We start from the raw sequence: 72,089 nt of genomic DNA, 5'->3' as shown, positions 1-72,089 counted from the left end.
CACTGATTGTCTTTTCGGCGTATTAGTTTGAGGACAGGCATGACACGTCGTGCAGGGGTACGCAACGGACTAAATCGAGCCAGTTCTTGCTTGGACAAATCCAGTAAACTTTGTAACATACCCGATCTTTCTTGGACTTTGATTTTGGGAGAAGGTACTTTGTGAGCAGCAGCCACTGCCGCTAAATTGGAAGGTCCTGCCACTGGGGAAGTTCTTTTGGGGGTCATCAACGGAGAAGTTCTTGGTGTAATCAACGTCTCCAAGTACTCTTCAGTTCCTGGTGACATCAACGGAGAAGTGGACAAACGTGAGGCTGCCGGAGACGTTGTGGCAGGTCGTGGCTTGCGAGTGTAAGGTTGCGTCCTGGCCGAAGTGCCTCTCTTGCGAATAGTTTTCTTCTGTGGACTTTTCTTTTTTTGAGGACTTTTTCTCTGTTTCTTTTTCTGGGGGCTTCTTTTCTTTTTCCGGGGTGATGGTGGTGGTGTCTGGTAAGAGGAGGGTCCCGCCACTGGAGAAGTTCTTCTTGGGGACTTGGTCTTTTTCTTTTTCTTCTTGGGGCTTCGTTGGACTTTTGTCTTGGGGATAACTTTGGGGGCATTAGGATCCCATCTTAAGAGTGAGCGAATGATGACCCCTCCTAGAGTACCGCTCCCTCCAGGTTTCAAAATGATTTGTTTTTTGGTTTGAGTGTCGATGCGGGGATCGGCCAGTTGGACCAAAGCGACTTTGTTTCGATCGAAAAAGCGTTGGGTTTGATGAGGAATCTGAATGATTCCTTGGAGTAATTGACGTGCCGTCACCGTGAACCATCGTAAGACTTCTTTGAGACTAGCTTCTAAGACACGAGCTCGTGTTTGTGGATCTTTTTCTCGACTGATGCCATACAAGGCACGAATCAATTTGACGGGAAGATGTGACTGAAGGGACGTCATGTTCACACTGTGTGAGACAGACGAAAAAGGGTCTGAGGTTTTTATAGATTTTTTTCATGGGGAGTGAAATGAAGTCGAGGACGGAGACGTGTACAGGACAGGCCCTCCGTCTTGGCACCAGTGGTGAAACAAGTGGGTACGAAATCGCAAATCCTCGGGAGTCGTAGGTTTCAAATCGACGAGTAAATAGGCGTGTGGCGTTTGAGTGGCATCGTCGTACGCCTGAGTCAGCCAAGGCGTTCCTAACTGTTTGGCTAAGACTTGTACTTGCGATTTATCTCGAGGGCTTTTAAACAAGACCACGTAATGCGCATTGAGACTGATGGTGCGATGGGCTTTACTTTGTTGAAACAAATTTTGGGTGATGTAAATGACACTGGCATTACGGTGATGCCCTTTGCGCGTAAACCACAATTTAATTTCTTCTTCGTCTTCTCCTAACATGTCGTCGAAAATGACCAAATGGGTTAGACGGGAGTCAGAGACGATGCCATCGTCTTCTTTAGGAATGCCTTCCACAAACACGATGGAATCGCCTTGACTTTCTCGCAAAAAGCTGTACGCCGATTGCCACTCTTTGTAACACCACACGATCCGTTGAGGGGGCCGATCGATCAAATGATGTTTATGCTCGATCAAACGTTTGACGAATTCGGTTTTGCCTGAACCGCTAGGTCCAGCAATGAGCATGTTAAAGGGATGGCGAAGATACAAAGCCTCCCAACTGGCACGATCTAAGTGTTCGTCGATGACTTTGACAGTAGAGGAAGAGGGAGCAGAGACAGCAGAGGTAGCCATGGTATGAGAAATGTCACTTGTGACACGAAAAAACAAACAAGACAAGAGTTTATATACTTTTTCAGAACACGTTTATTGAATGTTTCAAATATGAACACGAAAGACAAAAATACATACAACCCAAATAGTGATGTACAGGAATATAAAACACAGCAAAGCGATCAAAGTGGAATATAAACAAGTGTCTGTACAACATGTTTTGGTTAACCAAGATGTCCTAGGGACAGTGTGTAATGTTCTTACAGTCTCTACATGAGGTATTGTCACACAAGTGTCCTCCCGGAATGACCTTTCAGGCATGTCCATGACAGTCCTGTCCTGAAGCGAGTGGTTGTTCTCGGTGACGGGTTCTTCTGGCACCGTCACTAACACGGGTTGAAAAGTAACTTTTTTCCTTGAACAACTCTTGTGCATACTGGGCCACTTCTTGGGTCCAAGCCTCAAAACCCCCCTTTTTCCAATCACGAACATCTGTCCAATGAGGGTGTAAGTCACAAGCTACACACACATCGTCATACACGTCTTGGGTAGCTAAAAGTTGACGAATCTTTTTTTCCTGTTGAGGTCGAGAAGTATCCAGATGAAACCGCAAGGCTTTGAGCAAAAGGAGTTTTTCGTGACCATTTAAGGCCATGGAGGTGGTAAGTACTGATCGTAAAGAGTCCACAAAGAATCGGCTGGTAAACGAAATCCCAGAAAACAAGTCACTAAGACACACACCACTTGTCGTCCCAAATTGAATGGATACAATTCTTGTAATAATTGATGGTAATGATCCACGGTTTGAATATGGTCATTGAGTTCCTTCCACGGAATCTGTTGAATGACATGTGACATAAGTCGTGGCATGGCAGCCTGTTTTTATAGTCTCTTTGTTTCGGAAACAATACACGTACTTTCTAGCCAGAGATCTTCGTTCTCCAGTAGGGAATCTAAATCTTGCATACTGTAACCGAAACTTCAGAGTTCGTTTAGAAGTTTCCTCTTCCTCTAAGTAGATTCCACGTAAAATATGTTGATAATCCTTTAACTTGTCTTCCTCAATGTATTGCTGTAGGTGAATCTCGAAGTAACCAAAATAATGAACATTTCGATCATTCACTAACTCAAAGTGTTGAACAAGGTCTGACCACTGAAACAATTTCTGACGAATCAGTTCTCTTATACCCTTCAGGTACCAGTGGTTAAAGATCTGGTGACGTAACGGATGCAATTGTTCTTTACGTTTGACTTGTATTTTCACCAGCTCTCGGTAAATGCGTTCTCTCAACTCCACAGGCAAAGCACGAATGTTCTCTTGTAAAGTATCCATGAATAGGTCATTGAGTTCCTTCCACGGAATCTGCTGGATGACATGTGACATAAACCGTGGCATGGCAGCCTCTTTTTATATTCTCTTTTTTTCGGATGCAATAGACGTACTTTCTAGCCAGAGATCTTCGTTCTCCAGTAGGGAATCTAAATCTTGCATACTGTAACCGAAACGTCAGAGTTCGTTTAGGTGTTTCATCTTCCTCTAAGTAGATTCCACGTAAAATATGTTGGTAATCCTTTAACTTGTCTTCCTCAATGCATTGCACTAGGTGAATCTCGAAGTAACCATAATCATGAACATGTCGATCATTAGCGACCTCAAAGTTTTGAACAATGTCTGACCATTGAAAGAATTTCTGACGAATCAGTTCTCTTATACCATTCAAGTACCAGTGGTTAAAGATCTGGTGACGTATCGGATGCAATTGTTCTTTACGTTTCACTTGTATTTTGACCAGCTCTCGGTAAATCCTTTCTCTCAACTCCACAGGCAAAGCACGAATGTTCTCTTGTAAAGTATCCATGAATAGGTCATACTAAATCCTCTTTGGTCTGACACAAGAAATGTACTCTTTGCACAAACATGGTTTCACTTCAGTGTCGAATTTAAATCGTTGAGTCACTAATCTACACATTACAATTCGTTCAGAAGTTTCCTCTTTCACCAAGTTGACATTGTGTTCAAGATGTTGGTAATTCGTTAACTCTTCCTCTGGAATTCGATGCAGTACGTTTACAATGTAGTAGATAGAATCGTCAATACCAAACCATTCCTTTTTATAACCAGGAGGTCGTTGATCAATGTCTGTCCAATGGAACACTTTCAACTCAATCAGTCCTTGTATAGCCTTCAGGTACCAGTGGTTCAAACACCGGTGACGTAACGGATGCAATTGTTCTTTACGTTTCACTTGTATTTTGACCAGCTCTCGGTAAATGCGTTCTCTCAACTCCACAGGCAAAGCACGAATGTTCTCTTGTAAAGTATCCATGAACAGATTATTATGGTAAGAAGTTACTTCAATGTCTCGGTCCCACTAAGGGTAAGTAATGACAATTCGGTGACCATCGAGCATGTTCTACGTAGGCCGAATCTTGCGGTTCCCAGTGGTGAAGTGTCACATCGCAACTGAAGCACCTGACTTTATCTCCTTCGCCCAAGTAGAAAAATCCGGCTCTGGCTAATTCTTCGGGGGTCGGTCCTCCCAGATACTTTGGCCATTTTCCTTTGAACGATTGAAGACGATTTTCAAAGTCGCAGTATTCCGACAAACGCACAGGAAACGAATATTCGTCTTTCACAGGTTCGTTTCGATGAGGGTTGGGTGACAGGAACAGGAGTTTGCTCAGGGCTGGATGACATCCGTAGGGAGGTAAACGTGAAGGTCGACATTCCCCTTTAAACCCGGTAAAATGTCTAAGAGGACGAGCGGCATCGCTTTCGCATCCCTCAGGTTTGACACGCACAGCATCACTTTCCATGACAGGGGCAGTGAGAACAAAGTTCCCATGATGCTTTACGGCATCGCTCAGGTCACAACGTACAGCATCGGTCCCATCGCAAGGTTCACAATCGCACTCGTCTGCAAACTCCGTTACGCAATTACAATGGTAACCACATGGACAATCGCAGTTTCCTTCCGGACATTTTCCGTCGCAATGCCTGGGTCTTATCCATCCAATATTAGTCACACTAGAGGAAGATACAACTTTTTTACAATCCCCAAACTGAAACGATGTCTTTTTCAAAGTATTCATCTTGTTCGCTCGGTCTTGGTAGTCCCAATGAACTATCGATCTTGCCTAGGGTTCCTTTTTATATACAGACCAATACCAACGTGACCGTACGGTAAGGTGAAATGATTGGGAAGTCGCACTCGCTTCTGGTACACGATTTGATAGACTTTTTCCAAGGGTCGACTGACGATGTGGTGAGTGGGTAAACGTACAATTTTGTTCGGTTGGTAGGTGGTCACTTTAAAGTTTCCATCCTCTCCCGATTGCAAGGCTTCTTTCAATACCCCAAAGTTGACCACTCGACTGGTACGATAATTCAGAGTCAGTCCTTTCACTTTGCACGTCGTGTGCACTTCTCCTTGTTTGTCACGGTATTCGTAGCCGTAATTTTTGGGACCGCCACTGACGAAACTTAGAATCTTGTCGTCGGGATGTTCGTCTGTCCAGGCTCCTAAACGGTCTCCTTCGATGTTAGGGTGATGTTGAATCGGGTGATGGATGTAAATGCAACTGTCCGTGTCAAAGTACAGGACGCGTTCCCCTAACAGTTCTAAAGCTTCGTACAATTTTAAGCGAGCATGGGCTGTCACGTAAGCCGCAATGATGACATTTCCAAAAGGGTCGTCTTGTACAAAGTCCAGATCTTCTTCGTAATTGACCAAGATTAAATTCTCTCGAACGACGTCCACGTGTTTCATGTATTTGGTTTTGTCGTGAATCATCTGGAAGTAGCGGGAAGGTTCTGTCAAATATTCCGTCTTGGGTAAACACGGTCGTTGTGCCATTTTACCCCACAAGCAATTTAACATCACTTTGGCAAACGATCGCCTGCCTTCGTTTTTCTCGATGTGGTCTAAAGTGATGCCTTCTTGTTCGTAGTATTTCTCTTTGAATTGTATTTGGTCTTGGGGAGTGTGACACCAGGAAGGATAGCCGCTGGCTTCTTGCTTCAGTTTCAAAAAGGCATCCACGTAGTCTGCGAAAATGCCTTTCTGCGTGGGGTCACCCTTGCGGTACTGTTGTGTCTTGGGAAAGTGGCAAATTTCGTACACTTCTAACAGTTGGTATCCCATGTCCAGAGCTTTGAACAATTCCACGCTGACCCAGGTTCCCGTCAAGGCCCGTTCTTCCTGGCTGTGCTGACAAGGCTGGTCTTGGTTGCACGTTTCGGCACAAGTACGGCACAAGGGAAACATCAGTTTGCCTTGACAATGGTGAGGTAAGACGGGATGGTATAGGTTCGTGGGAGGCAAAACTTTGCACTTGATCAAGCCTTCGTATTGTCGAATGTTTTTCAGGTCGATGTGTTCCGTCAGCAATTGCGGGTGCCCTACGGGAAAGCGACAATATTTGCACACGTAGGGATACAGCGAACACACGTCCAAGTATTTGATTTCTTCTCCTTTCTCTTCGTCGGCTTGGTACAGCAAACAGGTGGCATTGGTCCTTCCTCCGTACAAACTATCCCTCGGGTTCAGCGGGTCCATGAACTGGTAACTTTCCACGAGACGTTTAAACTCGGGATCGGTTTTCATACGGTGATCGTACTCGTGTTCCCACATTTCCACCACTTGGTATCCTTCCTGTTCTAACTTTAGGCGTCGCTGACAAGTGTCCTGGTACAAGTCTTCCATGGTTCGTTGCAAAAACTGATTTTTAGTACCACGGTCAGGGTAACAGACGGGACATCCGTGAAATAAGCAACCGTTAAACTCGTACACGATCTTGGGGTTTTCTAAGTCCCAGCCATCGACCGAATATGTTCCGATGGTCTTTTCGCCCCCTCCGTTGCGGGCATGCTGAATCCACTTGTCTTCCTTGTCGCACAAGTAATGTAACCAACGTAGGGCTTTGACCGAGTATTGACGTTTGACAAAGTGGGTCGTTTGAGGACTGATGACAGCCACGGTGTTTTCAGGCATGAATCGTTGTCGATACACTAAGGAACACGCTTTGGCAATGGTGCAAGCTTCTTTCAAAGGATCGACCCCTCCGTGTTCCATGAACAGTTCTCGAAATTTTCCACAGCAACGCCGTAAAATGTCCACGTCGGAACGACAATACTTTAGCATTTCTTCCTGAAAGTCGAAAGGGTCCGAAGCGTGAGCCTGGTACCAAGCGTAGAAAGCTTCTCGTTGTTCGGTACGCATGTTGTCGGGGTCGTAATAGTGAGCCTCAGGTAAATGGGGTAGAACGGCGTGTTGATTGGCTTCCGTATTGAAAAAGTGTGGAAAGTACCCTTTAGCCATTTCTGTCATTCCAAACGTTTTAGGCATTCGACTCAAAGGCATGGCCAAATAGCTCATCGAATCTTTAAACTGTACTTGTCCCACTTGCATGAAAATGATTTTGGCTCCGTTCAAAGTCACTTTAGGACGCTCGGTGCCTTGTTCCGTATAGTATCTCAAAAGAAACTGTCCATCGTATCCGGAGAAATTGTGAGCCATCACCGTGGCATGACGATGACAATCTCCGTAACGTTCGATGTCCTCTTGGCTCCACGTCTTGTCGATGGGGTCTAAGACCCATTGTGCAAAATCGGCTAACGTGTTCGGTCCCCGAAAGATTTTTTCACGTCCTCCAGGAATCTTGCTGCAGTGAGGGCAATGACTGAAGATAGGTTCTTGAATGCACTTCTCGCACGCTCGATGAGCCACGCAAAAATTAGGAATGTGAATGCCGGTCTCTTGCATGCATTCGAAATCGAAAAAGATGAAATTGCCTTTCTTCTTCTTCTTGTGACCGTCCTCTTTCTCTGGTGAGGGTTGGTATTTTTGCACGTAGCATTGGTGTTCCAAGTCCACGATGTGGTGACAAATGTGACATTTTTTCTTTCCTCGACATACGTGTGCCTTGGCATTATTGGTAAGTATGCCTTGTTCACACGTAGGGCACAATCTCAGCAGTTGACAAGCGCATTTCTTCTGTGAACCTTGCGTCTTCAAATGTTGTTGGTAACAGGTAGGGCTGACAAACGTGCGCAGACAAGTTGAACAAGGCACTGGTTCTTCGCTCAGACAGGGTGGAGAGGCCAAACATCCTGAGCATTTCCATCCACAATGTTTGTGTTGCTCTCGATTATTATAACCATAGTCACATTTCTCACAATAATAAACATATCGCAGGAATCCAGTGATACTGGTAATGGTATCGAAATGGTCATCGTGATGATAAAGGTGAATGTATTTTCCGTCCTTAAAATGTTGGCCTCGAAACAACAGAGGCCCGCGCACTTCTTGAGGGTGCACTTTCAAGGTGTATCGTGGAGCTAGGGCATCTTGCAATTTTTGCATCTCTGGAATGCCACAGGGTGTGTCTTTGGGCAATCCGGCTTGTTGTAACAGGAGTTCTGCTTCATTTCGTTGTTTGGCTCGGTCGGAACGTTGAATAGTGTCCCAGGTTCTTTTCCATTCTACCGTGTCGTTCTTGTTGGCATAGGTTCGTCCCACCACGATGGCACGGGCTAAACACATCTGGTCATGAGGGTTGTTAATTCGGACGAGACTCGTTTTGGTGTTGCGAAGGTCGTCCACCAATAACATCTTTTTGCGTCCTGTCCCTTGAGGAGGAGAGACGTGGGTCATGTCCAGTGTGGCTTTACCATCGGTGATGTCAAACTGATCATTAGATTGTTGTACGTGTTGAATCTTGTCCATGACTTTGGAAGCAGTCAATTCTGCAGGGGTGCTAAACTCGATCCAAACAGGGGATTTCAAACCGTCGTGTTGTATGGAAAGTCTCAAGCGATCGTCTTCTTTGGGTTGACATTGCTGCTTGAGTGAAGTGAGCAAAGAATCCCACACCTCGGTGATGAACACTTCTGCTTTCTCTAACGGCACTTCAGCCTTGAAATCTTTAAACTTCACCGTGTATTTGTAAGCCGTGGTTCTAAATTTTCTAGAGGAGCGCTTTTCCGTCTCTCGAATGGAATAGTACTTTTCAGGGTTGACAAAGGGTGGTGAACTTGGTTTAGAGGGTTCGGATTCTGGTTCACTCATGTCCTCTTCAAAATCACTGGCATGAATTTGTGCCAAGATTTCAGCCCTAGTACGAGGCGATAGATCACGTTTCTGCCTCTTACTTTCTTCTTTCTTCTCGAATGAATGGGATCGTTTCATCTTGAAAGCAAAAAGTCAAATGACTCAAGTTCAAACACCATAAACTACTTTATAGTCATAGCAGACCAGCGTATATAAAAGGGTGTGTGTCTTGTCCTTTCACTATTCATTTCACTCTCAAGCCGAGCACAACGATGGAAGAGACTGACCAGATGGAACGTTTCGTCAGAGCTTTGCGAGGGGTCATTAGAAAATTCTCTTCAGACCAGCCTACGGACTACTCTCCTTCCTTTAGAGATAAAAGTCAAGATACTTGCTATATCTGTCAGAAGAAAGGGCATTGGTCTTCAGAGTGTCCAGACCGTCAAAAAAGAAAAAAAACAGGGGATAAAAAAGACAAAAGTCAAGATACCTGTTATTATTGTAAAGAAAAAGGACATTGGTCTCCAGATTGCCCAAAAAAGAAACAAGAGGAGTCAGAAGAAAAGAGGAATTCTTCAGAAGAAGAGAGGGATTCTTCAGAGGAAGAAGAGGAAGAAAAAAGACAATTCTATTTAAATGAGGCAAAGAAACACGAGAAGAAAAGAAGAAGGGAAGAAAGCGAGGAGAAAGAAGAAGAGGAAAAGAGTGTGACGGTGAAGAAATTCAAAAAACAGAGAGACTAAACAAGGAGAAAAGAAGAAATCAATGAACTTTTTATTAAAGTGTTGTGTTGTGAATTGTGAATTGGATTGTAAAAAATGGAGAAAAGAATAAATGAATGATATAAGGTAAGAGTCTTTGAGTTTTGATTTTAAAATAAGAAGCTAAACTCACGCACTCATACACAGACACGTACTATAAGGGTAACATGGGTGAGTTTTTTTGAGTTATTGGCAAATTGAAATTGTATTTCTTTTCGAGAAATGTGGGTGGCCCTGAAAAGGGCCTTTTATCTTTATGGTGCAGGGGTGAGTTTAAGCAATCAATTTTAACTGCCTTAAGCCTTTGCCACGGCCAAGGCCTACTTCTGGACTGCGTAATGATGATGATGATGATGATAATGATTGGGTTGAAATGACTAAGGGTGGTACGGTAGGCTTAGTCACAGGGTTGACGTGTTTAGCTCGGGAAGGTCGTATTCTCTTCGGTCGTGATAAAGAAGTCTGATACATTTGTTTCAGACTTCTTAACTCCGCTAAAATGTCCAACAGTACCGTGACCGTTTGATTTTCACCCTCTTGTTTCTTTGCTGCTACTTCTTCTTCTTCTTGCTGTTGTTGCTGTTGTTTTTTTTCTTACCTCTTCTTCTTGTTGCTGTTGCTGTAGGAGAAAAGTCTGTTCCGCTTCCTTTTGTCGTTGTATAAATTTCTCCAATTCTTCTTTCTGTCTCTGTCTAAAATTCTCCACTTGCGGTAATGAAGAAAGTAACGAAGGTTCCGGAACAAATTCTTGCGAGGAGAGAAAATCCACAAAATCCCAATTCACCTCTTCTGAAAGTAAGTCCGGGTTCCCTTGGGCAGTCTCCCCTGCTGGTGCACCCCACTGGATCGTTTTCTGAGTTTCCGTCATGTTGAATCACTGTCGCATAGATTGACTGCACACAAGCGCTAGCGAATCTATATTGACTACGTGACGTCACAGACTGCTCTCTTCGGATTGGATGCGGCTGGCTGAATTTTGTAACGCGTGTTTGGATTGGTGAATGAACTCAATCCGTTTCAATCCTTTCTGTCCCTATAAATAAGCGCCGTTGACTGCATTGATTCACCTGTTCTCGTCGCTTCAAGATGTGGACTACAGTTGAGTCATCCACCCTTGTGTCTTCCATGATGTTTCGGACAGACTTGCTCATGTATGTCCGATCGAAGTGGACCGTTGTCCACAGGACAAACACCAGCCTGTGGATACGTAGGATCTACGTTGAAAGACAAGGATGCCTAAAAAGAGTGCTGATGTACGGACCAACAGTGAGACGTAGCCTAAGAACAAGAAGAAGACCAATGCGGTGCCATTTATGTTAATGAATACATTAACATAAAACCCAAAGGCCCTTTTCAGGGCCAGCCATATTTCTCGAAAAGAGATAGTCTTTGAATTGCCTACCCTTTTTTAAAAAAATTTTTAAAAAAAATCCCATGTTAAATTCCCCTTGTCCGTAGAGTGACCCACGATTTATTGCCATGTTAAATTCCCCTTGTCCGTAGAGTGACCCACGATTTATTCCCATGTTAAATTCCCCTTGTCCGTAGAGTGACCCACGATTTATTGCCATGTTAAATTCCCCTTGTCCGTAGAGTGACCCACGATTTTTCGCCATGTTAAATTTCCATTGTCCGTAGAGTGACCCAGGGGTCCCTGTAATGCTAATTCCCATTGTCCGTAGGGTGCCCCACTTCACTACTAGTATTTTTTCCGTTCAAAAATTTAGTACAATAAACAAGAAACAAAATGCGCGTATGAAAATCGAACCTGACTCTACCGTGTGGCTTCCAGACACTTTACTAACACTGAGGTTCAATGGATATAATGGCTCATACTTCAAACGGCTAATCTTGCTTGGCCAAAAATCCACCTCAACTGAATTTTGGCTAAGTTAAGCGTGACGCATTTGTTGATAGCAGAATGCAAGCTAACTGCTTCAGTATATGCGCATAAATTTATTGTACCAGTCCACCACCCATTGTTCTTCTCCGATTAATGTACTGACAATTTTGAATGATGACTCAAACATACTTGTTTTGTTTATAACTTCTGTAATAACTTTACAGCTAGTGTATTGCATATTGTGAAATCCTGTCTGTTTTAGCATTACGGTATTTTGTCTATTGTGTTTACGTGCCGCCTGTTTGATTTTGTCATCTTTAACTTTTTTGTCTTTCTGTTTTGTTCAATCCCATTTTTGACAAGGCTTGAGAAAAGTTTTCATTAAATTCATATCGTTTATTCAGCCAGCTATATTTTAAGTCATGTTTCATTCCTCGAAGAAAACTTGTAAGTAATGACTGAGTCATGTTACAATTAAACTAGTTCTGATTCAGTTTTGTACTGATTTATTTTACAATATTTCGTCCAACGACTGTAAAGTGAACAAAGCCAAAAACGAAAAGTAAAACAAGATAAATCACATGGTTAGGTAACTTCTCAGCAAAATAAAGATTCCTGTAGTATTAAATTTGGTAGACAACATAGAAAACGTTGAAAAGAATGTAAAAGAGCTAAATCTAAACATTAACAAGATACAGAGTTTTAAACATTACAAGATGAATTAAAGTATACAATTTCACAAAGCTTAAATAAAAAATATTATTTGATAGGCAGTGTGGCTGTTATATGTATCTTGTTTAATTAGTTTATTTACGAGAATTTATAACAATATTTATCTACCATACATTATTAAAACATGATGAAATAATGACTTACACAATTACTAAGCTAACAGTATTAACAACACAATAATTGGAGCGATAATATAATCAGTTAAGAGGATTTCAATGTAATTATCGAGTACAACAGATACAATGAAAATGAAAGTAGAAAGAACGTTAACAGCATGAAGAGACAAGAAATTAAAGAATGTTTTAAAAATCTGTGAGGAAGGAGTTAAAATTCATTTTGAGAAACTTTTGGATAAATCTACAGCAAGCAAGAAATCCGTAACTGTTACATTAATGGAAGTAACATGAGCAGAGAACCTTTGTTTATATTGCTGGCCATGTGTTTTTCTTTCGTATGCTATTTAAGATTTTTGACTTGAGTTTAAATATAAGGCCAGTTCTTTCTCGATCGTAGGGAACTATACCCTTGATAACTTGTTTTTATTGTATGGATTTGTTGTTTATATGAATGTTTCCGTTGGTTCCTTAATCTGTTTGGAGTTTTTAATAAGGCTGTTATACAATGATTTCCATTCTGACTTGTTCTCACACATTTTCTTGGAATACAGAGGTTTTGTTCCCATTGAAAAGTGATCACAATAACTAATTATTGGATTACCTATTTCGAGTGTTTAAATGTAGCTCTGTTGTCACTTTTTGCTGCATCGACGGAGATGACACCAGCCAAAGATGATACATTCACTCCAGTTTTGTCATAAACAGAATGGGACTATTGTCCAGGTATGTGTGTAAGACATTTAAGTACAATTAACCATATCCCACAACCACCATGTAAAGTTTCTGTCTGGGTTTTTCAACGTCTAAAATGGGGAAGTAACTCTGGCATCTAATGATGTTCATGTTCGTTTTAAAAAATTCAGGTTTAGTTAAGTTCAGTTTACTGTTCTTTTTATTTGTATAAAAATAAAGTATTAGTATTGTCTTCCATGATTAAGATATTTACGGCGTTTTTAGTTTAATTGGATTTGTTGAACAGTGTATCTCTACGGGTATAATGTAGAAACGGCAGCAGATCGCTAACCAAACAAAATCTAGTAGTCATATTCACAACACAAAGGATCTTCTGATATCAGACAATCCAGATCATGTCCTTTAGAGAAGGTAGAGGAAGAGGAGGTCGAGGAGGGGGAGGATGATTTCGGGGAGGTGGTCGAGGCGGAGGAAGAGGGGGCGGAGGTGGAGGAGGAAGAAATTATTATCAAGATCAGAGTCCTCCTGAGGAGGTAATAGAACTTGGCACCATGATGCACACCTGTGAAGATGATCTAGTATGCAAGTGTACCAATGGAAAGGTGCCATACTTCAATGCACCAGTCTATCTGGAACATAAGCAACAGATTGGAAAAGTGGATGAGATTTTTGGACCAATCACAGATTTTATGTTTTCTGTTAAACTGTCGGATGACATGAAGGCCAAGTCTTTTACCAAAAACTCAAAAGTTTTATGTTGATCCTGCAAAGTTACTTCCCCTTGCTAGGTTTCTCCCTAGGCCTCCAGGACAAAGAGGAAGAGTAGGGAAGTTTGACAGAGGGGTAGAGGAGGTGGAGTACATGGCGGTATCGAGGGGCAGGTTTCATAGGAGGTGTACGTTTCCGGGGAGGAGGTGGCTTCAGAGGTGGTCGTGGTGGAGGTGTTAGAGGAGGAAGATCAGGCGTTGCTGGAGAAATAATAGAGTTTAAAATTTCCAAGAATAATGGTGCATAAACTTTCATGAAACAAAAGGCAGATTCTTTGGGTCCAGTAAGAGTTCTGAGTGTAAGGATTACACCTACTGGAAGCTATAGCACTGAAGTCTGGATTTTATTGCAGTAGTGTAATGTTCTGTTTGAGACTTATGTGTGTCTGTTCAAAATAAAGATGGAATTTTGAGTTTGTACAGGGATTTGTTAAAGCTGAATACAAGATCTTAGGCTGTCCAGTTCCTTCTGATTTTTCCACATATTTAAGTGTCAGTTATTGACATTATGATCGTTATTATTATATAGTTTAAGAGAAGAATATTATTGCTTATTGATAGTATAGACATTTGGATTGTAAGCATACAAAGTCTTTTTGTTTGAATGCCAATATGTTTATTTTGTCCTAGCCTTTTTATAATCAAACAAAGAAAAAAATTGTGGGCAGTTTTGATGCGTCGCCATTGGAAATTCTATACACTTATCATGACATTTCCTCATTTTAAACGATAACATTTTAGACTATCTTCACTGCTTTTCTTTTTTATACGACCTGTTTAAATGTGAGTCACTTCTGAGTGGCAACAGTGGTTTCATTTTCAGTGTGAGATCTTTAAGTCGAAAATAAAGAATGCATCATTGAATTGATGCATGTGAGACAAAAAAGAAAAAAAAGAAAAAAAAAGGATTTGTTGTTTTCAAAATAACAGAGAAATTTAGAATTTCACATTTGGACATATTCAAGTAGAAGATGTTGCCTGATTTTCAGTATGTTATGGTTTGCTCCATACGGGCAACTATAGTGGATCCAGAAGGTTTCAAGAGTCACATTGCAGTGCCAAGTCTGGAGCCAGCTATTAATATACCACATCCTGCTGCACAGTTTGATCAATTATTATCGTTCATTATCAGTTTTTCATACTACTTTATGTTGATAACTAAACCAATGGAAATGAATGTAGTTGACAAACATACTATAAAACGTATTTCAATGGTCGTTACAAACTTGTTATATTTAAATACATTACATAATATAAAATAGTAGGAATGAAACCATTCATTACTTACCCCATAGCTCAATTTATTTCATTAATAACTAGTAACAAAAAATGGCAAAACGAAAGCAGCAACAGCGGAGTCCTTGTGTCGATATATATTTCATTTTATTTTGTGTTGCACGAGTCTCTTCACTCGGTTGTGTATTCATTAGACTACATACAAATAAATAGGAACATATAAAAGAGAGCTGTATCGGGTGCTTAGGGTTGAAAAGAGAATTCTCCATCTAAGCCTAGGATATTAGTTGCAATAGTTTATATTAGGTAATATATAAAACTAAAAATGTTCCACATGTACACCAATTACACATCTTTGAAATTTTACTGTTCTATTGATTTCATTTTACAAATTTTGGTGTTGTAGTTCTGATGATAACAATCTTGGAATCTTTGTCTGCATTAGTATATAAAAGCGAATTTGTTAGCTTAAGGAGTGAGTGAATGTTGAATTTACATCAATAAATTATCCGGCAAAGCTCCATTCGTAATTTTAATTAAAACTGTTACATAAAAAGTTTCCTATGCGCGTGACAGCGCCCAATATTCACATACTTGTCAGAGTAATTTTTCAACATACCTGTATGATCTTAGTACAGAGTCGCATGCAACGGGAAATAAATAGGAATACGGATTCAATATAACACCTTCTTATAAGGATCAGTATTGTATGTCATTCAATTGTAATCAAGGTATATTGTGTTTATTGTAGACATCTTGAAGTCCTTCTCAGCGCTGGATGTAAACGGAGACGGCAAGATCTCGCGAAGCGAGATTGTGCGCGCTCTGCAGTTACTGGGCGGAAACCCAACACCAGAGGAGGCCGAGGAACTACTACGCAGCCAGGATATAAACAGTAAACTATGCGTGTATTTAAATTATTCTGGACTTACCTTTCTTAGATTTTACAGCGTTTCAATATTTTACAATTTATGCCACCAATTCATTCAAAATTGCAATGATTTTGTGGCGTGCTTTTCAAAGATGCATGAGCATTTTGGTATGACTTCTTTTATTTGCACCCCCACCCCGCCCAAACACCACTCACTGCCAGCTTTTTGTCTTGATATATTGCCTACATCGCACACAAACTAATGAACCTAGAGTTGGACCCTCAAACTAAATGTATTAATTGGTATCGTTACGTCATGTATTATGTCTTCCCATAATCGCAGTATACTGACTGACCGGAGACTTACACTAGAATACGTCAGGCATAGCCGTAAATGTTGAGTATATATTGACTACGCTAGCATTAGGCACAAATTTACGCCCAAAATAGGTACAAAACTAATGCTGGTTAAAGGTAAATTTTGCATATTTTATTCTCATTCAAGATGGATACTTTGTAGAAAACTAGTGAAAGAAAAAACAATCAGATATTAACCAATAACGGCTATTTAGCCACGTTGATTTGAACGCATTGAGCGCAGTCGTAAGGTAGTGAAGATTTGACTGTAACTGTATTAGAATTGCACCTATTTTGGGCGTAAATTTGTGCCTAATCCTAGCGTAGTCAATATATACTCAACATTTACGGCTATACCAATATACCAAGAATACAAATCATATGGGACCGCTCCGGTGGCCTTGTGGTTAGAGCGTCCGCCTCAGATGCGGGAGGTCGTGGGTTCGATCCCCGGCCGAGTCATACTAAAGACATACAAAAAATGCTACTAACAACTGCCTCGCTTAGGGCTCAGCATTAAGAGGTTAGTGTTAGGACTGGTCGGGCTGGTGTCAGGATAACGTGACTGGGTGGGACATCATGCTACATGTCTGCTACATGATGCCCCAGTGCAAAACATCAATATAAATTGTTACACTGCAGACATCGTAGCGATATGACTGAACAACTGTTAAAGCTACGTTAAAAATCCAAATCACACACACACACACACACACACACACACATCATATGGCGAATAACAGTCCTTTCAAGTGCACTGGATCCAGCAGGGATCACGTGTGTCAGGGATTGATTAAGTTAAATGCAATAAACTGACAACGAACACTGCGAAACTAGTATCTAGCTAGCCTTTAAAAAGTCCTTTTCAAAGGCAAAAGAGTTAAAGTTAAAGTTTCGCAAACATAACTGTTTTTCTGTTTTATTTGTTTGTCTTGTCTATGTTTTGTATTTGCCTTTGAAAAAGATTCTTTAAAGGGTCGAAAGCGCTCAGGCTAGCTAGATACTAGTATAGCACTGTTCGTTTTCAGTTTATTGCATATATGTGTGTGTGTGTGTGTGTGTGTGTGTGTGTGTGACACTATATGACACCTAATGAAGCCAAATAAGATGGGAACAGATTCAAAAATATTTCGATCTTTAACATTTGATGGCTTTGAAGCACCTAATTTCAATATTGGACAGAATGTATGATTTCTTCCAAATTTTACAGAAGAGGTTTTTTAGATTTATAAGGTACTATTGTGTATAAATTACAAGATTTTAGTTGTGTCAATTATTGAGCATTTTATGAAGATGGGTTTTCACTTTACACTAAACCAAAGTATATGTTTAGGATTAAAATAAAAAGTTAAAGTATAAAGTTACCAATGGTAGAAAAAAATTTAACATGGAAAACTTAAGTAACAAATTTTCAAGATATTCGTGAGAAGAATAATGCTGGCTAGGATGTGTACATATAAAAGTGTGAAGTTAAGTTTTGATTTAGATAGTCTATGACATTAATAACCGAATGTGTCAAGAACGTATGTCAGGTTTAATCAAACTCAAGCCATGTGGCGATCATGCTGTCGCAACTGCTGTTAGTGTGAGTGACCGTTCGATCACGCACCTGTTAACGCTGGAGAAACAAATAAATGGATCCGATTCATAAAACTGAGATGTTACACTGGTAATCTGATATAATAAGAAGAAAAAATCTTCCAGGATTTTTTAAAATATGAATGAAGCATGCTCTTCTTCCTGACTAGCCATGTTTATCTCATTAAATTATAAAGTAACACCAGTTTCTGAACTACGTTGCAGGTGACGGGTACATATCGTTCGAGGAATTTTTCAACTATTCCCGTACAGCAAATGTAGACATGGAAAAGGAGCGTATGAAGACTGCGTTCCGGACACTGGACAAGGATGGCAATGGCTTCGTAACGTTGTTAGAACTACGCAGTATTCTTCGTGGCGTCATGGACCTGGAAGAGATAGAACAAATTGTGAAAGACGCTGATTCCAACAAAGATGGGAAAATAGACTACAATGGTAAGGCTCGTCTTGGGTATAGGGCAAAATAATACAAGAACCACATTATTGCAGAAAACTACGCCAAATATAAAAGTACTATGAGAAACACCAAAATCAAGAGTCTAGAGAAAGATTTCAATTTCATATGAAAGATCATTTCAGAAAGAAAAAAAGCAAATTAAAAAACCCAAAGAAATCTACTGTTGAACTAGTTCCAACCGATGTGAACAACTGTACTTTTCTTTCAGTTTACCGATCTTAGAACAAGGAATATTTTTTATTAAAAATGAAACATAAGTCTTTTGTTATCTGATGCTTCGATCATGTATATTTTAAGGTCTACTGCATTCATCTCTCAGAACTTAAATACCGATTCTGTTTGGCAAGTCCTTAGTTTTCTTACATTACCTATGTCTTTTCATTAATCCAGCCTTTGTAAATCTCTGTAGATAAGAATCATCATTTGGTTTTAAAAACAATATGTAATAAGACTACATCAGCTATCAAACTGAATGCCTATGAAAAGTAAATTGCCTGCTTCTCGCAACCATTAACGAGAAGTAATCGTGATTTTCCACCAAAAACTCAATCTCATTAGGAATCTTTCGCTGAAAATGAACTTATCATGTTCGTCTGTGCGTGTGTCTGTCTGTGCAGATTTATTTATGAGTCAATCCCTGCAAAGAAACTTTAGTCATCCTTGTTATGTACAAAAATGTGAGCAACGTTTTCTCTAGATTATCCTGTGTTTTTTTCACTGGTATCCTTCAATGGTTAGTTTCAAACAGCGTCATACTAATATTTTTCTATAGCTTCCTTGATTAATTAATTTGAAACATTGGATTGATAAATTGTTCTTCATGAAGTATTGACTATATACCCGTGGTTATACCGCCACACTTTAGAAACAAGCAAAGACAACCTAAACGGGCTTCAAGGTGGTATATGTTGGTTTAACTTAAATTAAACAACGAAGAAAAAAGTTCATTCATTCTATTCATGACAATTGAATACATCGGAGACCTGGGGATGAACATTTATGGAAGCTTTTCTTCAATTTAGTTAAAGCGGTCACCTATAAATTATTTATTAGGTTGCAGCTGAAATTATGTCCGTGATTTCCTAAAGCTGTTTTTTCATACTTCATTAATTAACCTGTTTTGAAAAATACCGGAATGTACAGCATACCAGAACATATATGTTGGCATGTTAAGTTGTGTCTTCTTATAAAGAAATAACCGAGACAGCTCTATTTTATTTCTTTATTCCCATAAAACAATCATATTTTCTCTACAAATGTATTCGAAATGCTTTTGTTATCACCGATGGTGTAAGATTATCATGAAGAAAAAGTTGTTGATGCATGCTTGTTATTTTAGCTATTTTCCCGCACATTTGTCGTGATTCATACATTTAAAATGTTCACTGATTAATTTATATGTAGATCGTTTGTACTTCAATACTGTTTCATATTCATTACAGAATTTGTTGACAAGAAACTGTGTGCGAAGCTGTTCTAAAGAAGAGACAAACATTTACCAGTAGGAAGGATGATTGAAATGTAGGATAATTTCGTGACTTACCTATTTTTGCTACTATTAAAATGGATTTTTATTTTTAAATTACTTACTTTTCTTGTACACTTTCAAAATATAAGCATTTACTTCAACGGTTAGTAACATAAAACGTTCGATCATCTACATGATTGGACCTATTTTTGCCATGTGTAGAGAAGTCGCTTATTTTTTAAGCCATCTTGCACAATTGCATCTACATAGCTCGGCTGATAGCCACATCTCCCACTGGATGATCTGTGGGAAAAGTATGTCGATATATATATATTTCAGTGGATGATCTGTGGGAAAACCACTGTCCATGCATATTTAATCTGTGGAGAAATAATCTGTAAAACAACTATTAATAATCTTGTTGTTAGTGTCAATTAAGTAATGCTCACAATTTTGTTAATTAATGCTCACAATGTTGTTAATTAATGCTTACAATGTTTTTAATTAATGCTGACAATTTTGTTAATTAATGCTGACAATGTTTTTAATTAATGCATACATTTTTGTTAATTAATGCTGACAATGTTGTTAATTAATGCTGACAATTTTGTTAATTAATGCTGACAATTTTGTTAATTAATGCTGACAGTGTTATTAATTAATGCTGACAATTTTGTTAATTAATGCTGACAATGTTGTTAATTAATGCTGACATAGTTCTGAAGAATCTGAACCTTTATAACAAATATAGGGAACGTAGACGAATACAACCTGTCGATAACATGTTCATGGCAGTGATTAAATTCAAGTTAAATAAATATTTTCTGAAAAAGTCAGATCACGATTTTGCAAGAACGTTGTTAAAAAGGATATTGTTCAGTTATTTGCAAATAACACGTAACCTAACTTTGCTTGTAAAACAATGAATTAAAACCGAGATTCGAAGTGGAGCCCCAAAACCAAACGAATCTGGGTAGATATAATGCCGAATCTTGATCGAAATATGTGTGATAGATTAAAAAAATAATTTCATACATTTAATTTAAAACGAAAATCATATAAATTAAAAGGAATGGCTTTGCTTTCGAATTAAAAACTGGTGCATTATGAAAACAATTTTCACCAAGCACGTTTAGAGACTTGCGTTCATAGTAACTTAGTGAATATATTTACATGTGCTATGATAGAAACACAGTATTAACACCATTACCTTAATATTAACACAGTATTTAAATCATTACTTTATTATTAATTCAGTATTAACAACATGAACTTAATACTAGGAGAGTGTTAACATCGTTACCTTAATATTAACACAGTATTACCTTCATATATAACATGATTATTGTAAGACGAACGGAAATCTAGTAAAATTAAGAATTCCAGTCCCGTTATAGTAGTGAATGAACTTCGCCATGTTATAACCAATTTATTACTTTTCTTTGTAACATCGGCGCCCCGAATGCCCTCACCCGTCTTCCTCCGCCCAATGATGTCACCTTTCCTTTTTTTAATTTCAAATCAGTCTCCAGTTTCCTATTTCAGTGGGATGGTTCCTAACCTAACGCCAAACATGTGAAAGTCACATTCGTTTTGAATATTCCTGAGTTGTTAATTTTCATACTATTCAATTTAATACGAATACTTACATTTTTTCCCCAATTTTTTCCAATCATTTTGGTTTATAGTAGGCGTTGAATTATGTGATATCGATTGGGGTGACGCGAAACCGTTAGTTTGTGCAGCAGCATGCCAATCGGGATCCTTTTATGGCCTTTCGCCTTGGTTAGAATGAAAACCCAGGGTATACATTTTACCCATTGTTTATCCCACTCTATAATGTCACATTTCGCCAAGTAATCTATGATCGGGCTTGTGGTATGCATGAGTCGCTTAAATCAGGTCAATGAGTTGCAGAATTTAAGTAGATTTGTAACAAGTATCCCAAGCTTATGCGGGACGAACTTGACTCAAAATACCCCACCCCTCACCCCCCACCCCGGGGCAAACTGGCATCATTTGACAACAGGAAGTAGAGCTCGTTTTGTCGCATACATGGCAATGCCTCCTCATCCTTTGTATTTTGAGTCTCACGGGATTTCACCCCCATTTGAATTTGCTGATTTTTTTAAAAAAAACTGAACGACGCCCTGGTGTGGATCTAAATAGCTTAGCCGGCTAAGTGGATTTGAACGAGTTTACCAGTTGTTGTTTGCGTCATCCAAGCGAGCTTGTTATTTTCTAAGATGAAAAACTTGATAACTGCAAACATCTAACTTGGATAATCAAAATTTTGTTTTGAAACTGCGATGATGGATGAAAAGATCTCGAGGTGCCCTCTCCACCATGCGTAGTACCAGCATGGCGCCCGATCAGTAAAATATTAGTTACCGCGAGAATGTTACATCCCGTGAGGGCGTACTAAGCCATAATAAATGGTTGACTTATAGTCAATGCTATTCAGAATGATTTTTGTAGACTTGAACGTTATATCTTAAAGGTGCGCCAGTCTGGATAGTTTTTATTCGTCATAACATTATTCGGTTTGAAGTAATCAGCGTCTATCTACATGAAACACCTGTATGTTTGGCATTTATGTTTAAGATTAGATTTATCATTACATAAAAGTGATGATTCTGTTACGGAATTGGCCTAACATGGATGCTAACTAACGTCGATATTGACTTTGTACCTCTTGTTGACTAACATCTGCCTCAAAACGACCTTAACAAGCCCTCATATTCACTGAAATATAATCTTGTTAAGGGTCAAATAGAAAATGAATGTTGGGATCACCCTGATGTACCAATACCATCCCAAGGCCAGTATGGGTTGATTACATTATCACGTAAAAATGTATGCGCATTGACAACACTACAAGAAATAATCGCATTCATGTGTTGTTTCAACAACGATGAAATGGAATTCACCGAGAAATACAACCTGGATGCTTTCCACATCGATTATGCACCAGCACTGACTAGATCGAGAAGAGAAAAATCTGGACTGATATTCAACTTAGACGCACTAGTCCGTGTAACAGCTCGTAAGCGATAATGAGAACGATAGTTTCTGACACCATTCTAGGGCGCAATCAGTAGAGTTCTAAGTGAACGGGGTACCATGCTCCCTGAACACGCAATCAACAGGGACTTAAAAACTCCCCATGTATATATTTTCTATGACTGTATGGCAGTTGTCCAAGTAAAAAAAAAGAGTACTTGGTTAGAAGTACGTGTGCGTGTTGCACATGAAAAAGGTAGGTTTGTCGAGGAAATTATACGTCACCATCGCATACATTATTGCTAGAAGAACTAAGACAGAACCTCAATATTACCTACGCGAAAAAAAAAATCGAAGCCAAACAACACCTGCGAGATGAAATCGTCAAAAATAACTTTTTTACTAACGATGTTATTGGTGCAATCATCGCCGCGAATACGATTGGCTTATGTGTGTTGCTGAAATTGTGACTACACAGGAACTGTCATAGGTATACTTATCTGTTTTATTGTCCAAAAGGAATCGATCACAACAGGTTGTTCCTGGACACGCAGGTAGAATAATCTCTCCTGCTGCATTTGTCGATACGTGTTTATCGGAAACTTCGCGCAGCGGCACAAAACAGTCTCAATACAATTACCAAACTGCATAAATATTGAATTTGTTTTTTATTTTTTTATTTTATAGGTTTTCCACAAACAGAAGCATTTTAGAGGACAGTTATCATTGTGCAATCAATACAAACCAAATTACATACGTAGCAGTAACGTACTAACCGGGGGGCGGGGGGAGGGTGCCCGAGCGGCAGAGGTCTTGAGGCACCAAAACCTCAGACGCCAGAGGTCTTGAGGCGCTAAAATTCCTGTGGGCTTTCATCGACGTCCCCGGCGTCATTTACCTTTAGTACGTCACCAATACGTATTGATTAGGACTCGCAGTAAATTTTCTGACAAGGTTTTAAGAAGGAAATGTAAGAAACGGCAAACATCACAGCCACGGTAATTCCAGGATGATGAATAAAACGTATACACTAATTCATTACAAATTGTCACTGAAAACACCTTAAGAACAAAATGTTTAAGTGGGTCTATTATTGCTCATCATCGACAGACTGTGAATGTAAATTAGTACATGTATTGAAACTGGGTGGAAAGATTTGTTTGTAGAGCTTATTTGCCACATTAACTAATAATATGTGGCGGCGCGAGATTTTGAGACCCCCGAATGACTATCAGGAGCTTCCCGTGGGTCAGTGGTTCTTCCCGGGGTCTTCCTCAACCAAATATGCAGGACGCCATATATAACCTCGTACGTGTTGAAAAATGGCGTTACACTCCACAAAACCCCCAAACCAAACCGATTTCCATACAAACGCAGTTCATGCATGTACACCATCTACAAAGAAGCGCGTTTCGACGCAGTAAATATAGCCATTTTTAGCTGGATTTCTGAACGTCATCTTCGAGAAAACCCAACATTTTAAAACAATAATCAATTAGGTATTGACCATTACATCTCAGCACGTGGTTGCTATTTAAGTCTTTGTTTTGCTTCCTGTTCTCCCGATCTGATTAAAATCAAATCTCCTCAGTCCTACATGGAGATCTGACGGACACCAGAGAAAGCATGTTCTGTTGACATTATTTTTCATCGATCAAATCACAACATTCAAACTTCTGAAAGAAAAAGACGCATTCGGAACAGGAATATAAAACGCTTTATTTGATGGTCTACTAAAATAAGTGGCCTGGAAATTCCAAAGGTCACCAAAACATGAATTTTATTGGTGTTTGTAATATGTCCATGAAGGACAGTGAAGATCTCAGAAGAAAGATAATATAAGAGTGATTTAAAACAAGAATTCAACATAAGCTCCAAAGGGCATTTTCTTAATATGACATAAACAGAGCAATAACCTATATCACGGGAAGTGATGTACTGCGAGAAATTCGAGCCGCCATATTTGACTGAACTGTAGATCCGAGGAAATTTATTTAACGTATGCGCATTTTGAGGAGTTTTCATATAAAACAGCTAGTGTACCAAAGTCACCAGCTTCGTATAGTATTATCACTGTTGAATAATCGTCCCAATCACTGCTGATAACTTCAAACACCTCAACCAATTACGGTAAAGGTGTTTTAAGAAACTACAGGTCATGCCATACCCGAACTAAGATAACTGATTAGTCGATAATCTGTTGTCTGTGATATACACCATCAATTACCTGAAGAGATGGACTAATACAGAATTTAATGCGAACCGTACCTTCAGTCGAAGCGAAAATCCATCACGTCGTCTTAAAAATTCCGGAATCCATCACTGTCGATATGGTAAGTTGTAGTTTAGTCTTAGTTTACAATTTAAGCAAAAGACTTAAAAATCTAAGCCATCATGCGTCAGTTTCGGTTGGCCATTGAGAGTGCAGTATTCCATTCAGGGCGTTATTCTTGAATAGTAAGCAGGCGCGATCAGGACCATGTTGAGCGGTACCGTGGGAAAATGATTTGGCATTCCTTAAAGGTATGCCATTAAGTCAAACTTTTGATAGGGATACACAGTCGAATGCCTGAGCTAAATATCGGTACCAAATTTATTAAGTTACGCTTTGCGTAGCTTGAAATATCAGCGTTTATTCTTAAATGGGTCGCGCGAGAAAGGAGGTAAGTGTCCTCCCTTGTAGTTGTTATATAGTACATGTATGACAGATCGATTGTAAGCAACGATAAGAGCCCCTGTGGGCGAGCCAAATAACTAATGAAAAACGATGTTTCTCAAACAACTAGGATTAGGTTATTGGAAAATCACCTGGAAGTTGATGTATTAGGATGTATTTATAAATAGCTTTCAAAATGTGTTTCCTACTCGAAATTCAGGCGAAATGGACAAAACCCTCCAGGGGTTAATGTGTTAAGATCCCCATTACGAGTAACCATAGTGACTCAGTGCTTGAGTCACTGGACTCCTGACCGGAAGGACGTTAGTTCAATTACCACCATCGTATCTGTCCAGATCGGCTGCCAGAGTTGTCAGGATTTTTTTTTTAAGGCCATGGGTTACTTAGTTCTTAGTAATTACATTAGAAAGTTTCAGGCGAAAAGCATATAGTTTTTTTATAAAAAAAATTTAAAAGCTAAAAAACAAATTATAAATTACAAATGTATTACTCATGGCACTGAAAAAATGGAATGCCATAAAATAATGCATACACTTGTGATAACATAAAAGCAAGCATTTCAGACACTTTAATGTGACTACCATTTTAAGATGTTTAGTAGCTATGGTTAGTTTTTGTTAGCAATTCGAGTACTGTCTTACATCACGGACACAGAACAACATTAACATTTCTGGTTTGATTGGATTATGTTTGTTTTAAAGAGTGTAAAGGGGCTCTCGTTGTTGACTACCTTAGGTTGGGGTGGGGTGCTCCCAGTATTATCTTTAATTATTACAGAAGACCCACCCTTGCTCGTTTTTGTTAGAAATTGAAGTAGTGATAGAGATGCAAAGTTCCGAGCCCCCAGTCAGCGATGCAGACGTTTAATTACTAATTACACAAAAGGTGAAATTCAAATAAACAACAAATTTAATGCCATTCAATTACAGATAATCCTTCCTCAAATGAAATTCAATATTCAAAACCCTATCACTCGTCTTTCACTCGACCAAGTGACGGCCTATTTCATCATCTGGCTTAGTGTGATACATTTCCTTCTGTCCTGTGTTTCTACTCATCTGTAGTATTTCTTGACTGGTATCCAGTACACCTTCAGTTCAACAACCACGTCCTTCTACCTTCCACTTCTGTTCTCTCCTTCTCTTGTCTCCCAGAGACTCAGGACCAACTGTACCAGGGTATTTCCCTTCTCCATCTCCTACAGCTCCTCCGGTCCATAAAAGCTTCCTGTCCGAACACACAAGGACATTAGTAATTTCCTGTATCTATCTAGCCTAACACTAAGCAACAATCTATCATCAGATAAACCATTACCTTCTTTGGTCATGCATTCGTGCACATCGAAATACCCATACTTTTGGTATGGTATCAATAGATTTCATCACATCGGTATATATAGATTCTAAATCTTATTATACAGAACAATAACACATAATCAGACGCATTTCTGTACATTACACTTCTACAAAGTGAACACAGATATCCACATATCCATGCACTGATATATCCTTACATATTATACTCTCGTACAAAGTATACACAGATAGTCAAATGCTTAATGTAACTAATGTTGCACACTGCAACCATTATACAAAGTTATAATTAAATACAACATTTGCAAATCTAGAATATCACATGAATAAATGCACGAGGTTACTACGAATTAACCAAATAGCGAATTACAATATTAATTCTTTACATAAACATTGCTCATATCTCAAAATATGCATGTAGATCAAACACTACAAATGAATCAAACCCAACAAATGGTAATTCTACGTACTAACGATTCTAGTAATGAAGTATACATACTGCACATAAATATAGCACAATTACCTTGCCGTAATAGATTGCGACAATCGAGCAAATAAGTCACTGACCTTTCCAATGCTCCTTTGTAATTCCCAGAATAACAATGTTTCCCGCCAATTTCAAATGACGTTGGAGTAGCTTAGAACTTCCTTATCAGACACAACAGAAAAAATTCATTCATAAAATAGCTCACATTCCATTTTTCTACAAGTTATTCTTATTGATCACTCGTTATATTTACTAGAGTTACTTGTTGCATTTTTACTGTACATGTTTTTCTCACCTTTTAGATTATTCAGTTTAATCTCCAACATTATTTTACAAATGTAAGTAACTTGTTTTTTCGAAATAGGTTAATCCTGTCTCCAGAAATAATGCTGTAATATCTGCTTTAAATTACTTTCTAAAGAGAAGAAAACTCGGCATATCCATAAACATGTGGTTCTCTGTAGTCTTCAGTCCTGATTACTTCCATTGCTTTATTAGATACTCTGGCAAGTGGTGTATGAACTCTATGAAGTTTGGTTAAGATCTTTTTAATGATTTTAGAGTTATCTAAAGATTTTCTGTTACGAATAACTGTAGCCATATTTGTTGGCAGATTTACATAAGTTGTATGATAATTAGAAGATTCTCATGCCAAAATACCTTTTTCTCTCCAAATCTTGTCCAATTCTATTCAGCACGTTTGAAAAAGTCACTTCAAGATTCTTCCAGTTTTAAAAATTAGCAGGCAGATCAACATTAGTTTCAACATTATTTGAACAAGCCAAAAAACCCTCTGTGCCAGGCCGCTTTCTATCAAATTTGGTAACATTAAATTGAACAGTGTTTGAGAAAAAGTCATTTTAAAGGTTTTCCAATTTTAGTAACAGTGGCCATAGTTGATGGCAAATTGGAATCATTTGATAAATTCTGATGGAGGTATTGAGAGGCACAAGTGATACAATAATTATCAAATTGCAATTAAATGTCTAACTGTAAAACATTCAGTATACTGGTGGCCACCAAGCAGTATAAAGGGGAGGCAGTCTGAATGGTATCTTAAGAGAGTTTCTTTCCATAGATGCTATTTTAAGTGTCTTTATGATAAATAGATGGGATAAAGACATTTTTTATTTTACCTTTCTGGGTTGGCTGGGGGAGTTTAATTTATAACAGTGATGTGATCAGTTAATGTATTCAACACAGAAACTTTAACACAAAATCTTCAAACTTGATGATAACATTGCTGTCATGTGAAAATATATATACACCTCTACTTCACAAATGACTGGCAAAACAAATTGACTCGAGAATTATCATCAATATAATTTAAAATATTTTCTTCATGGCATCTCTAACCTGTACTAACAGGTTAGCCATGTACACAGTCAGCTGAAAGGAAGAAACATGCTGTGCATTCATGACTAACCTTATTAATAATGACTAGCATATGAAAAACATGACTCGTGTCACAGCCACGTGGGCATATTATGTCCCATGACCATCACTAAATGTAAAATATACTTAACCTTCCTCTTCCACTTAACGAGTTGTATAATGACTAATGAGAATTACTAAGGCAATAAAAGTAAAGAAGAAAAGGAAATGACAAATGAACAAAAACATCAAACTAGAATATATTTATTATGACTTTATGCATGATATCAACTAAATCTGATTCAAAAATTGATCTCACTTCATCAACTTTGTATTTTTTCATGCTGGTTTTTATTCCTTCACACAACAGATAATTATATTACTAGTACGAGGTCATTAAAACTATTTGTTCACCAAAATTAAAAAAAAAACATTTAAAAAAAAGGCAAAAGGATGTATGCAACTATGTACAGTATGAATGACAACGCTACACATGGAAACTTTGTACAAAAAAATGCTATTACTGAGAACATGAACTCACAAAAACACACACAATGAATGACAGTGTAGGATACCTTTTCTCAGTTTAAAGATAATAAACTAACCAAATATCTCATTGCAAAAGTTTTGCAATTTTCCTTTTGTTATCTTATGTAAATTCTTTTCACAGCTGTTTTACAATGTGTGTAAATTTCAACATTAAACACTTCTGTTTATTTATCACATAACAGTGGCTGAGAAAATGAACTCATCACAGGGGTTAGCCAAAATCAATGGACCATGAAGTAGATAGATTATAGGAACCTAATTCTCATTGAGAGGTTTAATATTTCAAAATGATACCTCTAAATACTAATGCGAATCTACAAGTAGCAGTGTATAAGAAAACGACCTTAATGCAAACCCAACCTGAGTGCTGACACGAGACAGATGGACATACATAGATCCAGAATATCCTTGCAATCCAGCACAGATACAACTGTCAGAAGCACAAAAGAAGCAATTAAAATTTGAAAAGCTGTGTGCTTATTGTCGCTTTCCTAATTCTCAGATATACAAAAATTGTGTAAATATTTCAACAAAATATCCGAACTAAACCTGAGCACTTTACCCATATCAACAAAAATGATTTTTTCACAAAAGAATCTCAAGAATTAAAAAGTAGGAAATATTACTGCCTTTCCCATCACAGGCAATACATTTTAGATTACTGACCTGTCTTGTTTATAAGTTTCATTAAAATGCAATCAAGTAATTTTTTCCAGAAAAGTCCATTTTACATTCCATCCTGCATTATGATTTACTGAAAATATACATATAAAACGCCAATTCCTTGTGAAATTCATTTTTTCCATGCTAGTAATAAGGTACATAAACAAGCAAGCATGTACAAAATAAATTGGCTAAGATCTGCACTGATACCTGAAAGGGAATATCGCTGAAGCCAACATGGAATTTCTTCTGGAGTTATTGGCAAGTACTCACAACTTTCCTTTGGCAAATGTGTATAGCTGCAATATCTGCATTATCTGTTGTTGGGGGAATTATACTTTAAATACTGTAATACTTAATAACAAAGTAACAATTAAAACAAGTGAATATGTCACAAAACGTGGTTCAAATTAAATACACCCACCTCCACACATACCCTTCATCATGCTGTTTTGGTTTTTTCTCCAAAAAAAGATGTCATACGAGTATTCTGGAAGAACATCTTAGTATTGTGCTGGAATTCAAGGGTTAATGCAGTCTTAAGACTACAACTGTGTACATTAATTTCACGGAAATTTCCTCCAAGATTCAATGGAATGGACTGAATACATAAATGCCAAAAATAAGACAAGCTTTTACTGATTGGTTTGTACCCATGTCTTTAAAAATTCATGATCATGATCCCGCATATGTAAGACATCAAATGCATAAAGGGAACAATTGGTATTAAGACAATCTTGGTCATCAAGATCTCAAATTTCTTACATAAACATTATATTAAAATGCTGATAGAAGTTATAATACAACTGGTTACACCACCATGTGATTCATCTTTTAACAGGACCAGCAAATAAACTCCACCAAAAGTCCCCAAAAATAATCAAAAGTTTAATATCATCTTGTGTGGCAAATTTTTTTACTACTTTAAAATGATTAAAATAGATAAAATTCCACTAGAAATTTACCAATTATTCCTACATAAAAGACAATTATAGGATAAATCATTTTGATTAAAAGCTCAATTCATCATGAAAAGCTCGATTCATTAGGTAAAACCATGTTCACATGTATCCATCAACTATGTGACCAGTTCTCTTAGTGCCAGAAGTGAAGACCATGGTTGACTCTAGGTTTAGTAATTGCAATTCACTCCTCTAGATATACTCAATATAATTTTACTTTGCACCTCTCCGTCGAAAACGAAAAAGAAATCCAAGCATTAAAGTTTTAAAAACTGCCCTTATATTCAAAGTATACCAGTATTCATTATTTAATTTTACACTGGTCCTTTCCAATCAAGTCCCTCAGGATGCAGCTGCCTCTATCATAATGCAGAGATGGTCATGGATCACAGTGAATTGTTTGAATTTTGTTGTCTTTGCTACTTTATTTCACTTAATTTTAGTGTTTAGAGAGCCAATTACAATGCGACTTTCTATCATTTATTAGTCTATTTTTGCTTTTAAGTACTACTTTGACAAAACTTTGGTGGAACATCCCTTAAAATAAGACACACCCCCATTATAATACAGGTAAGATTTTGTTTTTGTCTATAAACAGTATTAGAACTGGGGGCAACATGGCATGATTAGCTATACTGAAGAGCTCTCATTCATATATATATATATATATATATATATATATATATATATATATATATAGACAGACAAACACACACACACACACACACACACACACTTTTGTACAAGGCTCAGGGCTGCAACATCTTCAAAAACCAGTGTCAGCAGATAAATATTAGAGCAGGAGTTATACAGCTACAGATCTCCCTTGTTGTAATGTAGTAGTTGGGGTCCATAACCACCCTCCACATCATGTATTGTATGGAACTGAGATATTGCAAGAACAGCATTATGTGCTAAACCATTTCAAACCAGGTGTGATAGAAATTTATCAAATAATAGTTTTAAAAAAATAATATAACTCTATGCAGCGTGTTATTTTAGTTCAGCTAATATTGACATACATAGCTTTAATTTTGCTCATGGAGGTCCATAACTGCAATGTTTTATCTGAATCAAGTTAAAGTGAATGAGCTGCTTTGTAAGAAATAATGATTGCCTTAATGCCACATTGTTTATACTCTTTTGACTTTATTGCCAATCCTTTAGTCCTTTAATACATGCATCAGAACCATTTGTTCAAAATATATCCTAAATAAAACACCACCAGTTAATTTTCAAGCAACATCTCAGAGACAGCAACTCATCTAAAGAGTTCTAAGTTGCTGCTCATGCAAAGCTTTTTAATACATGTATTAAGTTACATCAATTAGGAAGTAAAATCATGACAACATACAACTGAGGACATAATCACAGACACAAAGAAGTTTACAAAATCTTGCCCTTACAATAAACTAACATGTTTCTGATAAAATTAAATACATGTGTATGCTGTAAACCTTTTAATCTATGAATGATACTAAGTAAGCTAATCTGTCAACATAAACTCATTCTAAATTTAATGACAAGTATGATGACGAATTTTCACACAGTGCCATTTTTTTGTTGTGATTCAAAATGCTGACATGATCTCTGCCACAAATATTCAATGTGAACTCTGAAATGTAGTTTTCTTTTAATAAAGATTAATAGATGGGTTAATAATAATAATAATAATAATATTAATAATAATAATAATGATCATAGCTTTTTCAACACCAAAATGATATGAAGAAATAAAGGTCAGATACCAAGTTGCAGGTCAAAGGTCAGCTATATCTATAGCAACATTTCTGCTCTGACCTTGACCCAATCAAGCCAAAAGCCAATGGAATGTCCCGAGAAACTGTTCTTCAAATCACATTGGTGTTTTGTACAAATTCTGCATTACTACTGCAATCAAACAGTGCAGTACCTACAGGCTAAGAATAGAAATACACCTGTAGATTACGATCATAACCAGAAGCATGATTAAATTTGTCAGATTAAAAAAATGATTCACTTCTATTCTTAATCTGTGGAATAATGAGGTATAAATACAAAAACATGTTACTATTTGTCCATTTATGGCCTTTTAGACAAAATGTATATACAAATTAATACACAGTAACGGCGCAACTATTTAAGGTATATATATTTAATTTTCACAAAAGTTACTGCCACAGCATTTAGCTCTTGCCAGAAGGCATTTAAACCACATCGAGTTGTCAATCCTTTAGTCCTGTGTACAAAAAGTGAATGAATTCTGAAATCCCAACTTCTAAATGTATATGAATTAGAAGAACCATCTCCGAAATTTAAATGTCTAACTCTTCTCCATCTAGGAGCACACTAGTGTACAACTGTCTACAGTAAAGATGTGATAACACTGTCACAGAATACCTATTTGCAAAGCTGACAGAGCTGTCTCTATAAGTTTTTCCAACAATAAACTGAAATTCTAAAAACTTTCTTTTAATTTTGTTCCCCCAATTGTTGAAGCCCTAAGACTTCTATCTCCTGCAGGATCAAAGTAGAAAAGGTTTACCCTTTGCATTATATTTGCGAAAATAATAATATGGTCACTTCAAGCATAGAATTCCTTCTCCGGGGCCTTGGAGTAAGTGTAGTTCTGATATTTCTGATCATCCAATGGATAACTCCCTTCATCTTTCTTCCGCATTCGGTAGATGATGAACATTATAAGTAGAATAATGCATAGCAGTCCCACGACAGCACTGCCTATCACAGCTGGAACAGAAAAGAGTTACATTCAGTCTTACATAAAATAATGGTCGAGACAATGGTGTGACAAAAATAGTAATAAACAGAACTGCCACCTCACACAGATAATGAACACACTGGAGATACATAATACTAGGTATATGATACAATTTTCAGAATTTCTTCACACAACCACACATAATGCTATTCTATTCACTCGTTTAACCCCCTGATTGCTGACCAAGAGAGGTTTAGCCATGGTTGTTAAATTCACTCAATGACTGTTTGTATTGCTGATCAAGTCCATGAAACTGTTGGTTTCAAGGCACCTGTGTCTACTTTCTTAAAACAGTTCTGATCAAGATTCTAAAGCTGCTGAAAGAGCACCCCTCCCTAAGTTCAACATATTAAATTAAATTGACCATGAATAAAGAGAACAATTTTAAATAACCATAGAAGGAGGGTCATCCTACATAATTTCTGTGACAGTCACTGGGCAATGACAAGCTTGTATTGAGTCCTCTAACATTAAAGTTCCCTAAACCACCTGCTGACTGTAAACACAATTTGTTTCCAATAAACCTTGCATAGTACCAATACAATCTCCTTGTACTGATCATCTTTACAAAAAAATAAAAAATCTTCGATTGGGGAAATTCCATTACAAATGAATTAGGGGTGAAACAATATACCTGTGCTGCATTTCGATACTATTCATGATACACAGCCTGTGATACAATATGTATCGATACACATACAAGTGTTCTCCAGGCACTCGAATTCATAAAAATTTTGCACGATTCACACAATGCCACACCCTGACTGCATCTCTGCACAAGTACTTGATATGTCTAGTGTATTTCTTGTGAAGACTCTCTTGCCCTGCCAATACTTTCTGTTTGTCACGCTGAGAATAAGCTAGACTGATTTCTGATTAGTGGTTATTGTTTAATCTGAACTGGAACAAGCAATAACCACAAACGAATGTAACATATTTCAACTTGCAACAAACCGGTAGCATAGCTTTCAAATCGACCAAATAAGTCAAGATACAATTTGAAGCAGAAACTTTGCGTGAAAGTGGATATTAAATGATGAGCAAAGTACTTCATGCTGAACACGTTTGGAATGCATCGTATATGCTGAACATACTTCTGGGTTAAAATAATAAGCATGGAATGGGGGGGGGGAGATTACAAACCATGTCACTTTGTGTTAACTTGTAGATGGCAAATGGGTATTCTCAAATAGTCTTTTTCATTTTTACTATTAAACATGAATGACTGTGACTGTAAATGCCGTTTCAGATGGATTATAATTTTACAGAATAACAAGGCAACTAATAATAATTTTATATGAAGACTAAAAAAACAGGCATATGGTATCATTTTGTATCAATTCTCCGTATCTCGCATCAATATGTGTATCGTTTCAGTAAAAGTATCATTGCATTGTTTCACCCCTACAAATGAAATGGAATTTTGTCCTTGTGAGATAGGATTGTGTCTTTTTATCATAACATTGTGGAAATTATTTTTTCTCTCCCCCTCTCACATATTCAAACACAATTTGTTAAAATCTCTTCCACACTGGATCAAAAAGCAATGCTTGAGTCTCATTCAGATATAAAAGTTAATTTACACTGGATTCCTTCACCTCAATCATTCAAAACAGGTTGTATCATGGTGACCATGACCTCAGTGGTGACCCAAACTTCATTAACATTATAGCACAGTTGAGATGACAGCCTACTGTACTTACCTGCCAGGAGACCTGGCTGTAATAACAGCTGGGCTGTGGCAGCTGTCTGGGGCGAACGCTGGGATTCTTCATCATTGATCTCATTTGTTTTCTCTTCCTTCACCTCTGGATCTTCTACTTCTACTTCCTCTGAATCAATTGGTATGGCATTATTATCTAAAGGGAAATAAATAAATCCAGAGTGGTGATAATTTGTGTTAAAATCGACACATTACCATTCTCAAAAGTAGACATATTCTGCTCATTGTAGCAGATATGCATTATTGTGATAAGAATAACTTTAGTTAACTCTTTCAAAATAAAACTACATAAAATAAAAAGATGTTGGTGATAGAGGTTACCCAAATCACAAATAAGGAAATAAAAATTGTTAAACAGATTTTACCCTGAATTCAATGATGTCTACAAATTTATTGTTTCTGTAAGGCTATTTCAAATAATATATACAGCTCAATATCTTCATTAGAAAACTTGCAGGGATTCTAACTTATTATAGCATCAAATGATTTATGTTAAAACTTGTAATGGAATTTTAATATATTTTCCAGGGACATTGATCATTCAACTGAGTATCTACTGCAGGATGCCCATGCCCAAATTATCATTATACAATTCAGTGGCCAAGTGCTGAATGACTGCTATTATAGGACTAGTGAAAACCCTGTGATGATATGACCATCAATTTATGAGCAGTTGCTTCAAGATGGCCACTGTGGTGGCCATACTGGGCATGTGATCATCACCATTTTCATTTAGGATCAACTAGTCATTGTAAGTAGTCTTCTGGTGAAAACCCTCATGTCAATGTGACTTTCCATTCAGGTGAATTAGTGACAAGATTTTAAATATGGCAACCCTGAATGTCCGCTTGGCAACATTTTCAAAGCAGATATCTTTAGAAGTGTTTTGGTGAAAACCCCATATCATAATGACTATCCATCAGGGGGATTAGGGCCAACAAGATTTATAAGAAAGTCATTGCAGCAGCCATATTGGACATACAACTAAAACCATTTTCATTTAGGACCAACGCTGTACCATATGAAGTCTACAGGTGAGGAGCAGAAACAACCATATCTTCAAGATAAGACTTTTCATTCAGGAGTAAAAATAATATTTTCAAGATGGTTGATGTGATTACCAGTTGAGCTAAAATCCCATGTCAACATAAAGAACTTTTTACGATAAATAGATTTTCAAGATGGCTGCAATGATAGCCATGTTGGAGGTTTGATCAGAACAATTTTTATTAATGATGAACTAATATAATTAAAAGTCTTCAAGTGAAAACACCACTACAATGTGACCATCCATTTAAATGAAGTAGAAATAACAAGATTTTCAGGGTAGCCACCAAGGCCATTGAATTTCACGCAAGGCCGGCAACACATCATGACTAGATTTTCAAGATAACCATTATCCTGGCCATAGTCCATGTTGACTCTTATAACGCCATCCCTACTGCAGCACAGAAGTGGCCTTATAAGAAAGGTGGTCTTTCTAATGGGAAATCACAAATATGCATGGTAATAACGTAAGAAGAAAGCCACAACTACATTTAACTCTAAATCATTTAATATTTTCATTTAAAAATCACATTCATGTTATGAACTCAATGTGAAAGAAACTGTTACTAATATCATTTTAAAAGAACGCAGTCAACAACCGTCAACTATGCTTTTAAAACTGTCTTTATAACATTTCTGATCACCATTTTAATTCAGAAGAAACTAGACATCATAAAGAGTCTTTTAGTGAAAACCCCATACCAGTGTGACCAACCTTTGAGTAGTGTTCACAAAAATTTTATACCACCACCATAGTGAATGTCTGATAGGGTACCATTTTTATTTAGGACCAATTGGACATCATGTGAAGTCTATTAAAGAAAACCCATGTGTAAAGTATAAACTCATATAATAAGTGTAAACCTATGTGTTTTTAAACCTCTACTGGTCTGACCATCTTTTAAAGATTAGCAGCAGCATACCAAGATCCAAGAAGACTAAAGTGCTGTCCATATTGGGCATCAGATCAGCAACATTATTTACAGGGTCAAAAAAAAGCTAATGAGATGAATTTTACTGGAGACACTATGTTGATATGACCATCCATTCAGAAGTGCTAATGGGCAATTTGGATGACAGTCACCACATAAGCTCTTCTGGTCAATTACTGGTAGAACTCACCAAGATATGAGTGAAATAAGAACAGGATCTCTAGTGGAAACTTTTCCATAATGCAGTCTCTTTTGGTACACCAAAATACCATGATTAAACATGTCAGGATATTTTCTAGGGACAAATTTGCAGACTTCTTGGGAAATTTTAGTGTCAACCTAGACTCTACAAATTGATGCTTGGGTGTAAGCCAGGTGTTCTAATCCAGCAGGCTAATGTAAGATTTGTGTACAATAACATATTCAAAGGTTAAACTGAATGTTAGAAACCTGTCTGTACTATTAAATGTGAAATTATTATTCAATGTGAATAATCAATAAAAATTCTTAATTACAGTGCACTCAGAATTTTATATGTTTTGGTTCATACCTTTAATTGTCTCGACAAAGACGGTTTCCTGAACTGGTTTCATTGTTGAAATCACATACTGAAATTAAAAAGAAATTCAAGAACAACATTATATATGCAATACTGCAGAATATCTAGGTCCTAACTGATTTGCATGCTTTAATAATATTTACTTCCCTAGCATTCTCTGCATCATTCCTTTTATCTAAAACATTTAACAATCAAGCACATCAAGTAAAATGAATATTGACAATTCACGGTATGCACAGCAGAGCAGCAGGGCTCACTCAGACATGGCAGTGCATACATATTGGCTTTGCTGTCATGAAGCCAGGATTAAACAGCAATCAACACGATGCGTAAGGCACACGAGTCATATGAGGAATCGCCACCTCAATGATGTCAGTTAAGTTTTTAAAAAATAAAATCATTTCCTTTATTGCTGTAAAGTTAATTATAAGAAGAAAATTTAACACATAACCATGAACATCAGACAGGAGTTCTGCAATCAGTCAAATTATCACTGCCAGACATGTCAGAAAAATAAACCTTTATCTGTAGATTTGCTCTGATCCAAGGTCCCTAAATTAGCAAAGCATGATGTTGACAAAGAATAGAAAATTCTCTCACTATCTGTGATAACCAGAAATTGCAAACTTCACTTTTCTACATTTATCACAAACAGAATAATGGCACATAGAGGAAACTGTACATTCAATAATTTTTAACACTTAATCAGCAAATTTTTCTATATATTTTTGGGATCCAATACAAAACTGTTTGTATAATACTAACACCATACTAAGATTAAAGAAAGTTTTGTTGTTTGGGTTTCATGCCATTTTTCAGCACATAAACTACACGTGATGACCAGTACAACTGGTGGAAGAACAACCTGGGAAAACCCCAACAAGAACATCCAACCCAATGAAAGCAACTGACACATACGCACATTGTCTCAGCCCGAGACTCAAACAGGTGAGATGGCAATGATTGGTAAAGACATGTGCTTTAGTCCACTCGGCCACCAAGGGCCAAATTACAGAAAAAATTAATCAAATTTGTTGTTCACACATGTCAGAAACATCATCATCTTCTGGTATTTTCTGGCATCTGAAATTTCTTATCCCAAGGAAAAAGAGCAAAGTTTGCTATAAAGATCAAACTTACTGATTTTTTTGGTCATCTTACGAATATATATAACTCAAAGCATTGCTAGCAGATAAATGCTAGGTCTGATAAACACAGATTAGTTAATCTGCCATGGTATCCAAGGATGCAGTTCCCATGACAGCACATATTTGTATCAATCACCAAAACCTTTCTTCAACAATGGCTGGAGATCAACTCATTAAATGAATGCACAGAGCTAGTCATAACCTATACAACTATCTATAACATATATGTTGATGCTTCACACAGCTGAGAGACTTGATAAAGCAAATGGCAGTTAATTTGAGCAGGTTACCATTTTACCAACAATATTCTACAAGGTACCTTTTGGAACATTAGGTACTCTTTAATGAATGGATGGCTAAAAACTGGGAAATCTACTTTATAATACAACTCTGAAACCTGGACTGGATCTGTAATCATGTACATTGTGAATCTTCAGCTGAAAATACCACAAACCACGACTTGACACAAATTATAAAAATAACCTTTTTTCTTCATTTCTGTTTTTCATCCCAAGCAAAAACATCTGTTTACGTTTCTTGCATACATCTGTCCAACAAGAATTATGTGGAATGGTACATCTCATCTTCCCACTGTGGCATACCACAAAAACCTTGCAAAGTTACTAGAGCAATAAGTAGGTTACTGTGTAATTAGTAAGATGTACACAATCATCAAGTTTAATGACTTTACATAACAAATGACAAAAGAATTTGAGCTAAACGCAAAAACTGAACATACTTTTGGATGCATGAAAAGTAGGTCATTGAATCTTAGTACCTTTAAGTTGAACATACACATTAAATTTCATGGTTGAGTATACAATGTCAGAGGAATTGGGCTAACTGCAAACACTGTAATCACTTAAGCAAGAAAATAGGTAAATGTAACCTACATTTGCCCATTGTGAGTGGAACCTTCTAATATCCTTATTACATTCACAAGCCATTCCAACAATAAACAAGATCATATATATTAAGGTTGCCCTGTATACAACTTTTAGCACTATCGTGTTAGTTTTATTATAAATAATCAGGTTAAATTGTTTAGTATTCTTCAATAGAACGTCAAAAGGATTTTAAAAATGAAATTTTCAAGGCCTTGAGAGTAACGTGCAATCATTTTTAAAGTTCATCGAGTATCAACAAATTATACAGCTAGTTTTGCTTTCTGTTGGTTCAGGTGAACCTTCATTTAAATGTGGGTTTATGACCCATCATTGCATAGGAATGTTTTTCTTAGAAAAACAGTCTCTATTATGAATTACTGAAGACAACAAAAAAACTTACATCTGTTTTTTTCAGAGTCTTGGTTGTACCAGTCTTGTTGGTAGTGGGTGGAATGACTGTAGTCTCTGAAATAAATAAAAAATGCAACTGATCTGTCTCTACTGGTGCACTGTTCTGAACTGAACTGAGCTAATTCTACAATGACTAAACAATTCTAAATTATCCATGCAATAACCTTTATCAAACTGGATTAAAATGGTCAACCACAGCCAGAAACGTAAACCTCAAAGACATACCGGGCCGACAATATTCCAGTGCAACTATAAACTATCTTCTGAGCACTGACATGAATATGAAACATCATATAACAAAGTCACTGCAAAATAAAAACAAAAGCTCAAGCTCTACTGGCTGGCAAATTTTTATCGAAATCCTCATAAGTTCTCTTTTGTTTTGGAGTTATAATATTTACACTGTTTGAGATATATAATTTCACTAAAGACCCAATATTGGGTATGTTAATACAACTGCTTAAAAATGTAAACAGTAAATCTATGTGCAATGTTAATAAACACTGGTAAATTGACTTGTGAAAAATAACACCATTTTAAGTCTGACAATAAAAATTTACAAACTTTTACAGATCAGATGTATGCTTTCCTCATAACAGTTTCAAAAATAAACTGTTTTGTTTACTGGTAAAAATGTAGCATTGTCCCTCTTCAATTAAGTAAAATTACAATTACTCATCATGCACTTCTTGTTTGACAGACAGGACAAAACCTTTCAGACCTAATGACAGTGAACAATCTACAAACTTTTATGGGAAATTTATAACAATTACAACAAAAACAACAAACTATGTTACCAAGTCACCTGGGAGGGTAATAAAATATTTTCAAGACAAATTAATGTGTGTGATTTGGATATTTTATGCAGCTTTAACAGTTTTTTCAGTCATATCGTAATGATGTCTGCAGTGTGGCAGTTTATAGTGATGTCTAGCATTGGGGCATCATGCTGCAGACATGTATGAAGAGGTCCCACCCAGTCACATGGCTGACCAGTCCTAACACCAACCTCTTAATGCTGAGTGTCTAGCGAGGCAGCTGTTTAGTTCCATTTTTAAGTCTTTGGTATGACTCGGTTAGGGCTCAAACCCGTGATCTCCCACATCCATGGTGGAGGCTCTAACCACTTAGAAGCAGTTCCAAATTAATTTGTAAACATTTTATAACTGATACACTTAAATATTGTTAAATTTCACCTTTCCATTACTGTTTAAAATCAACATGTAAAGATTGGATGACATTATTTCTTACATTGAAATTTCTATCTGCACACTGTAATCCCATCATTCCATTTGTCAATAATACTTAAGAATATCTGTAACAATGATCAACCATCTAAATGGAGAAAAAAAAATCACAATGCAACTGGTACAAGACAGCATAAGACATAGAGAAAATAGATTTATGCCAGTAAGTGGAATTGTTCAACATTGAAATATAGTTACAACCCCCATCTCCAAGTTCAACTGAACACAATTTGTATTCTATTCTGGTGCTCTTCCCAGCCCAGGGTGGATATGCTTTGCCATAATAATTTCACCACTAAGTAACTACAGGCAAAGACTACCATTCAACACTAAGTAACTTTCAAGATCTTAATAAGTATAGGCAACATATTTTGAATGACTTGTTTAAATTTCATTTCTTGTGATAGGAATACATATTTGGTATCACTGTAAAGAAGACAAATTCAGGTTTCTGAAAATATTCCCATAAGCATCTTTAGCCTCACACAGATATAGGTAAATCAAAAGGTTAAGTTAAAAGTAAATTTCACTGTATTCTCTGTAAAATGTTGAATCAAGTGTTTAAAGAGTAATATGAGGTCTGTTTTTGATCTATTGTGGTGTTCTTACAAATCATGTCTTGAATAAATGCAATGTTATCTCAAAATTCAAGCAAATCCAAAAGTTTGTTAACAATTTTCTTTACTGGTATTTAAAAACTAAAGTATACAAGGTTTTATGTTCATTTCAATGGAAATAAATATGAAATACAACACGTTTTGACTGTGATCCAGATTAATTTGATCCAAGAAGCCAGAATTTCTCACTTTTATACCAATACAGTTCATCTCTGTCGAATTTCATAACTTCCATCCATATCAACAGGTTATAAAATGCCTTTATTTCTGATAACCTGACACCCATTGATTTGGTTCAGTCTCTCACTTCAGGTGTGCACTGGTATTTGTAAATCTTGTTATTTCTGAAAACGCACAGTTGATATAAAATAGCTGAAAATATTAAAGAGGTGTTCCTAATCCATCAAATACTAGTGTTGGACCTACATGTTAGAAAAATGCGTGATTATATTCTAATGGAGATTTTGTGCACTGACAAAGTCAGGTGTCTTGTACACATACGCGAGTTCAAAACCGTCAAATTCCTCATCGTCATCACTATCGCCAACAATATCACACCATTCTTGTTGTATACATTCCACCTCTTCTCGATTTATCTTTACAAGATCAAAATTGCCAATATTTTCAATTATTTTGTCCCAAGATAATTCTGATTCATCATCAGATGAGTCCACCATTTGGGATGTACTTAGGAGACTTCGAAGATTTCCATATATAGATTGAACTAATCTTTCTTGCAAAAGAACATACCTTTAAGTCCAAATGTATCCAAATAGTATGCAAATGAATCAATTTATGATATAAAAATTTACTGTAGGGGAATCCCAGACATTGACAAATCAGAGAATTTATCACCAGAACGAGACAGATATGTGAGATTGGAATACCGGTCTACAGCGTTGAGTGAGAGTTACTGTTCCTGGACCACTTTAACGGTCTGTAGTGTTGAAAGGGTTAATGTCAAAAGTATTATTGTTTGGCTTATTGCAGCTATCATGCTGAAAACAACTTGCCACAATGCCTATTTCTGCATGGATTGTTTGTCTGAATCATGCCACAAAACTGAAATTTTGTGCTCTACACCACTACTCATCACACTAATAGTAGAACAGAGATCTACTTACTGTAAAATAAGGTACCCCACAACTCATTAATCTAATTTTAGTATAGAGACCTAATAACTGTCACATACCATTAAGAGTCCTTTTAAAGGTACTGACACTACAGTCAAAAAAGAATTATCATGAATTTCAATTTTTTAAAGTGCTGAAACCACCTCTTGTTACTGTTGAAGCCATATTAGATATCAGCACCATTTCCATTTCGGATCAACTAGATATCAGAATTAGTTGTCTTGTGAAAACCAGGTATCATTGTGACTTTCTGTTTAGTAAGTGATGTGATAAGAAGATTTCAGTGATAGCTGCCATGGTGTCCACATGGATTTTAGATTGAAACCATTTTCATTTAGGACCAACCAGACAACAAATATCTTCTGGTGAAAACCCAATGTCAAGACTTTCCATCTAGAAGGAGTAGTAACAAGATTTTCCAGACTGCAACTGTGGCAGCCATATAATAGATATCCAAGTGGTGCCATTTTCATTCAAGACACATAAGGCATAAGAAATGAAACTGAATATCAACACGACTTTTGAGCTGAAAATATCAATAATTTCAAGATGATTGATTCGGAACCGTCTAGACATCATAATAAGTCTTTTAGTGGAAACCCGTGTTGATATGACCATTAATTCAGAGGTATATGCTACAGCAAGATTTTCAAAATGGCCAGTGTTGCACGCATACTGGATGCATTTTTGTTTTTGGTAACCTTGTCACTGTACATGTTTTTTTTAATGTGTTATCTGATATTGTAATGTGCTTGATTAGAGCTTCTAAAGATAAGGCACTGTTGGCAAGTCTAAATTATTGTTATTACTAGTATTATTATTACTATTATTGTTATGTCCAAGCAGTGGCATTTGATTTAGGACCAACTTAAGCTTGGGATGAATGTACAAGTTAAGTTACATGGTGGTCATCCAAGCAGATTAGGAGGCATAGTGATAACATACTTGTGCTAATAGAGAGACAACAGATGGACAACAGACTATCCAATAAATCTTGCTCTGACCGATCAAGCTAAATATCATGAAGAGTATGTGATCTTTTGGCCCACAATGTTTTGCACCCTTTAGTTTGCACATTTTGTAGAGGACCTTGCTGATCCTCCACTGATCTAAAGACAAAATCAGTCCTTCAATCATGCAGGGTTCTATTATCTATCTTCAGTATCAACTAGTTATTATGAAGAAAATAAAATAAATAATAATACTGAACAATGTTCCTTTTATCTCAAAGTCTGCTCTCGGAATGTAGTTTTGACAGTATGAAGCTACAGCTTATTTAGGTCTCTTATGACTATTACCAAAAACTGCAAATCAACAGACTAACATCAACAAGATGTAAGTCAACAGACTAATACCAACAAGATATAAGTGAATAAAATGTACCTCTACACTCTGGTTTTTCTGGAAGAATCGCCACAGTTCCAACTTTTTCATTTCCTAACCTGTCAACACACCAACACGTGTTTTCATGACACTGGATAGGTTCATATTCACCATCAAGAGTACACGATGGCTTAAATGCTCCTAAAAGTCCTTGGTTATTCTGAACAAGTTGGAACACGCACGTCTTCAAATTGGTTCCTGTAAAGATAATTGGTATTTTCAAACAAACCTAAAACAGCTGAAAAACATTAAAAAATTTCATCAATGAGCATCTTTATTAAGCCCTTAAGAAATTAGATGGCCAATGGTTTTCTGAAAGCAAGGAAAAGAGATCTCCCCTCTACCCAAAATTAATGACAGGTTACATGCTACTGTGGCAAATAATATTCCCCGTCGACATACATGCCAGTAAATAGATCAGTGTTGATATGAATTAAAACTCCAACAGTGCCAACAAGCTGTGCATGATGGATGAAGAAAAGTCACTGTGATATTTCAATTTCAGAACTTGATCAAGTATAATGTGTCCAGAAACAAAAGCAACTATGAACTATACACCCAGACGTCTCAGAAACACTTAATCACACAGATTTGGAAGCCACTTTTTTTTATCTGGGACGCAGAAAATGACTGAGGCAGGAGTCCTCTGTATGCATGTAATAGGTGTCCAGCAAAATTCAAAGACCTGCCGGTCCTGCTTCAGCCACCTACTTCATGGGAAAATGTGATGATCAATTAGCTGTGCTGATATTTACAATGACAGAATTTAGTGGCTGAAAGAACCCTTGATGAACATACATGTTGCCATTATAACAGCACATTAAAAGAACATGATGCAATAGCTGGGCAGCAAGTTCAAAGGCCTTGACTGGCATCCGGGTGGGAAAATCTACTGATGTTTACAGTGCCTGAATTCAGAGGCAGAAAGACCCAGAGATGTACATGTGGTCATTTATAAGAGTACATAAAAAAAACTTTAGCTTTTGTTATTGTATTCATTTCCAAACGTTGCGGAATAAGCAGTGTTCATTTCCAAATGTAGCGGATTAAGCATTGCACGTGACCTCTGAATCAAGACATGTTGAGACTTAGACAAAATAGTATTCACAAATTTGGACAAGTATTTTGGGGTTAAACGGCAAACTTACGAAGACTGTAATAAGATTTAAAAGAATGCTAAAGCTGCTAGAATTGGTAGTCCAGATGGGACAGTAGCTAAGTGTAAGAAAGTGTGATGCCTAGCTTAGCGTTTGGAATAAGTCCTTATTTTAACTGACAAAATTCAGTCTCACTCTGATGGACAAACAAGAGCTATGTCTGTGTTATAAAGAATGTAGACATTAAACTCAATGGCAACCAATAGTCCTTCTAATTTTCATAGCTTTTTATGAAGGGCCAAGGGTCACGCTGCCAGGCAAAGTGGGCAACTAAGTCACCTAAAAATGTAAACTTTACCTTCTTCTGTTATGAAAGCGAAAACGACTTTGCACTGTGATCTTTTAAGAGGTACACTGGATGACCATACTTTTTTAGATGCCCCCTCGCCTTATCCCGCTTAGTTCTAGTGTTGTAGCGAAATGTATTCATCAAGACATCTGTACCTAGGCCTAGTTTTGATATATATGTGGAATGCACCACTTCTGCTAGTGACAACATACAAGTGTACCAATTTAAACCATTTATCTTAAATATGTCAAGTTAAGAGCAGAAGGGGATATGCTATTGAAAACTACAATACCGGCCGTGACCCTGACCATGTAGAACCCCTAATGTGGTATGTGACATACCAGCTAATGATGATGTACAAACATACCAAGTTTTATCTCTTAATCTCAAATGGCTCATAAATGATAGAGGAAAGGAAACTGAACATACCACAAGGTGGGACACAACAGTTCATAATGATAAGGTACAAGTTTACCAAACTTCATCCCTAAAGCTAAAAGGTCTCAACCCCCCCCCTCCCCACAACCCAGTTCATAACAGAATGTAAAGTGTTGTGGGAAACTTTAAATACTGGCCTGTGACCTTGTCATGAAAGACAGAACCACCAATGAAATACATAACACATCTTCCAATAATGATATACAATATGCAGGTGCAACTTCCCCAAGAATGTGGGCTGGATTAGTGATTTTTAAAACAATGCAACTATGTGGATAAAACCTGGTCAAGGGGAATATGATGTACATGCTTGATATGCAAGCAAACCAGGTTTCAATCTTTAACCTCAGACAGCTCAAATGTTATAGAGCAAAATGGATAGTGACGCAAACTTAAAATATTGAGCCATGACCCCAACCTTAAAAATAAAAACCATACTGTGCTATGCAACACTTTTTCTAATGATAATGTATAGAGATGTCAAAATTTAAGGAAACTTACACTGGGTACCCATCGGTCCTAACAGTCAGTTATCTGGATACCCCATCATAGGTAAAATGTATTAAATGGGAACCTGAACTGCTTTGTTGAACATTCATACATGCCAACCCCCAAGTGAGATATATGCGTAATTACTGCTAATATGAGGGCAAAAAAAGGAGCATAAAAAGAGCAATCTATATATAACGTTCCATAATAATAGAAAACTATGAAAAATGTACATTTAGTTTTCCTACTTACCTGGATCTGCATTTAAAATTCTTGCCACAAACTGACTAAATCCACGTGGATTAGTAGTGAGTACAAGAGAACAGACACAAAAGAAACTGATAAATTATTTATGCATAACACTCACTTTAACTAGTCAACATTTCTAACTTTCGTGAATGGTCACTGAAGTCCCCACTTGATTACTGCTGCATTACATCACTGTCAAATTCTTATTTGAAAATGTTAAAGAGCTACTGATCTGTCCTTTTCTAGATGCAATATCTTTTCAAGTTTAACAAAAGCCCCCTCTAACATTTTTCAGGCATATAACATCCATGAGGCACATCAATGAAGCCTGTTTATCTTAATATCTGACACCATTTATTTTCAACTTAGATGTCACTGCTAGGTTAATAAACAGAAAATAAAGAAATTAGATGGAGGTCTAACAATGAACACAGGTTTGTATCGTTGAATATAATTTATTGGTCATATATGTACTACATAATAATACAAAGGGAGGAAACTTCTTTCTTGTGTGAACCATTTAAGAATCAACACTGATATTTTAAACTAGATTTCTTGTAGCATAATAAATTTGGTACAGATGTTTAGCTCAGTCATATGACTTTATGTGACTGTCCAAAGTTGTCTTATTGTCGTGTTCAAGGAATGCCAGCAGACCATTTTCTCAAGCTACTGCTCGACTTGGCCATGATCACACCCACTTAACAAGAAAGTGAAATGTGCTTAATGAAATACTGCCTTCTCACTGGCCAAATGAAAAAAAGTTATAAAATGGGTTTTATTTCCCAGGTCATTATCAATGGGCGGGTACACAAGTACCCGATGACAGTTTTAATAATGTAGAACTACACCAAGTTTCATGCCTATATCTCAAACAGCAAAACGTTTACAGTTAAATGAAAAGTGGGGGTAATTTAACTGTGGCATATACACCTTTTCATGATGATCAATAAATATACCAAATTTAATCCATGTATCTCAAATGGTTTGAAAATTATAGAGTGGGATGGATTAATTGAAAGTAAAAAATAAAAAATACGAGGTCACGACCTTCACCTAGAAGACAGCCACCACACCCTTCAATGTGGCTATGTGATACACCTTCTCATGATGATGTCCACGTATGCCAAGTTTCATCACTTCACTTCACCTAGAAGACAGCCACAACACCCTTCAATGTGGCTATGTGATTCACCTTCTCATGATGATGTCCACGTATGCCAACTTTCATCACTTCACTTCACCTAGAAGACAGCCACCACACCCTTCAATGTGGCTAAGTGATTCACCTTCTCATGATGATGTCCACGTATGCCAACTTTCATCACTTCACTTCACCTAGAAGACAGCCACCACACCCTTCAATGTGGCTATGTCATACACCTTCTCATGATGATGTCCACGTATGCCAACTTTCATCACTTCACTTCACCTAGAAGACAGCCACCACACCCTTCAATGTGGCTATGTGATTCACCTTCTCATGATGATGTCCACGTATGCCAACTTTCATCACTTCACTTCACCTAGAAGACAGCCACCACACCCTTCAATGTGGCTAAGTGATTCACCTTCTCATGATGATGTCCACGTATGCCAACTTTCATCACTTCACTTCACCTAGAAGACAGCCACCACACCCTTCAATGTGGCTATGTCATACACCTTCTCATGATGATGTCCACGTATGCCAACTTTCATCACTTCACTTCACCTAGAAGACAGCCACCACACCCTTCAATGTGGCTATGCGATACACCTTCTCATGATGATGTCCACGTATGCCAACTTTCATCACTTCACTTCACCTAGAAGACAGCCACCACAGCCTTCAATGTGGCTATGTGATTCACCTTCTCATGATGATGTCCACGTATGCCAACTTTCATCACTTCACTTCACCTAGAAGACAGCCACCACACCCTTCAATGTGGCTATGTGATTCACCTTCTCATGATGATGTCCACGTATGCCAACTTTCATCACTTCACTTCACCTAGAAGACAGCCACCACACCCTTCAATGTGGCTATGTCATACACCTTCTCATGATGATGTCCACGTATGCCAACTTTCATCACTTAACTTCAAAAAGACTGAAAGTTACTGAGCAGAAACAGAGTGCTAAGGACAACATAAATATGGAGTTGAGACCTTGAGTTTGAAGATAGGACCCCCCCACCACAAAATATGCACCTTTAAAGTTACCAAGCTGAAAAGAAAGTGCAACATCTGGAGAGAAATACCATGTCCTCCACTTTTCATAAAAGGCTTGGCACCAAAAACTGGGTTAAATTCATTGGAATCTTGCATGGACAAATCAAATTTATTTATGTTAGGTCATATGTAAAACCCGTGACTGACAAGCCATCCTACATTTAAAAAAACAAAAGGACCCATAGAAAAAAATGTTTTCTCCTTATCTATGAATGCAAAATGCAGGAATGGTGGACAAAATGTTGGTACTAGCAATAAGAACTTGCATTTACTGAGGTGTATCTGAAATCTTCCAGGACTTAACAAGGCAAAGTCCTGATTCACAATCAAAACACTGCTGTAAATGTGTGACCATAACTGCAATGTAAAAAGGACATAATTTGTTTGTCTTGGCTTCATAGTGATTCATCCGACTATATGAACAAAATCCACCAAGGGATTTAGAAAATATAAGAAAATGAAAAAACTTTAACCAAAACCTTAATGCAAATTTTCCAACCAGGACCTTGACCTAAGTTAAAGGGGGTCATCAAACATGGCATGTTATTGTCAGGTATGATAAAAATTGGTCAAGTGGTTTAGGTAATTATGCAACTGAAAAGGTTTAACTCAAGACTGAACTGTTGACAATGACAAAACCACCATCTTCAGCAAAGTGACTGCTATATCTTGTTTCCCACTAAAGTGGTCCTGACGCAAATGATTTTTCTTTGTCACTTCATCTTCACATAATAATAGGATTCGACAGCATTTAAAAGATGTGAAGTGTCAGTTACTTTCTCTGCCAGCCCTCTATTTATTGGCAAACTTTTGTTATCATCTCGCCATCTTCCTCTTGTGTATTCTTTTCTTGCAAACTGTGTGCGTGTGTGTGTATATATATATATATATATACATACACACACACACACACACACAGACATACACACAAGATTAATGCGAACATAAAGATTTATTTTCTTGTCCCTAAACATAACTGAAAGTAACAGAACTTGTTACCAAAATCACAGTCTGGTTCCCCTTTATCCTTCATCGTTCCAGGGATCTCCATGCCCTGAGGATTAACACACCAGCAGGTGCGCTGCATGTTCTTCCCACGGCACTGCAGCTTTTCAAAATCTCCATTTTCTTTGCACTGTGGAATATAGGAGGAAAGGTTGAGGCTGCTGGTCCTCAGTTGCTGGCATGGTGTCAGGGCTTTGGTTGTACTCACAGTTGTGGTAGTGGTGGTAGTGCTGGATTTTGTGACCACTATGATTGGCTCGACATCTACATCTACAACTGAAGGAAATTAGTCATTATTATTCTAAGTAAAAACATCACAAAGAAAACAGCATTTTCAACAAAACTTCTAACCAAGATAAAGTCAGGTACATCACGATTTTTTTTAAATACAAGAAAACTTATGAAACTTCCCTGAAAAATATAGAATTTTTTCACTACTGTTCATACAGCTTGCAAATGATTATCAGCAGACTGAAAATGACTTGAAGATGACCAGCAAATAAAGGATATGTTACCAAAGGTGGAAAGAAAACAATAGTCCCCAAAAGAGACTGTCACTCTTTAGGCCAATTTTTTTTCTCTCCAGGATTTCAATAAAAGACCATTTCTTCTTTTAAACTGCCGAGTGTTGAAACCCTCTCTAAAGTGCTCTCCGTTACAGACCACTGCCATCTCACCTCTGTCTGCGTCAGTTCGTGTCTAGGATTTGGCCAATGTGGGTATGTGAGAAAGCTTGCCAGTAGCTTCTCGTGGGTCGATGATTCTTCCCGGTTCTTCCTCCACCATTAATACCGGCTGCCATGCACAGCCTATCATGTGCTGAAAAATGGCATTAAACCCCATAACAACAACAACAAATCATCTGAATATGACCAACCATTCAGGAATAGCTGTAACAAGATCTTCAAGCTGACTGCTCTGTTGACCATATAGTATGTCAGATCAGCAGCATTTATTTAGGTCCAACTATACCTCACAAGAATTATTCTGGTGAAAACCCTATGCTGATATGACTTTCTGTTTAGAAGGAGCAGCTGGAGATACCCAGATACGTATAAGTTGCTTGCCAGAAAAATGTTAATGGAGGATGTCACACTGGCTTAATGGTTAGCATACCCAACTCTTGACTAAAGGAGTGCAATTTGAATCCTACAACATTACCCATTCAGGTCAGCTATCCTGGTGAATTGGCTCAGGTAATCTATGAGGTGAAAAGATAGCCAAACTATTGCTAGGGGTCAATCCTTTACAAATGTTTGATAAACAGGATCGGTAGCAGAATCCTGTGACAATATTCAAGCCTTTTCCATGGTTTTTATGTCATTTCAAGGTTTAAAATTCTGAGTAGCAACAGAACAGACAGTTTTAACAACTTTCCATGCATTAAAAACACTTGGATCAATGCCAGTATCAAAGTAAAATTGTTTGTGCCAATCAAGATGTCTATAAAATTACCAGAGATCCATCAGCAACAGCTTCGCCAATCAATGTGTTTCTTTGTGTAAAAGAAACACCATAACTAAGACATCAAATAAGAGCACCATGGTGACCATCCTGAAAATGTCATTTATTGTATAGACTCATGTTTACGCCCATTCGTGTATAAACTGAATAAGCGCGACATGTACAAGCAGATAAAAAAATCCAGCCATATTGAAAATCTTGTTATTGCTACTCCATTTGATTGGATGGTCATATTCACACTGGGTTTTCATTATGGATTTCCTGGAGTGTCAGGTTAGGCATGGGATCTCATATTTGGCAATTGGAAAATAACAAAAGTATCATCTGAGATCACAATATCTTTTTTTATGCATCACTTTTCATTTTCATGGGTCTCCTGACTGGATTTCACGATTATATAAATTTGTTGGCCTTTTTCAAGGTTTTCCTGGATTCCTCTGCAATTAAAGCATTTTTCAGGATTGCTACAGACTGAGGATAAAGCATATCTTAACAAATATTCCTCAAGTTTTTATCAAAACTGGCTCAACTGTTACAGAAAAGCTGAAAATACATTTCAATATGACTGCTATGAAAGCCATACTTTTTCAAGGGAAGACACCACCGACAAAATCTGATAAAGGATGACCAAGTAAACATTTGTACTGAATTTGATCAAAACTGGTTCAGCCATTATAGGAAACATAAATATTAGGTTTACCAACCAATTACAAAGGAAACTACATAATTTCTAGTTGAGCCAACCGAAACAAATTTGGTAAAGAATATTCTGAGCAACAATACTACCTTGTGTGATTTAAATTTGCATAACAATCATACATGCCAAACCCCCTGAGAGGTATAATCATAATTATTGATATTATAAGTGGCAAAAAAAAGCTTAACTTGGGGTGTAACAAGTGTAATCTCTATACACTTCTCCCTCAATAACTTGCACACAACAGGGTCCACAAACATAGACCGCACTATAAGTGAGGCAAGAGTTACCGAGAGACCTCCAAAAATTGGGAAAAAATGGCTTTGACATCGAGAAAACCATGGGGGGGGGGGGGGGGCGGCATTAGGGAACAGGGTTGTTTATTGTCCAAATCCTCATTTTACAATCACATCGGTAATAATTTTTAATAACTCGCTTTTTCTAATGAAGTTGTTCGTTATTCTGTATAAATAACATTTATTTTCAAAAATGTCCAAAATATGAAAGATTATTCCAACTGGTTTCAACAACCATCATGGGTATGCAAAAAAATCTGTGTATTACATCACTGCCTTTTGTTTTCTTTATAAGTCTGGTTCCCATACTGGTGTTTAATATTATGCTGCCAGATTGAGAGTCCACAGGGCAGGGAACTAGATTAACTGTTGCTACACCACCAAACAAGATTCCTTTTTTACTTCTTCAAAAACACGCGATATTTATTTTGTGAAACAATTGTCTACGTTGAAACTCAATTTATGTATTGCTCAATTAGTACAATACTGATGTCGTGATTTCAATAGAATTAATAATGAAACTTAGCATCATCCTTGAGGACATCTCTAAGTGCCAATTCAAGAATTCTCTGGAACTCGCTTGCCCACAATAGTCAAGATCTGTGAAAAGAAGCTCTCTATTTTGCGAAGTATTCATTATGCTTGGATGCCTTGTTATCTTTGATCAGTTATGAAACAGTCGGTTAATTTAAGATAGATTATGTTACATACACAATAACATTTATAAGCATTCGATTTATCAAATGAAGTGAGTTCACCTGACATACGACTGGGGCTGCTAGATTTTAAGTTTGTAAGACTTTCATGCCTTTTAACTTTTATTTTACTCCACCTTCTTTATTTGATTCAAAAGAATTAATGTGATAATGCAAAGAAGGTCAGCTTTTAGTTCAGTGAAACATTACAACAAATAATTCCAGAAGCCAGTTATCAAAACACGGTCAGCACTTTATTAGGTTCTCAGAGAAATCCTCCTGGACATAGCTATTATGGTGGATTGACGCATTTTATGTTTAATTACAAGAGATCACATTGCATTTATGACGATTACACTTAAAAGGAGCTAAAAGATGGAACTAGAACACAAATTTCAACAGATAAAAAAATTCTTTAATTTGTATTTATTAAAGTACTGCCTCCACTTGGTGTAAGTGACATTTTCATGGATCAAAATTTCCTTACATATCGTTAACTGCGGTGTACTAAGAATGTCGTTTGAAAAGAAAATATAACAAATTGTATGACCTATTTTTAAATTTGATATTTCATAGTTTTGATTAAAATTTCCAGGTCCTACCTACCATTTTCGATGATAAAACGAAAGATTTATCAAAGTTTCCATTACTGATTTTGATTGCGATTTTCTTCAAGTTCAACAAATAGGGATCAATTTTGGGGGCATTTTCTTATTTAAAAAATGGGATCCATGCCTGACCCCACATTATAAGCAGGTTCGTGAGTTATCAGGGCACGAGTTATCGAGGGAGTGGTGTATTATTTGCCTGAATTACACAAATAATATAGCAAACTGAAAATAATGTTCTGCATGCATTTTGTTTGTCCTTGCTATAGAAGTGAAAATAACTTGAACAGTATTTGTTATAAATGAATCTTGGCTGTACTAGTTAAAGCAGTGGCATATTTCAGCAGATATTACTTAACAGATTCATAAAACATGTTATTAGCCACCAAAACTAATTTACACATATGCGACCCATTGTTTTGCCTAGGTCAGAGATTTTAAGCTCAATGGAGTCCCTTTACCAAGTGTGGGGATATTGAAAACTTGAAAACTTAAGTAACATTATTACATTTACCATAATCAAAACTTGCATCATCTGCCTCACATTAAGACAATAGTTTGCATTTCTGTGATCCCCAAAATCAATAGCGACTCATCTTGTTTCACCCTAACACTGTCTTTGGATTGTTTTGTTGGGAATTATTTTCTTTATCTCCAAGTTTTGCGGCATTTAAAAATATGGATGGCATTGACATTTTGAAGCATAGTTTTTCAGCAGTCTGCTCGCTTGTACTGTACCATGGACTGTCCTTTTCTAAAACTTCATCCATGACAATCCATTTGCTTGAAATATTTAATACATACCTGCACCACTACCTGATTCCTGCAAGTCCTCATCATCTTTATTTTCATCATCACCTGAAGGTGGCTTCTGGTCTCCTGATGCAACAATTTTGTCCCCTGTATCTTGGTTTTCATCGATGAGCTCAATATCACTATCATCCTCATCATCAATGTGGGTATGGTCCACACTGGGATGAGAGCCACTGGATTCTAAGCCTTCATTCTGCAACATAACAAACTGTGTGCAGAATATCAAGAGGCCAAAGTGGGCCTGATAGCTTTCACCTGTTTAAATAACTGAACAAAAATCAGGTTCTCAAAAGCATAGACTGATTATAAAGTATTATGAACTGTAATGAGAGACCACCTATCTCATGAAACCACAATTTTTTGGTAGAAGCTCTGGTTTTTCAAGGAGATTCTTCTGTACCAATTTGACTATTTCTCAGTTAATATGTATCAGTTTAAATTGTTTACTGCATCACTTACAGCCTGTAGTTTTGTGCCCCATCCCCTTGTTCTTGCACTGCCAAAAGGATATGGATGCACTATTTGGCATCCCACTCATATTTTCAATGCCTGTTATATCAATAATGTAGCTAGTAAATTGTAGGGTTTTTCTGTGTTTTATAAAAAAGCTTTCTGGTGTTAACACAATGCCTTTCACAGGGTGACAGCTATAGTAATCACCCCATTTTAGTTACATCTTTTAGATTACAAGTTATAAAACTATTAACATACAACAACAAAATTCATCTATTAGCTAATTTTGTAGAAGAGGGTTGTGATTTTCTTTGGATGTTAGATATTTTGCTTTATTTTATTTCAAGATAAATTTTATTTAGACAATTTAATGGATATAACATGCTCAAGTTTTTCTATATATCAGTATCAGATCTTCCCCGCTATTTTTAATAAAAAAGTGTCAGGCACCTGCCCCTGCTCCAAAACATTAAATTGCTGGTCTCTAATATAAATGCAGTATACTGTGGCACATATAATTGTATGTACAGAATTACAGTGGTATACCAAGGTGTAATTTTTTTCATCATATCCAGTGACACCACCATGTTTCATTGTAACATCATTTTACAGTGCATCCATACTGGATTGACCTCTGACACAAGCATGGCCCTTTAGGGACAAGATTTAAGGTGACATTCACCTGAATTATAATAAAAACACATGAACAAAAAGCAGGTATGCTTATGTTTCTATATAATAAAAAAATCAAACCAAAAACGGGATAACCATTACAGATTGATGGGTATGCTGATCTTCAAACACAATATAATGCATACTTCTACAGCTTCAGATATTTCTGTGGAAAACTAAAACCCAGACGTCATTAATCCACGAAAGCAGTGAAAATTACCACCAGACACTATCATAAGTTAAATGGATGTCAATCATTATTCCCTTGAATGGTTAATTCATGTTTATTGTGTAAACCAAGTACCTACCAACATCCTGCACTTGATGAGGTACATTAACTGCATGTGACACTAATAGACAGGTGTTAAATCACTCACAGAAATGGCAGAAATGAGATGATGAGAGAGCATGATTGCAAATATGATCAAGAGAAAAGACCAAGAAAGTACCAGAAATGCTGTGAAAATGAACACAAAATTTGCTGAGGTATGACTCGGGGGGAAAAAACAGACGTCCACTTTGTGGCACTAAGTATTTGGAAAAATACAAAAGTGTGTGGGTGCTTAATTCACAAGTCTTTGTGGTGAAATACAGTTGTTATTGTTTTAAGTGGATGTAAACGAATAAAATGTTTAATCAGAAAACAAAATGGCTTCTGCTTGACTGAAGCAAAAAATTTAGGCAGGATCATTTAAAAGACTGGGGGCTGTGACCTAACTGCATTCAAGTACCCATTCATGAAACTTACATCTATGTTAATTGTTCCGGCTTCATTGTCATCCCAATTCCTTCCCCAGAACCTTTGAGGTTTCTTCTGCAAAAGGAATAAGTTCCCATTAGTCACAGCCTTCAAAAAAAAACACCATAAGTGCCCTAAAATTCTCAACAATTATCTTGGATGTAATTGTTTTTCTAGCATTAATACAAATATTGGGGCATCTTCACAACTGGAAATACTGAAAACTCTAGCCCCATGCATTGGTTGTGGAAGAGGAAGTCAGGTATCACTAAAGTTTAGCCATAGGAAAGAAAGTGACCACTCCCTAAAACGCAAGCATTAAACCTTGTACATTAAAACGTGTGGTAAAATCTGCAAAATATGAAATTCTTTTATTCTGGAAATTCTGGCAATTCTGGAAATTTTAAAATATTTTCCCCCACAAAAATTCAAAACTTAAGCTAATTTATTAAATCCATTTCTTTTTAAACTCTAAAGCTTTTCTTTTTTCCTTCCTATCCATGGGAAGTTGGGATTTTATTCTGTAGGTGAAAAATCAACATTATATAATAATTATTGAATTTTGTAAAACACACAGAGCACTCAAGTATCAAATGTGGCTATGCTGACAGATGTGAAAGCAGTAAAACCTCAAATAAATGAAAGTGAAAAATTATTAGAAATCTGACGATCCAGGTATCTTCAGGTGATGCCCAGAATATTTATGGGAATCAAAAACAACTGTAAAACTAGCTGTTCTAATGAAATTGTGCTTGATGGAAAGAACATAGTCAAGTAATTCAAGCATGCAAATTAGGTCACTGACCTACTTTTGGTGAGGATGAAGTTTATCAGATATTCCGGCTAAAACAAACAAGCAATTGAAAATACAAAAGATATGCCATCTCAGGGTTCTCAACAGACTTAATAACTAAAGAGTCACTTGACCCTAAACACCAAAATCTCAAGAGTCGAAACTGAAATCTCACCAGTCATTTGATTTTGAGTCATGATCTTACAGATGGTATTTTTTTTGTTACTCACAAGACAAACATGTGCTGAAGATTTCTAGTCTTATGTTGAATAAAACACTTGATGTTTAAGATCTCTTAGAACCTTCCCACATCTGTCACTAACTTTGTTTCTTTGGAGTTTGAGGGTCAGAATGATCGTTGTCAGGTCATTTGTCACACTGAGGCAGGAAAGAAAATTTACTTCTTGAGCCATTGTGATTAATTAATATGAGCCAGTGTAGGATAAGTCAATGAAAATGGAAAAGGTAAATAATATGCTGTGAAGTAAAAAGAAATACAACTTAAAATATAAAAATAAAAAGCTTAATTCACAAGATCACTGTCTGGTGACCACTGATGACATTGTGCTTATTAAATTTCACACTGAGCCTGTATGAAACATCATCTTATCATGAAGCTGAGTTTTAATTTTGCTACTGATTATACTGACATGGCTCAACTGTTATAAAGACAATGGCCAAGGACCTTCTGCTCGTGTACATGTTTATATACACCATATTCATTGTAAATATTTCAGAAAAAATATTTGTGCATTGCACATGCTGATACCAATGAGAGGGAGTGTGTGGTTGAGGTCAGAATAGGAGAAAAAACAAAACTGTCTTCATAAAATATGAATGCTCCACAAAAGACAACATTAATGCAAAACTTAAAGACATTAAAGCACAAAATATTGATCAGTATCCAACTTTTGGCAGGTGAGGGTCACAAAAAGCAATATCAACACAATAGGCTGTGACAATACATCCATTTTGGCAGTTGTATTGGTACATTTTTAATAAAGGTACAAACATATATCAAAAGATACCACCATCCATTCACAGGGTTAATTCTATGAGACACGATTATGAGATCTATGCTTATTTCAAAGGCCAAAGAATATCTAGGATGCACAAAACTTCATGCATCATATTTTCAAGCATACCATTATTTATTTGCTATCTCATCCTATATTCAGAAAATTACATCTTCTTTCAAATGGATTGGGGGGGGGGGTAGTGATCACAAGATTTTCAAGATAGATGGTTAGCTGCCAACCCTAAGATCTTCTTCCCAGCAAAGTAGTCAAAATATGATAACTATTTTCAATACAGTGCAAGACGTATTTTATTAAAATGCCATGTCAATATGACCACCAATTCTGGAGAAGTAGAAATAACAAGATTTTCAAGATGGCCACAAACAAAACAAAAGCACTGCTATTACCCCAATTATAAACCAATGCTAAAACGATCCCCAACTCCCACTTTAACAAATTTTGTATCTGGAAAGCAGACCTATATATGATCAGGCCAACACCAATTTTTCAATCAAGCCAGGCACAACTAACATGAATCCAGTTATGCTTTGTTTTTACAGAATCCATCAGATTAAAATGGACATCAAGGCCCATTATCAGCCTATTTGTGACCGGACAATAAGTTCAGGCTTGGTTCAGAAGAGCATGAAAGAGTCAATTTTAACAACTAACCTGAGGATGATGCACATGTAGATTGTTGACAGTTCTGTCAGACAGACCTTCATATACTAATAAAGTAACATTAGGCTTTTTGAAAAGTACTAGTCTTTTTTGCCTGAACTGAAACCTTCACTCATGTTTTAAATGATTTTCTGCTCTCAGTGTTTAAGGCAATTAATTTATTAGGGCTGGGCAACCAACATTTTTACAGGTAATTGTTGCTAAAGGAAGCCTCCACCTCCCCCTACAGCCTTTTCCATGTATGTTTTATTTAACCTTTTCATCTGAAAACTGCTAGGTGTTCATTTAACCTCTATACTGGTGTGTTGTTTTGAAGACTAAAAACCCAATCTTCACCCACAATAATGTTCAAATGATTTAGCAACCTCTGTACAGAAGTCCTTTGGACATGAATTTCCAGGTCAAATATGTGTTAAATTCTGAAAGCATGCACACATTGCCCCTGTAACTTTGAATCCCTGTCTACATTATTTAGACGGCTGTGACCAATCTGCAGAATAGCTAATGGCTAGACTCTAAAAAGACATACATGAAGCCAGTGTGACCAATTAACAGCTAATCATTATCACCAATTATCTTGTAAAAAAGGCTGCCCCACTGAAAGCTCTCTTTCAAAGATAGCAAGTTCTATTAAGTGTGTATTAAAGTACCTGCAATTGCAAGGCCAATAAATGATGCCCCTTTTTTGAAAACAGGGTTTAAATTAAACTAGTGAGGCTTTGTATTTAAAACATGTATACAAGTAATCAAAGCTTTTTCAGAATCAAATTTGGACCATACTGTCCAACTAATGATATTCGATGAGGCAACAAAATAGTGTTTGCAGCTGGCTGACTATCCATGTTTTGCTTTGCCAACCCTAGGCACCTTTTCCCATATGGAAAAGAAAAATCACATCAAATATGTTTTTAAAAACTATGACCTGCCTGCCCTAATTTAAAACCTGTTCAATAGGAAATGCATATTTTTTCCTAATAATAATAATAATAATAATGACAACTGCTACTTAAGTTGGTGTGATTTAGACTAGGGCACCAAAGTACCTTTTCACATATTTTAAGAGAATGCAAAAAAGTAAGTTGATTTGTAAAAATGAGCCAGCAAAATCTGTTTTCATTTTTCCACAAATGAACGTGTGATGAAAATGACAACAATGCTAGTAAAAGCCAAAAGCAGATGAAAACGAAAGCACAAGTCAGGACAACAAAGAGAACTTGAACTAGGAATGCATATTTAATGCTGTGTCTCTCTAGACTAGGGTTAAGGATGATAAATATGGTGAAGAACTACGAACATGAGAAATTAGAGACCTGATAGATAGGGTGATGCAGTTCTTGTGGTGGGAGAAAGTGGAATCAGATGGTACATTAAAATCGATTTGTAAGTGGTGTAAGATTGCCCGAAAGCAAATTGCTTTAAACTGAAATGGAAATACATGAATGAATTTGCAGCCATCAGCCATCATGATTTTAAACTGGATCATTTAATTGTTGTTGCAAGACACTGCTATTTAAAACAGACACTCTTGTATTAAGAAATATTTTGAAATTATGTCAAAAATGACGACTACAAAACAGTACTGTTCTATACAATGAAACATTGAATTAAAAAATAAGAATAATTGAGAAGCATCATACCCTTGAAGACCTCTATAATCAGTTACAATTATTCTATACCCCAATATATATATATATGGGTGGGTGGGTCGTGCAAACAAAACCTTTATCAATATTTCCCCGATATGGTCACAGATAACAAAATTGTTACCCAAAGACCATGATGTTATTGGGACAAAGACTACAATCCAAATTTTTCTGAACATGAATATGCTATCCAGGTAAATTTGATATACATTATATATAAACTATATAAACCTTGACATACCCTTTTAAGCCAGCAGCAATAAATACTGCACAGCTCTCGTTCATTTTTTTAAAACTTACCCATAGTGTACTGCCATAATGTCAGTGTACAGAAAGCCTAACTTTTCCCCCATTTTATGGATATTTTATGCACAAACTTTGGTTAAAGGTAATAAAAAATGAACTAAAACTACCAGTAAACAATTAACTTCATACTCTTTTTAGAGGTATTTCAAGACTTCCAATGTGACTACTGTACTAGGGACTAAGAGGATAATATATTTTCATACCAATAATAGTATATCCCACCAAGTCCAAGTTACTACAAGTCAGCAAGTTCATACCAATAATAGTATATACCACCAAGTCCCAAGTTAGTACAAGTCAGCAAGTTCACACCAATAATAGTATATATCAACAAGTCCCAAGTTAGTACAAGTCAGCAAGTTCACACCAATAATAGTATATATCAACAAGTCCCAAGTTGGTACAAGTTGGCAAGTTCATACCAATAATAGCATATACCAACAAGTCCAAGTTAGTAGCACCTGATCTTTAGAAGCTCTAAGCGCTTTACAGCATTAAACACCTATAACATAAAAAACATACATAATATGATTACAAAAACAAATGCCATGAAATTAGAAAACAAAAAACATGCTGAAAATATTTAATACTACAAGTCAGCAAGTTCATACCAATAAAAGTATATACCAACAAGTCCAAGTTAGTACAAGTCATTAAGTTCAGTCTCATTCTTTTTACTTGTGAACCAAAATACATGTCACAGTGGCCTAATTAGGAGTAAAGTATAGTGTTTTTGTGTTATGTGTAATGTACTATAAATGTCACAACCAGAGCTCTATGATGAGGTGGAGCAGTTTCACCATTCACTAACTAGCACTATGCAGAACAAAATGGAGATCAAACTTTTTCATTTGGTATAAAAAGTAAAACTCTGAATCGTGACAGAGAAATTTAGATCATTAACTAATTTCTTCTAGCTCAAGCTAGTTAGGATAAGCAGCTGTCAGCACATGCTCAATCAATGGCAGTGCTTTGGTCACAACAATTTCATAATACCTTCAATAATTGTGCAAAAACAAGGTCAAGATTTCTTACTATGTATTACAACTGTAACTACATTATGGGCAATACTGAGAGGTATAATTTACAACATTAGTTTATCATGAACTTTATGTCAGACAATAAATGAAGAACTGGCTCTTCATTTAAAATCTGAAAATAAACATGGAAGCTAGCACAAACTATGACATAAAAAGCTTGTTCCATGGCACAATGTGACTATAGAATTTAATTTAACACCATTCATGTCAAGCTAAAGAATCCAGATGTGCAAACAGTTGCCTACATGTTTAAAAAACACTAGGATACCTCTACTGCTGCGACTCAAGTCACAAAAAGTACTTCGAGAGAACACAGTAAAAATTGTATACTGCACCGTGTACATTTTCATAGGTGCAACTTTCATCTAATCTGTGGGAATTTTCATGTTTCACTGCACTCAAAGCGGGCAAATTTGTACAATCATGCACAATGGCAGCATCTCTCTTTAAGTACATTAAAGATCAACTAATGACCACTTTTGTGTGAAGTTTTTCTTTTGCTCTGCAAATACAGCCAAACCTGTCCTAATGGTCACCAAGAGTGCAGCTGTTACCTGGTCACAACAGCCATCTAAATTTCAGTCTGGCAAATTTCAAATATAAATGTCATGTAATCAACCTCACATATCTTCTGAAGTCATGCATATGTGTTTCATGACCAAAGAGTGGTTTCACCCTGCTTTCTGCTATCACTGAAGCACATCAGCAGTGACTGGTCCAGGTATGTAAATTAAACTTCCTTTGTTTGATGAGTATGGTACATATAAATCTATTATTACATGATGCAATAGCCACAGAAAGCTTCTTATCATTCCCAATCATCAAATGCCTATAGTAGAAGTTGACCGTCTTATGATCTCATTGAATCTGAGTAACTGCTTTACTCATCAATTGTCTGAAGTGTGAAGACCTTTTTTCACGCCTAATTTCACCAGCTGGCCCAACAAAAAGTCAGTCCTGTGTTTTCCAAATCATAGTAAAAGTTCTGATACAAATTAAAGGAACTGCTAAAAAATCGATCAAAACTTTGACACATGTGACAATGATAGGAGAATCGGTCATGATGTAATATACGCGAGGGATCAGAGTGAGGATACCGTAATTATTTATTTCATTATATTGATATTTTTGTTTTTGCTAAAGAGCTATACTAAATACATGAATTTTATTAGCATACTACAACTAAAAATAATACATGCCAAATACTAATATGACTACTACTAATAATAATGCTAATGCTAGTACATGCATTTGCCATGAACCAATTTTGACAGCTCAACCTACCTTCAGAGGCCACTTTGGGTGACAACAGTAGATAGGTTCAACTGTACTTTCTGTCCATCAAGCAGTGAACAAGCTATGTTAAGTTCTGATTGGTGGTTATTATTTACCCTCAACTGGAACAAACAACCACCAAAGAGAATACAAATGTAACGTATTTTTACTGTGTGACATGCTGGTAGTGTACTGTAGCTTTCAAATTTGACCAAAGTTGGCAAGATACAAATCAACATAGAAAGCTCCTTTATGCTGAACAAGCAGCTGAGTTCAGAAGATCAGCATGGAATTTGCAGGGTCAAATTATGAACCACATCACTGTGTTATTTGCTGAAGGCGAGTCGGTGTTCTCAATGGTCTTTTTCACTTTTACCAATTCTCCAATATATGAATTGCTACAGCAAAAGTATTGCTGCATCGATATACTGAACTGATTATCATTTCACCTCTATTATTTGTGTTTCTTTAAATAGTTTTAAAAAGGAGTAAACTTAGACTGGAAGATTATGTCCTTTCATGGGGGGGGGGAACAGTTTCTGTACCCATTTTAATGAACCATTATGAAAACATGAGCGGGAAAATATATGTAACAGAGATGAAAAATAAAGGTCATTGGCACAAGGGTGCAGTGTAGAATGAACCAGGGATCGTCCTGGGCTTCGCCAATGTCGCAAATTGCGATTTTTTTTTCCTTATAGGCGACAAAAATATCCTATCTGGCAATTTTTTTGGCGACAGATATTTTGGTTATTTAATTTGTACATACAATCATGGATTTGGACTGGATAAATTAAAAGGGAGAACGAATGGAAGCCACAAACTTGACTAAGCAATGCATTGGAATCAATCTGTTACACAAGCGATCTTTTGTTCGTATTGACAACCCCATCTTTACAGTGCATTGTTACATCATAATCTGCTTATGCTGACATCTGGGCTGAGTACTGTATGCTGTGATACAGTCAATCATGCTACCAAACTATACCTACAACTAACCGACTTCTGAAGACCCGAATAGAACAGATACAATTAAATGAATGGCTAATCCTTCTGTTATTTTTGTTTTTGTTTTTTTACATATACCAATACAATAGTTTTGCTGAACCTTCATAGAAAACAGAGTACTGACTACTGTGTATAAATACAAAGCAAATGGGAAAAATCTCAATCACAATTATATGTCGCCAGTGCAGCATTTTACTCACTGATCTTTTCCTTTTGCCATCATTACGTGTTACAGCTGCAGAGACTTAAACTCCGCAACAAGAAATAGCAACAAAAAAAAAAAAACCAAACAATTTTGCATAATTAATAATAATTATTTATTTCTCAAAATACAGGAGTGAAAGAATCCCTAAATTGCGTGTGAATTTATGCATATATATACAGTCCAATATTGCCAGGTGTTGACTTGTGTAAGTTTCATTTGTGGGAATGGAGATCCTATTTTGCTTGTCGAGAAAATTTATACAGCATTCAGTGATCATTCTTGGGATTTAGGAAGCAAGTCACTACAAGCTTTGTGAAGCTAGCCATAAGGGGGTGGGGGTGGGGCTGCTGAGAGGCTACTGGTGTCACCTGTCAGCACTGTAGACTGTGAACGTGGATTCAGTAAGATGGACCTCATAAAAACTGACATCAGAAATAAACATGTGAAAAATTAGACTTTGAAACTGCATTCAACAAGCGGGCAGCCCTAAAATCGCGACGGATCTTCATGTAACATTTTGTTAAAGCTTTTTGTAATTAAAGTATTAACTAATCCATCTTTTGTAATTTTCATTGCCTGTTACATTAAAAGACTAAATTAACACTTGGAAAAATGTACATTACTTGTTTTGGCGACACTTTTTGAAAATTGGCGACTGAATATTGAGGTTGGCGATTTTTTTGGTGACAGCTTTTTAAAAGCCAGGACCATCCCTGATGAACCATGAACATTATTTTCCTTTTTATTTGATGAACTTAAAATTGAATTAATAGAGTCAGGCAAGTATCTTGAAAATGTCACTTTCCCTTCCTTGCCCGTTACTCATCAATTCAAGAGGAGTTTTGAAGTCCTGTGTAAATGTGAATAAAAATCAACAACATTCAAACAAATTAGAATGCAAATGGGTGGGTTTCTTATTGAGTTCATGTTGGAAGGGCTCGATATTGACTCTGTCCTCCAACCTCAGAACAACTGTTCACTAACTACCAGTGAGGGGCTGACTGGCTTCTCTCCACTCAGTACAAACCAAGGTATTCATTTTAAAGTTATCTGAAGTTTTTCAGCTGCTTTGTGCATGGTCCATTTGAACGCATTTAGAAATCATATTCAAGCTGTCATAATCCCAAGTGAACAGGCTAAATTCAAATTATTTTTGGGACTGACTTGTGATTACTGAAAGGTCTAAAATTAACAATAATCAAAACCAAATAAAGCCTCTTCACTACAAGGTACATCAAGGCCAGAAGTATAAATGTTCCAAGTGTGATCAAATGAGCAATACACAATGAAACCAACAAACTTTGAGCAAATGCGCTCATTAAATGATTAGTAAGACACTTAAATCATACAAGTTTTGATGTCTCCATTATGGTGGTGTTATGACCAAATAAACACACCAACACTATAGGAAAATTATCAAGAAAATTGGTGTGGATCAGATTTCAGCCCACACTTCCTGATTTTGGTAACTGGTGCAGGGGAGTGGGTACTGTCAATAGTTTGCATTTACTGGCAGTAAAGATTGCCTGTGGGTTGCCACTTCAGCGGTTTCTCTGCTACACCCATTTGTATCAGCTAAACTGCAAGCTATGCTGTTTATCCGGCCGAGTTTTATAAGTCTTATTCCATTTTTCAAAACAAAATGTCTGAAAATGGAATGATTCAAATTGATCAATATTTTAAGTACCAGATACTCTATTATTATTGTTGACAGCAGTGCATATGTTTAACAAGTTGATAAAAATGAAAGATTATTATTATTTTAGGGATATTAGGTAACCATATTGTTGATATCATGGAAAACCCATACACTCTTCAAAACCCCCCCCCAAAAAAAAATCGGAAGGAAACCATGGAATGAGGTGACCAATCATTAACTCTGAGGCTCCCAAAGGATAAGTACATTAAAATACACTCATAAATCATATTTTATATACTTTTAATGAATTTCTAGTTCCAAACTACAAAGAATGGCAGATCATTAAGTATGCTGGAGACAGTGGGATTTATTTACATAAAAATTTTAAGAGTATAAAAGAAGGGATTCAAAAATTGCTGTTTTATTAAAATATCTTAATGACTATTTCTACAAGAAGCTTTGTTCTTTATTGACATTTGAAAAGTGAGTTGGCGTATGTTATAACTGCCCAAAGTAGCAACCTGTACAAGAGAAAACTGACCAGTATTTCTGATGTTCTTATGCACCTGACAACCAGTGGATACATTTAGATATATTTAAATGAAAAAACTATTTAACCATATTTATCATTTTAAATGATTTTTTTAAATCTTTATTTACAATTTCATTGTTTTTCTTTGAAATTTTCGTGCATACATACTTAATTTTTATGTAATGTGCTAGTGTCTACATTTACTCAAAAACCTCTTTTTTGTGATCAAAATTCAAAAATTCATTATAAATTGAAACATTTCTATGCTGTAAAAAACTCAGATTTTCACTTCTCAAGACATCAACTTTCCAAAATGTACGGATATAAGTGTTTTGTGACATTTTAAAAATTGTATTGAAATAGCTACTCTGGGTAGAATGTGTCACTAGGCTAAAGCCAGGAGACAATTTGAAGAAAAACTTGCGAGTGTTCTCGCATCTCTTTGTTCAAGCTGTCATACCACTTATTTAAAATCTGATTTTAACTGGGACGTTAAGCATAATAAACTTAAAAATTTGGATCCTTATTTCTTAGTGTTTTTTTAAAACCAATAAACATTGTTTTGTTCTTGATCTAACGTCGGCCATCTACCCATAATGCACCAATGTTTTATTGTAGGTGCACGTTTCAGGGACCTTTGGACATATAATCAGAAGAAGAAAAAAATGTTAACGAAACTAGCCATCATGGTAGAAGAATAGCGCGAGTATAAATCAGTGACATGGATCAAGCAGATTTTCACGGCCATACTGACCCTTCCCTAAACTCGCAAATGCTTTAGTAGCATGTTTTTGGATCTCGACCTACCTTGGCCTCACAGTTGACGTTCAGCAGGAGCACCAAGACTCCCAAATAAAGTAGAGAACGTCTCATCACACTGATCCTTCTTTTTTCTTTTTGTCTATGTTCACTCAGAAGCCACTCAAAACAACAAATAACGGTAAATGAATATCGTCCACAGTACTTAGTTTCTTATATTCTGTTTTCCTCTGTTTTTTCCAAGCACTATTTTATATATTCATCCGCGTTACAGGTGTGTCGTCTTCATTGTTTCTTTGTAAGATTAAGTTTGAGAGAAGTATATGTCCGTTTTTAAAATGAACCGTTTCAAGACTACACTTGTTTAATTATATCACTCGACATCGGAAATCATACTGATGATCAACAGAAATATATGGAACTATATTTTAAAATTTCCAATTAGTCAGAGTGACGTCACTTCCTCGAGAAGTATAACAATCATGTAAGGAATGTGGATAGGTCCTTTCGTCCACCCTGTCAGGCTAATAAAATCACTATTCTAAATTTAGAACAGAAACGTATACACTGCAAACGGTGAAATGAAAGTCCGGGAAGTTTTAAAATTTATACTTTGTTGAAAGTGATAACACATTAAGAAAGTCTTTAAATACGAGAATATGAAATAAAAAGAGTGATGTAAAGGTTTACAACATCTCTGATGAAGTCCAGTACATTAGTTACAAGTTTAGATACACATAAGACATGAGTACTTATGTTAGTCACAAACACAGACACATTATATTAAAAAACACAACAACAAAACCCACTTAAACAAATCAGCATACTGGTAGAGTGCAAGCTTTCCGGAAACGGCGATTCACACATTTGTACATCCCACGCAAAACTCGCGAGACTGAACTCAATAAGTACTTTGGTTTTTTTGCACTTTAATGCTGCTTGCTATTAATGTAAGCAGCACTTTTCACTGATTAGTAAACCTCGTGAAAAAAATCAGAGGAAATATATTAATAATTTTCATAAAAACAGGATGCAATAACAACTCATGACCCATTTACATACATCCATTCGTTCATACATACATAGAGCCATCCATCCATACATATCATCACCTTGCCTTATTATGTTGTTGTTGTTGTTGTTGTAAGGCTTAACGCCATTTTCAGCACAAGATAGGCTATACGTGGCGGCCAGTATTAATAGTGGAGGAAGAACCCGGGAAAACCCCGGTAAGAACCACCGACCCACGAGAATCTACTGGCAAGCTTTCTCACATACCCACATTAGCCGAATCCGAGACTCGAACCCACGCAGACAGAAGTGAGATGGCAGTGATCCGTAACGGAGAGCGCTTTTAGACCACTCGGCCACTCGGGGCCCCTCCTTATTATGTAAATATCTTCTTTTCTTTGCTTATCGTGGTGACAATTACCATGGAAATTTTGTTATTATGCTTTTTTCCAACTTTTTTGTTTAAGCTTATTTAAGCGGCGACTTTCACAATTATTGGCTATATCAAGGTCGAAGAAATAGGAGCTACGTGCGCTTCCCACGGAGAAATAGAGGCAGCCGACCCAGGCTGGTATCAAACCCGTAACCCGACTAGGAAACAAATGAGCTTCCGCAGCTCTCGCTATTGGCTATACATGTATATGGCAGGCCAAATAGTTGAAAATGGATGAGCTGGAGCGATCAAACGGTAAGCTAAAGTAATCGTAAGGTGAGTTGGAGTAATTGCTGGTCGAGCTGGAGAGGGTGAGCAGGAGGAGAAAAGGAGCTGGAGTAATCAAAAATTAGTTGTGATGTTCAATGAAATGTTTGATAATTTCATTAGGAGTCTCTTTATTAAGGTCTTTCAAAAGTATCTGAAAATTTCCTTCGCCTTCGCTGTAATGCACCAAATAGCACGCATTTTATTATTTCACATAAGAGCAGGGCTGGATCAGGTCAAATGTTTCGGGCGGGGGGGGGGTAATTTTTTTTAAAGGACCCCGACTTTCCTCGAAAGAGCGCCAAAGCAAAAGTCTATGTGTCTGATTACTTAAAGTATGCATACTACTCAATAAACTTGCGCAAGAATAAAACGATGGTCAAATTTCAAGTGATATGTGACTATATTTGTTTATGTGTGTGTATGTGCGTGTGTACGTCATTTTAGTGGGGAGGACCGTCCAGAAATCCTACAGGGGTGACTCAAAAAGGTGACAGAACAGGATAATTAAACCATACAATACCAGGTAATCATATTTATTTAAAATAGGTTTTGTCTGTATATAGTTCGTTGGTATCCTTCGTGTTTACTAGTTAAATCAGTACAAAGTTTGATGACAGTCAATTCAATGTCACCCAGAAAAACAGGCCAGCTTCCTGAACTTGAGCAATCAACACACCATAGTGCTCCTCTGTACTAGTTACGGATTCTAGGAAAATGGATGGACGCAGAAATCGGGAAATAAACAGGCAATATATGAAAACACTTGGAATTGAAGTAAAGATCCACTGAAGCAGGTTTTCATTTTGGAAAAATACCTATGAATATACAAAGAAAACATAAGTTTATTTAATATAAGCCAGACCTACTTCATCAAGTAGTGACCCCTCAACGGCATTATTATCCGCCATTCTTTCTCTTTATAATTAAAAATAGAAAGATACTCGACTAGTGTAAAGGCGATATTAAAACAAGCTTATGTGCGCAAAATAAACTCAAGTAAAGAACATACAGTAGTTGTCTGTGATAACGTGTTTGTATTACCTACCTACCAGCCTACCTACCTACAACTTTTCACAACCTTGCCTTATTATTTAAATGCCTTCTTATGTTTGCTTATAGTGGTGTCAATTACCATGCCGTTTTTAAACTTGTTTTGTTTACGCTTGTTTAAGCGGCAACTTTTCACATTATTTGTTATATCAAGGTCGAAGAAATAGGAGCTAAGTGCTCTTCCCACGGAGAAATACAGGCTGCTGACCCAGGCTGGTATCAAACCCGTAACCCGACTAGAAAACAAATGAGCTTCCGCAGCTCTCGCTCTCCATCTTGTGTGTCTGTTTTGGTGTTCTACTTCTTGTGGGGATTAACGGCTGTTTTTCAGGACGTGATGGGTTATACACGGTCTATGGAAAAATCAGTAGAAATGCCAGTATGACCTATTCTGTTTAGTTGTCGTATCCCTGCATAAGAGAGTTTTGGCGTGGGGGAGATTAACAAAAATTAAACAAGATGGACTCTCTTCTGAAACAAAGAAAAAATAAATAATGGAATTAAAAACACAAGGTCCTAATAGTGAATTGTTTAGAATGGGCATGATGCGCCCTCGCGCATGGCGTAAGTGGCGACTAATGTGGGAAACCTATTTGCCCTGAGATACGTACCGTTATGTGATGTTCACGCAGAAAAGGGCATGGACTTTGAAACACTGAAACAATTATTTCTATATTTGTTATTGTATGTCAGTGTAAGCGTATGATAGCATTTTTAACCAAACAACACATAATATTGAATGGTTGGGCCAGGATTCGTTTCCTCGTCATCTTTCTATCATCATATGCTCACGCGATTGCTTCCTTTTTCACTTGGATTCGTAAGAAGATCGCGTGATTTGGGATGAAAGCCGAGTGACAACTTCCGGAAATGGAGATGTTGATAGGCCTATTCGAGTGGCAAAGCTGTAACCTAAACGTAGTGCCAAATTTATTGTGGTTGATTTACTGCCAACAACTTTATTAGTTTTTATAACTTGATTCCGATATCTAAATCAATCACTGATTAAATTTTAAATTGACAGCAATCTTAAGTTGACAGCAAATCAAGTAAATCCTGGGCTTATATATGGGGCCTCGGGTAGCCGATGGCACTCTCCTTTACAGTGCAGTCACACTTCTCACCCTTGTCCGCGTGAGCCGAGTCTCAGCTAGACCAACAGGGTCCTAGACCTTGATCTATATGCAAGATTTTCCAATTCTTTCATTTTAAAACCTCCCCAGCTCTCGGGCATTAGACTATTATCTAAATATCGAAGACATTAATAAGTCACGGTAAGAGAGAGAAAAAGAAAACCCACAAAAAAACCAACTCAGATTTATCGAAGAAAAAAATAGTAATTATGTAGGCTAGTATCACCAAACTAATAACCCCATGAAGAGAAGTAACATGTGTTTGAAAACAGGTTTTGCAGATGAAACATACAAAAATAACCGCCAAAAACTTGACTGAGAAAAGTTAAGATAAAAATAAGACGTATGAAATCCTTGTACGTTTGCAGTAGCTGCTAGGTCTGTTAAACTCGACTCCTATCTCTTCTTCACATGTTGAAATTCATATGTTTATTTACAGGTAAATTTCAAATTAGTCTAACTACTTTCAAATAATATT

The 72,089-nt window shown here is 36.8% G+C and overlaps 2 protein-coding genes and 1 pseudogene across 3 annotated transcripts in view; 2 read left to right on the top strand and 1 right to left on the bottom strand.

Annotated features, from left to right (window-relative positions):
• The window catches only part of LOC149784379 (uncharacterized), a 91,803-nt gene extending 72,028 nt beyond the window's left edge, over positions 1–19,775 (top strand). Inside the window, exons 3-5 of the mRNA XM_089932440.1 lie at positions 15,661–15,804; positions 17,941–18,171; positions 19,636–19,775. Coding sequence (XP_089788566.1) covers positions 15,661–15,804; positions 17,941–18,171; positions 19,636–19,673 — 413 coding nt within the window. The 3' untranslated portion in view covers positions 19,674–19,775. The remainder of the gene's footprint in view (positions 1–15,660; positions 15,805–17,940; positions 18,172–19,635) is intronic.
• LOC149784380 (H/ACA ribonucleoprotein complex subunit 1-like) lies at positions 12,036–13,921 on the top strand (annotated as a pseudogene).
• Positions 19,776–28,763: 8,988 nt separating the features above from the next.
• LOC149784378 (uncharacterized) lies at positions 28,764–68,118 on the bottom strand. 2 transcript variants are annotated; one of them, XM_089932438.1, is made up of 9 exons: positions 67,763–68,118; positions 56,824–56,889; positions 54,942–55,143; positions 50,372–50,653; positions 44,535–44,732; positions 40,144–40,208; positions 37,700–37,757; positions 35,151–35,306; positions 28,764–33,416 (listed from the first exon to the last, which is right to left on the bottom strand). In XM_089932438.1, the coding sequence occupies exons 1-9, from the start codon at positions 67,826–67,828 to the stop codon at positions 33,253–33,255; spliced, it is 1,257 nt and encodes a 418-aa protein (XP_089788564.1). In that variant the 5' UTR covers positions 67,829–68,118; the 3' UTR covers positions 28,764–33,252. The 2 variants fall into 2 exon arrangements, with proteins under 2 accessions (XP_089788564.1, XP_089788565.1); XM_089932439.1 differs by lacking the exon at positions 56,824–56,889 and having other exon boundaries at positions 67,763–68,117.
• Positions 68,119–72,089: the final 3,971 nt, after the last annotated feature.

Source organism: Sinohyriopsis cumingii, chromosome 14, assembly GCF_028554795.1.
Source record: "Sinohyriopsis cumingii isolate HCF-2022 chromosome 14, ASM2855479v2, whole genome shotgun sequence".
NCBI lineage: Eukaryota > Metazoa > Mollusca > Bivalvia > Unionida > Unionidae > Sinohyriopsis > Sinohyriopsis cumingii.
The sequence above is the reverse complement of the archived record's forward strand: the minus strand, read 5'-3'. Positions and strand labels throughout refer to the sequence as shown.

Coding starts and splice junctions, on each gene's coding strand:
- LOC149784378 (XM_089932438.1), bottom strand. CDS start 67,828: ATGAGACGTTCTCTACTTTATTTGGGAGTCTTGGTGCTCCTGCTGAAC. Junction 56,890..67,762: donor ACGTCAACTGTGAGGCCAAG/GTAGGTCGAGAT, acceptor TTCCTTTTGCAG/AAGAAACCTCAAAGGTTCTG. Junction 50,654..54,941: donor GGAATCAGGTAGTGGTGCAG/GTATGTATTAAA, acceptor AATTTCCTTCAG/TTGTAGATGTAGATGTCGAG.